The following is a 71,206-nucleotide window of genomic DNA, read 5'->3' on the forward strand; positions in this document are numbered from 1 at the left end:
AGCAGATTTAGATAAGGTTAGAAGAAGAACACTAGAAATAGAGGAGGTACGACACGACGGAGCCAAAATGGAACACAGATAGAAGAGGCAGGACAGCGACTGGGGCGAGTAGCTGACAAACCCCATTTGTAGGGTTTATCTTGTATTGATTTTTGGGGATTTTATCACCTTTCACCCACATTTATTCAATGAAATAGCATGGTTTTGTATATTCTCCTTTAATTGTGCTTAAGAGTGAAAACATACTTTTTAGGTCTTAAAATAGCCAAATGTAATTTACCTTGATTCCATTAGATGCCTTGATATGTTTGTTAAGTGATTTCAGATTTAGGAGGCAAAGATTGGATCAAGGGAATGAAGAAAAAGCATGTAAAGTTGGAGAACTCATGAAGAAATGAAAGAACCGGAAAGCTGTCAAGCCGACCTCTTCGCACTTAATTGACCATAACTTGAGCTACAGAGGTCCAAATGATGCGGTTCCAGTTGGGTTGGAAAGCTAACATCCGGGGCTTCGAAATGATATAAATTTTGCCATATGTTGCTTCGCGTTCAGGGGCGCGCACGCGCACTTTGCGCGCGCGCGCCGATTCTGTCCATGGCCACTTTAATGAAATCGTCCCCAGCGGTTTTAGGAGCCTTGTGGGCCCAATCCAACTCATTTCTGATGCTATTTAAGTCAAGTATTGAAGGGGAATCAAGATACTTTAGATACTTTTGATCATTAGCTTAGTTTTAGGAGTTAGAGTTAGTTTTAGAGAGAGAAGCTCTCACTTCTCTCTAGGATTAGGAATTAGGGTTAGATTAGGATCTCATAATTCTAGGTTTAATTCAAGTCTCCTTCTACTTCTACCTTCAAGTGGTGATTGCTACACTTTGGTTCTTCTTTCTATCCCTATCCTCTTGTTGTAATTTCTCTTATTTTGTTTCTAGGTTTTGTAATTGAGATATTTTTGTTCTTTTGTTTTCCTTTAATAATGCAATTTGAGATAATTCATGTGATTGTGATGTTGTTGATTGTTGTTTTGTTAATTCTTTGCAATTGTTAGTTGTTGATTCCTTTTATTCTTACAAATAAAAATACTTTCTTTCATTACCCTCCAAGTGTTTGATGAAATGCTTGAGAGGATGTTAGAGTAGGATTTTATGCTCTTGGCTTGAGAAGGTAACTTAGGATTTCTTGAGTCACTAGTATCCAATTGATTGCTAGTTGATAGCCATTAACTCTAGCCTTCATTAATCCAATTAGTGGAAAGCTAGGACTTATGGACTAGGATTGATATAACTCACTTGACTTTCCTTTGTTAATTGATTTAAGGATGACTAAGTGGGATTAATCCTTGCAACTACCATACTTGTGGCTAGTGATAATGATGAAGACCCTTGACAACCAAATCTTGCCAAGACCATTTTGTTAATAAAGTTTTCTTACCATTTACTATTCATGTTTCTCCTCTAAAACCCCAAATATAACTCACAACCAATAACAAAACACTTTATTGTAAATCCTAGGGAGAACGACCCGATGTTTAAATACTTCGGTTTATAGATTTTAGGGGTTTGTACTTGTGACAAACAAACTTTTGTATGAGAGGATTATTGTTGGTTTAGAGACTATACTTCGACGAGATTTCATTTGTAAAATTCTAAACCGTCAAAAATCCAATCGTCAGTAGCAAGCAGATATAAGCAGTAACTACTGGTGAGCAGCAAGCAGAGGTGACGGAGACGAGGCTGACGAAGGAGACAAACGATGTTGGCAAATGTAGTAGATCTGACGACGAGATGATGACAGTGCAGTGCCGATGACCTAGTTCTGTAAGACTGAGAAGGTTGAACTCCACCGCCGTTTTGGGGGACAGTGAGTTGAGAGTGTGACAGTGCGTTAGAAATAGGGATTAGGGTTCAAAAAGGTAAGGAAAGGGGGTTAAAATTCAAAAGGTGAGATTTTGGATTGGGGAAGGAGGATTAGGGTTAGGGAGTGGGAGGGAGGGATTAGGGTTGGGGAGGGGAGGGAGGAGAGTGCATTCAAGAAGAAGAAAAGAGGATATGCGTTAGGGAGGGGGAAAGGGGAGGGGAGGGGGAAGGGGGAGTGCATTTGGGGAAGGGGAAGTGTGTTGGAGGGGAAGGATTAGAGTTGGGGAGAGTTTTTGTCATGTCATCAAAACGTGGTGGCCATGTCAGTATTGTACTTATCGGAGATGTACTCCGGCGAACTCGTGGGTACGCTTGTCAAATTTTAAAATTTTTTAAGGATTATTTTATCAATAACAAAAGTCAGGTACTATTTTATTAGCATCAGAATCTTTTGGATACCAATTTGATATTTATCTCTTTAATAAAAATTTTTTTGTGTATATATAAGGGTAGCAGACTAGCAGTGAGTTGAGATAAGCCAAATTTAACTCACAAAAACTAAATTCAATGCATGAATAATTGAGTGTAAGAGTAAAACTCATAAGTTAGTTTAAACAGTATGAACATAATTTATATAAATTATAATTTAAATAAGAAATGAGTAAAGTATTAAATTAGTTTCTTACGTGACGTAGTCTTGTTTTGGTCCTTAAGAATTAAAGTGTTATATTTAAATTCAAAAAAATTTTATTTAGTTTCATTGTAGTTCCACTGTGAGATCAAAGTTAAAAAATTAATAACAAAATGTCGTACAGCACAGCAGTATAAAAATAAAGTCGATAATCTAGAAAACAAGTATAAGTTCCAGAAGTACAAAATCAATTGTAAATGTATTAATACATTTATTTATCATTCTCTTTAGTTTTATAGAAAATATTTCATTTAAATTGTAAAAAGAATGATAAATAAATATGTTGATGCATCTACGGGTGATTTTGTATTTCTGGAGTTTGTACTTATTCTTTAAATTATCCACCCTTATTTTTGGAGTTAATTATTTAATTTTAAACTCACGATAAGACTATATTAAAGTTAAATAATTTTTTTTGGATTCAAATAAAATACTTTAAACCTTAAAGAACAAAATAGGATTATGCCCAAATATAGAAGACTAATTTATTGCTTTGCCCTAACAAAATTTATCAATCTACTCTCCTGTATCATTGACTTCAATTCATACCTTCTATCGTAATTATATATACCATTATATGAGTAAGTATTAATATGTTTATTAATCTAAATTTTTTTTGTTAAATATATAGAATAACAACAAATTTTTAGTTCAAAGTAAAAGATAAAATAATTCTGCTGGACTATTTTTTATTTTATTTTTAATTATGTAAAAATATAAAAAATATTAAAAAATCATCAAAATTTCTTATTTTTTATTATTAATTAGTTAATATTAAAAAATATAAATTAAAATATATTATTAAATTATTAAACTAAAATAATTAAATTAATAACTAAAAAAAATAAAAAAATATTTCTCAAAAAATATTTATAATAAAATTGAGGTAATTATTATAATATTTAAAAGTACTTTTGTAATTTATTAAAAGTATAAAAATTAATTATTATTAAATATTTAAAATTTATTAAAAAAATAAGATAGACGAAAATTAGACACTAAATTATAAAGAGGGAGCTAAAGTTAATAACGGCTTGTAAGTTGTAGCACAAGTGATGCAGCAAGAAGTGCGAGAGGATGGTCCCACGTCCCAGCACCCTCCGAGTCTCAATCACATGGACTTGTGCGGACCGAAATCGAAATCCGAATAAAAAGAATAAAATAAAAGGAAAAAAGAAAAATAACTTTAACCGCTTAAAGAGCTCAACGCCCGCAATCACAGTTCAGTGTTCCTCTCTCTCTTCCATTTCCAGACTTCTCTCCTCGAATATTCGCTCCTTCTTCTTCGTCTTCTTCAATAATACAGCATCTGCTTCTGCTTCTGCTTCTTCATCAAGTAGGAGTAGTAGCAGCGAGAAAAAGAGATGGCGGGGAATGATTGGTTAAACAGTTACCTAGAGGCCATACTGGACGTTGGCCCCGGTCTCGAAGATGCCAAGTCCTCCCTCCTCCTCCGTGAGAGAGGCAGGTTTAGTCCAACTCGCTACTTCGTTGAGGAGGTTATCGGCTTCGACGAGACCGATCTCTACCGCTCCTGGGTTCGGGTATGCTATTCTCTCCTATCATCGATCCATTATTCCATTCCATTCGATTCAATTCATTGTGTTTCTACCTTCGCTTCTAGGCTTCTTCTACCAGGAGCCCTCAGGAGCGCAACACCAGATTGGAGAACATGTGCTGGAGGATTTGGAACCTTGCTCGCCAGAAGAAGCAGGTTCGATTCGCTTCTATTCTATTCTCTTCAATTATACTCAATTCTGTTATTCTCTTTGATTGACTGCTTTGATTCGGTTCAGCTGGAGAGTGAGACTGCGCAGAGAGTCAACAAGCGCCGCCTCGAGCGCGAGAGAGGCCGCAGGGAAGCCACTGCTGATATGTCTGAGGACTTGTCTGAAGGCGAGAAGGGAGATCCGGTCAGCGACATCTCCACTCACGGCGGCGAATCCAACAAGGCTAGGTTGCCTAGGATCAGCTCCGCCGATGCCATGGAGGCCTGGGCCAACTCTCAGAAGGGAAAGAAGCTCTACATTGTACTCATAAGGTAGGCCTCGCTTTTATGCTTTCTTTTTACGAGTTTCTTCTTGAGTTTGTATTGAATAAGATACCTCCGTCAAATCAAATAGCGTGGTGTAACTCATTTGATTCAGAGATTCGGGGTGGATGGATTTAAACGAATAAAGAACTGAAACATTCTATGGTTATCATTTGATTTTAACAACCAGTACAAATGCAATGCAGCATTCACGGGTTGATTCGAGGAGAGAATATGGAGTTGGGACGTGATTCTGATACCGGTGGTCAAGTAATGCTTTTAGAATCTGCTCTGTTTTGATTGCTACTTGTATTGTTCTGCACTCTCTAAATGTTAGTATTTACCCTTTGATGTGCGAAACTTGAATTCTACCTTCTTTGTTTTGGTCTATCTCTGCTGAGCAGGTTAAATATGTCGTGGAACTAGCAAGGGCGTTGGGATCGATGCCAGGAGTTTACCGGGTTGATTTACTGACTAGACAAGTATCTGCACCCGATGTGGATAGCAGTTATGGGGAGCCAACGGAAATGTTGTCACCGAGAAACAACGATGATTTAGAAGATGAGATGGGAGAGAGCAGTGGTTCTTATATCATTCGTATTCCCTTTGGTCCAAGAGATAAATACATTCCAAAAGAAAATCTCTGGCCTTACATTCCGGAATTTGTTGATGGAGCACTTAACCACATTATACAGATGTCCAAATCTCTTGGGGAGCAAATTGGTAGTGGCCATGCTGTCTGGCCGGTTGCTATCCATGGGCATTATGCAGATGCTGGTGACTCTACTGCTCTTCTATCTGGTGCGTTAAATGTTCCAATGCTTTTTACCGGCCACTCGCTCGGTCGAGATAAGTTGGAACAGCTTTTAAAACAAGGCCGACTATCAAGGGATGAAATAAACTCAACTTACAAGATTATGCGTAGGATAGAAGCTGAAGAATTATCCCTTGATTCTTCTGAAATAGTCATAACAAGCACCAGGCAGGAAATAGAAGAGCAATGGCGCTTGTATGATGGTTTTGATCCGGTACTGGAGCGTAAACTACGAGCTAGGATCCGACGTAATGTGAGCTGTTATGGAAGATTCATGCCTCGCATGGCGGTAAGTACTAGATCACAGTTAAACGTTCCAGCAACAACTAGATGAACTTTTTTGTAGTCTAAATCAGGCTGTCTTGATTTTGAGTTATAGATTTCTCGTGGCTAGAGTTATATTTTCAAGTTTATATACCTTTTATGTATATTGTAAATTCATTTTTTACTCTTTTTTTTTAAGTCAAACAAGTAATGTTTCCAAACCCCCGCCCCACTCTCCCCAAAAAAAACATAATGAATTGATGAAAGGAATACATTCTTATACCAGTAGAATTTATAAGTTTTCCAGGAAAAGAATAGCTTTATTAGTTTATTTGGTGTATATGAAGACGACTTTGGACACGCGGAGTATATTACTTTCTTGTGAATGCATTGGGTGAGAAAGACTAGACATAACCTGTAGTTTGCTAGTACTTCTTGATAGCAGTAGGCATCCTGTTCCAATGCATGATTCTTTAAGTATTATTTTGTTGCTAATGCTATATCATGTAAAGTTGAATGTTATAATCTCCTTGCATCTTGCAGATTATTCCACCTGGTATGGAGTTCCATCATATTGCTCCCCAAGATGGTGATTTAGATGGTGAACTAGAAGGGAATTTGGACCATCCTGCTCCCCAAGATCCACCTATTTGGTCTGAGGTTCGAAATATGCTTTCTGCATTTCTTTTAGTGTTTCCTGGTATAATCAGCCATTTCTGTACTTCTGTTTTATAATTTATTAGATGTGACTTGTCTAACCAGTTCTAATTTTTAAAACCAATGTAATTAATAAATGTGTAACATTTTTTATTACCAGATAATGCGTTTCTTTACCAACCCTCGCAAACCAATGATACTTGCCCTGGCTAGACCAGATCCTAAAAAGAACATCACAACTTTGGTGAAAGCATTTGGAGAATGTCGCCCTCTTCGCGAGCTTGCTAATCTTGTATGAAACTCTTGACTATCATTTTGTTCTTTGCTTTTTGACTAAGCTATCTTGTATCGATTGTCTGACCAGTTGTCTACCACTCCTTTGGGATTTTCAGACATTAATTATGGGTAACCGAGAGGGAATTGATGAAATGTCAAGCACAAATGCATCTGTTCTTCTTTCAGTTCTAAAGTTGATTGACAAGTATGATCTATATGGGCAAGTTGCATATCCTAAGCACCACAAACAATATGAAGTTCCTGACATATATCGTCTAGCAGCAAAGACAAAGGTAAATATATCTGGGTCCAGTAAACAATATAACAATTATGTGTGACAAGCTTTAAAGAGGATTAGAAAATTAATATAACAGTCTTGTAATATCTTTTGCATGCTTAAATATATAACTCCCTCCCCTTTTTAGCTTCCCTAGTTTTTAGTGTACTGCACAGTGTCTTATGTGAGTGTATCCACTTGTATATATTTCTGATGATTTGATAGTCTAGTGTGATTATATCCTCTTGTAAATACCTATCGTGAAATAATAGTCTTGCCTGAGTTACACTGGTTTAAATAAAATCTACATGACTTTATTCTCATTCCCTGCAAACTATCTTGTCATTTACATTTCATTCAGATCCAATATTTATGCAGGGTGTTTTCATTAATCCAGCTTTCATCGAGCCATTTGGTCTTACCTTAATTGAGGTGATATTCCGAATCTTAAATAATTTATCTTTGTTTAATTTATTTTCACACATAAAAATCAATTTACATATTTGTTGAGCAGGCAGCTGCTTATGGTTTGCCAATTGTTGCAACTAAAAATGGAGGTCCTGTTGATATTCATCGGGTATGCCCTCTGATTGGTGGTTATGTGTTTTGATTTGAGATGCTTCCCTTGGAAACTTCCATGACTGATTCTTAATGTTATACAGGTACTTGACAATGGTTTGCTTGTAGATCCTCATGATCAGCAGTCTATTGCAGATGCTCTTTTGAAGCTTGTCAGCAACAAGCAACTTTGGGCAAAATGTAGACACAATGGATTGAAGAATATTCATTTATTTTCGTGGCCAGAGCATTGCAAGAACTACTTGTCTAAAATAGCCACTTGCAAACCAAGACATCCACAGTGGCTGCGAAGTGAGGATGGAGGAGAAAGTTCGGAATCCGAGTCACCTGGTGATTCCCTGAGAGATATACAGGATTTATCTCTAAATCTGAAGTTTTCATTGGATGGAGAGAAGAGTGGTGGTAGTGGAAATGATAGTTCTTTAGATCCTGATGGAAATGCTGCTGATAGAAATACAAGGTTGGAGAATGCTGTTTTGTCATGGTCAAAGGGTATATCTAGGGACGTACGCAAGGGTGGGGCTACAGAAAGATCAGATCAAAATACAAATGCTGGTAAATTTCCACCATTGAGGAGAAGGAAGCATCTCTTTGTCATTGCTGTGGATTGTGATAATGCTTCAGATCTTCTTGAAACCACTAAAACAATATTTGAGGCTGCCAAAAAGGAGAAAGCTGAAGGCTCTGTTGGGTTCATACTGTCAACATCCTCAACCATGTCAGAGATACAATCATTTCTGGTATCGGGTGGCTTGAGCCCCAGTGATTTTGATGCTTATATTTGTAACAGTGGCAGTGATCTCTACTATCCATCACTCAATCCTGAGGACCGCCCATTTGTGGGTGACTTGTACTACCACTCTCATATTGAATACCGATGGGGAGGAGAAGGGTTGAGGAAGACTTTAGTGCGTTGGGCAGCTTCAATAATTGAAAAGAAGGGGGAGAATGATGAACAAATTGTTAGTCCATCGGAACAGCTTTCTACTGACTACTGTTATGCTTTCAAAGTGCAAAAGCCAGGGAAGGTAATTGTTTATTCAATTGTTCTGGTTAATGATTTGTATGAAAGGCATCTTGTTCAGTTTTGTCTCTTCTATGTTCACTTTAATTTGAGTATATTGTCTTATCCTATTTTGTTTTTGCAGGCTCCCCCAGTGAAGGAGCTTCGTAAGTTGTTGAGAATCCAAGCCCTCCGTTGTCATCCTATATATTGCCAGAATGGGACAAGACTGAATGTTATACCAGTATTAGCATCTCGTTCCCAAGCCCTTAGGTATTGTTTAATTATCCTTCCAAAGGTTCCATCTCGCCAATAGTTGGTGTTGCTGTATACATTGGTCTTCTCTGCATTTCCTTCTGGCATTCTTGGATGAAATTGTTCAATATCTTTGCAAATATGCCAGGGCGGAAGGATTGTTTGTGCTCATGCATATCTGGGAACTATTTTAAAGTCGTTTCGTATGTTAGTTTTTTTATGACCTGAGTCTTGACAATATCATTTCTTAAAAAAGTTTAATTTGTGACAGCTGATAACTTTATGTGATTCTCCTTTAGATACCTTTATGTTCGATGGGGTTTCGAACTGTCAAAGATGGTGGTATTTGTTGGAGAATGCGGTGACACCGATTACGAAGGACTGGTTGGCGGCGTACACAAAAGTGTAATATTGAAAGGGGTGGGCAGTAGTGCAATGAGTCAAGTCCACAACAATAGAAACTATCCTCTTTCAGATGTCATGCCACTGGACAGCCCCAACATTGTTGAGGCCGCCACCGGAAGTAGCAGCGCTGATATCCAGGCTTTGTTAGAGAAAGCAGGTTATCTCGCAGCATGAATAGTTTCATCTGCGCCTGGTTATGCCTTTCCTGATCCACAATGTTCATAAAGTTTCCTTGATACTCCCTTATATGTAACTACCATACTCATTCTCTTCATCAAACAACAATGCCCCCATGAAGCATATTTCCTCTTGTTCCACTTATGCTGCTTGTTGGTTTTGTACCTACACACCACATCACATCACATTTTTAATAAAGGGTTGTTCGCATTGCAATTTATATGCCTACTTTTATTCAGGCTTTTTGTCGTGTTTACACTATGATTGGAAGCTAACAATTAGTTAATCTCATCACACTTGTTTCCTTTAACATTTTTTCACTGATATATTTGATTTAATGGTTGAGATTTGCTGCTGTAAAAAATAACTGCAAAATCATCGTATTTATTTTCCCGTTTATATTTATCAGTTATAAGCGAAGAACAGGAGAGTGAAAATGAAGAACCGAGGATAGAGAATGATCCAAAACCAAGAGTATACAATGGATAAGGACTTGAGGTTCAGGTGAGCGATGATGATTGTGCTACTTCCAGAGCTTTATAAACCGCAAAGATACCGGATAGTTTGTCGTGGAGCACGGCACTTGCCCTGATGCCAATTTCTTTTTTTTTTTACATTATCCATTTTGTCTTGTTCTTGTATTCTTGGTTTACAAATCCCAACGTAATGAGTGATCCATGACATTTCCTTTGATGTCCTCGGAGGACCAGTAAGATGACTGATGCTGATGCACCATGAAAGGGTCAAAACACGTCCCATAGTACACCGTACAGAGCCTCACCTGTAGGACACCCATGAATCCCCTACATGAATCATGCCATCATGGGCTCAGAATCAGATCATCATCCTCACTTGTGGGGCTGACTTCTATTCCAACTAGCAACTACCAATAAATACAACTGCGGTAAAAATAATTATGCTTAAGGTAAACCGAAAAAAAAATATGCTTAAATAAATTTTCATGGGTCTGATAGTAAATAAATATTTTATATTGTGTTATTTATTTTGTTTTACGTTATGAATGTGAGTCAATTTGAAATTAGTTTCTATTTTATATTTAAATTTAAAAATAATAACAGGCTTATAAGATGGATGTAAAAAATAATTAATTAATTAAAATAAAAAAGAAATTAAATATAATAAATAAAAAATTAAAATTTATTTAAAGAATGCAATTAAGAAGTGTTTAAAGATGACGCGAATTTAAACCGAATGCTTTTGAAAATATTTGGACCTAAACCACTTTTTCTTTTAATCTGTGCAGGTTAAAACCAAAATCAATAATATTTTTATGGATTAAAAAATTGTTTAAGACAAGTAGCTAGTGGTTTTAAGCATATTTAATTTGAGATTTGACTTTTCCAAATGCAGATAATAATAATAATAATAATAATAATAATAATAATAATAATGTGTGATATTTTTATTTTGGGTCTTTAATAATTCAACTGTGTTTAGGGGCTAGGGCTTACTACAAATTTTACTTTTCTGGTCTGTAGTTAACTAGTTATCTATCACATATGTTTTTGGTTTTTTTTTGGCTACGCATTTCAGTCCAGATTAGTATTGTCCATTAGTCAATAGCCCAACAGTTGTCGCACACCAAGAATATAATTACTGGATGACAAAAACCAGTGTATACTTACTACAAAATTTGCCTCTTGGGCCGTGAACAATTACTTTTTTTTTTTAATTTTATCTCTCGTTCACGGTTATATACTTATATTCCATGAATGAAAATAGATTTTGCTTTAAACTATGAGTTGTGCTACATGCGTGTTCATGTCAGCTACTAATTTCAGCCACCGTATTTAAATATGTACATAAATACAAAAATTTAAAAAATTAAAAACAAAGCACACTCTCACTCTTTACACGCGCTAAAACCTACCTACCTTTTTCTCCTTCTTTCACTCTCGCTCTCAGGCGCGATTCTCCTTTCTCATTCTCACTCTCAAGCATGATTGTCCTTCTCTCTCTCTCCGGCGTGGTTACAATTCTCCTTCCTCTCTTTTTCAGGTGCGATGTTCTTTGTCTTTGTCGTTGACTTGCTGCTCCCCGTCGCTGCAAGCCACAGGTTCCGCCTCTTTGGTTCGTCACTTAGTTCAGGATTTTAGTGTTTCTCTATTTTAAATCAGAAAAAACTCAAAAATGCTCAAATAGTACAAACAAAAGGAATAATGTCAAAAGACATTGAAACAATAATTTGAGTTCTAATGATACAAGTGACAAGGATGATAATGATTTTTGTGACAAAAAATCAAACATTGATTTAAAAGTGCATCAGCTACTGATACAAGTCCTTGAGCTGATGTTGTAGCAACTGATTGAAAACTTTTCTTATTGCAAGCAAGCTGATTAATGTGTTTTAACATATTTTACTTTTTTCTCTTTATGTTTTTTTATAATTTGGTTGTTGCATGAGTTTAATTTTTTATTTGGATTCTTGAATTTGATTATGTAATATTCTATTTGGTTCATTGTTTCTGGCTACAATCTATTTGGTAAAATGTCAATGTGTTATGGTTTCAATTTTAAAGTACTTTTTCCTTGATAAATTGTGGAAGCATCATTAACTAAGTTTTATTTTTGGTATTAGATATTTTTTTTTGTCAATAATTGCTTGTTTTTGTGAACCTAAAATCATTTGACAAATTTAAATGTTCAACTATTGCTGCTTGTGTTGAACATCTATATTTAATTTGTGAGTTACTTTTTTTTGGATTTGTCATGTTAAAATTTTTTTCATAATCAGATTTTACTCTATAATTTAGACCGTGTTTAAATATAGTTTAGTTATAACATTGAATTTTAATTTCTATTATTGAGTTTAATTATTACTATGAGTTTGTTTGATTAGAACCGAATTTTATATTATGATTTAAAACGTGTTTGATAATAATCTAAATATGGTATATGAGTCAACGTAATTATGGCAAATGTTTCTTTTACTCTTGTGAGCGAGGTTGAGGCCTCCACTTTGCTCGTCTTCAATTTGTGGTGGGGAGCTAATTAAGGCTTAGAAGGAAAAAAGAAAAAGGATTTTTTTTTCTACCACAGATGACTTCTACAAAGACGTTGACTCAAAGTAGCAACAATAAAAACTTCCAAACATAAATACACATAAGAAGACATCTTATTTAGAGCATTGTATATTATGAAAAGTTCAACATCACACCATTAGAGAGCTTAGGTGTTTATTGGGAGTTTTCATCATTATTTATACTTTATTCTTTTACCATATTCTTTTCTCCTATACCTAGGAAAGAGAATTGTACAAAATTGACTTTGTGTTACACATGTTGCCCTATCTCCAATTATCCTCTGTGTATCCAAGGATTTGTAGAGATTTGTAGGTTTATAGCTACTTTTGTGATGTATTAATCATTTGAATGGTTAGTTTTGTTATGATATTTAATTTTTTTTGTGGCAATTTCAATGTAACAAGATTTTGTACTATAATTTAGAGCATGTTTGATTATAATCTGATTATAGTATTAAATTTTGATTTCGATTATTGAGTTTGATTATTATCATAAGCGTGTTTGATTATAATTAGATTTTGTATTATGATTTACAACGTGTTTGATTATATTCTAATTATAGCATGAGTTTGAACTTTAGTTTGAATGTTAAGTTTGATTATTATCTTGAGCGCGTTTGATTATAACTAAATTTTGTAATATAATTTTAAAGTGTGCTTGATTATATTCTAATTATAGCGTGAGTTTGAACTTTGATTTAGACGACTCTTAAGTTTGGTTATTACTTTAAACACGTTTAGTTATAATCGGATTTTGTAATATAATTAAAAATGTGTTTGATTATAATATAATTAAAGCATGAGTTTGAACTTTGATTTGAATTCTTAAGTTTTATTATAATTGGATTATTGTTAAAATAAATAACGATTAAGACTCAGGACACATTTCCTCTTCAATACAAAAACTAAAAAAAATGTGACACATTTTATGGCTAAGATTAAGGACATATATTCACTCTTTAATGTTCAATGAATATATGTCAATAATCTGTTTATTTCAATAAAAGAGGCTATATATTTAAATAAATCTCCGTTTAGATAGACGAAAATCATAAATCTAATTACATGCATTATATCTGAGTGTTAGATTTTTTTTTTTCTTTATAGTGCTGTGTTTTAATTTAAATTTTTACTTATTTTGTATAATGTGATTTTTGTTGCTATAGACTAATTACCACACAAAATGATTCAATGAATTTGAGAAAGATGCTGAAATTGTGCATGAGCACCGATAATGAAACCTTGCCTAATGCAATTGATGTGTGGAGAGATTTGAGAGAATTTTATTCTCCTGTGATAAGTTCATAATTTCATACATTAAAAAAAAAAATCTACACCTTAAAACTAGAAATACGAACTGTGACGGAATATTTAATCAAGTTTGATGTGCTTTGAATCGAATTGAAAATATTTGATGAGAACAAGCGCGGTTGTGGCAAGAAGAAGATGGAGAAAGAAAAGGTGATGAGGTTCTTTATAGGTTTGGATGAAACGATTCCATATAACAAGATCACAAATAAGTCAACACAGTGAATGGGATGGACTCAGTGTTCTGTTCTGTGTTATTTTGTTTGGCGCGTGAAAAAGATGTTGGACAATTAATCTGTATTATATTTATATACGTATCAAAATATAAAAATACATAGCAGCTGATTTTGTGTTGCAAATAACATTTTTAAAAATATAAACACTTGTGACTAATTTTATAATTTTCATAAAATTTATATCTCATTATCTTAGTTTAGAAGTGATTAATTTCTCATTTTATCAACTTTTTCATTTTAGAATAAAATAAATAAATAAAAATTTCTTTGATTTGTATTTTTATTTTTTTTTAATTTTAGTATTTTATTGTCACGATTTTGAGAATACAAAAATAGAATTATGTATTTATTTTTATCTTCCGTTTCTACATTTTTCTTCGTAAATTCTAAAAATAAAAAAGTAAAACAACAAATCTTAAGATGATAAAATTTTAATTATAATAAATGCTTTAGAACTTACTTTATCTATAAAAATATTTCACTTTTATATTCTAAAAGCAAAACCTAAAAAAAATAACCACCTTATATACACACCAAAAATTAATAATCAAATTAGATATTTATATAAAATATATATTAAAAGATTAAAATACATTAAAAATTAAAATAATATATAAATACAGAATAATACATAATAGTAACTAAAAATTTTTAAACATATCAAAGACAAATAGAAGTTTTTAGGTTAAATTATTTCTGATAGTTTTTATAATTTTATTAAATTTATAATTAAATTTTTGCTGTTTAAAAATTTTTAGTTGGATTTCGCTACCGTTTTAAATTTTATAATTAACTTTTTGCTGTGTAAAAAAATTAAAATTCACATAATATTTTTTATCAAATTAAAAATATCCACACTTAAAGGTCAAATATCTAAATTCAAACATTTTTTCATTTTTAGAATATTTTATTAATTCTAATATTTTTTACACGATAATGACTTAATTATAAAATTTAAAACGGTGTGAAATCTCAATTAACAAATTTTAAACTATAAAGTCTTAACCATAAATTTAATAAAATTATAAAGATTGACAAACTAATTTAATCGTGTATTTACTATTTAGAACAAGGGCAATTTACCCATTTAAATAAAGGGACAACCAATATTACTAGATTACATATTATACAAAATAGATACCGAAATGCATTTTTTCCTAAACTATATAAACCGCGACAGAGGTATCGCGATTTACAATATGAACGTAATCCGCTACAGGAGTGTCACGGATTACGTTGGCTATGAACCATCACATAAACCGCTATAGGGGTGTTGCGGTTTATGTGTGTTTGTGATACGTGCATAAACCGCTACAGGGGTGTAGCGATTTATGCTTTGTAAAGTTTGCCTATAAATACCAAGCAAGATAAGGAGTGTGTTATTTGAAGAGAGTCATTTTCACACTTTCACAAATGGATAGAGAGGAAAGCTTGATGGTTCTAGTCCATTGTTCTGGTAAAATTAAAAAAAGTAACAGGCATGGTGTTAAGTTCACGGATAAAGAACCGCTGAGCATTTTTATCCGTTCAACTGATACTTTGTTGGATCTGAAGAGGAACATATTGCATAAGGCAGGGTTAGTTGGGGCCAAGTCAGTGAAAAAGGTGTTCTACAAGATTTCGATAGCGGTCGTGTCGAGTGGTGTGTAGTATGAAACATTTGTCATAGGGTCAGATGAAAACATGAGGGTGTTGTTTCATTGTCAGCAGAGTTTTTCGGAGGTGAGAATACACGAGTTGTTTGCCAAGTTGGAAGACCGAGTGGACAGTTACGGGGTTTCAGCGCCAAATCCCCAGTCGACGACGGTGGGGGGTGCTTCTACTTTGATGCCCGTCGTTGCACCCAACTGTCTCCTACCTGCAACTCCACCTGTTCTAGCACCGGCAGATAGGTCACCCAGTTTGATTATCGGTCTTCTTGGGAGTGGTGAGCCGGATCACTATGAGGACGCGATGCGGGACTATGATTCGGATGATGAGCCCGATCACATATCAGGGGATAGTGAGGACGAGACTCCAGTGCCCCCACCTACACCTCAGGAGCCATCCAGTTCTGGGTCCCACCAACAACCGCCGCATTTCTCGACGCTCAATCTGGAAGCAGTGAGCCAACAACCAGATGGAGGCAGACGGTTCGGCCACATGACGACGAACATATCCGAATGTGTTAACTCTGTACTAAAGGGGACACGGAATCTTCCGGTAACTGCACTTATGAAATCCACATATGGGAGATTAGCATAGCTTTTTTTCGTCCGAAGGTAGACAGCAGAGGCGCAGTTGGGATCAGGCCAACGGTTTTGCCAGTCCCTGGTCAAGGCGATAGAGCGCAACCTGAAAGATGCGAGGTGCTTCACGGTTACTCTGTTCGACAGATATCAGTCTGAGTATACCGTGGCTAAGACAACTCCTACCGGGAACTTCTCGCTCGGGACGTATCGGGTTTCCCTCAGAGATCGCACTTGTGACTGCGGGTACTTTCAAGCTCTACATTACCCTTGCTGACATGCAATTGCATGCTGTGCTCAGTCCCGGTTAGACTGGGCGACGTACGTCCATGAGGTTTATACCATGAGTAAGGTGTTCAGCGTATACCGGATGGGATTTTTGCTCCCTATTCCAGAGGGTCTCTGTCCACCATACGCCAGTCCTACTATCATCTCTGATCCTAACATGAGACGTGCCAAAGAAGGGCGACCAAGGTCAACAAGAATTCGTAACAGGATGGATGAGGCCGATACTGGTCGGCCGAAGCGATGTGGGCTATGCAGATAGAGAGGACACACTCACAGGACTTGTCCTCAGCGAGGATCCGGCCCCAGTGCCGAGGCATAATTGTCTTTAGGTCGTCAGGACTAAGTTGCATTTTTCTCTCCTTGTTTGTGTTCTTCTTTTGTTTTAGTCGTGTTTACTGTTAAGTGAAGTTGTATTTGTTTATCGATTCTCTATGTACTAATGATTCTCTCTGCGTTCAAATTTTATTGATAATTTTATGAGTACACAGGCTAATTTCAATTAAATCAAATCAGCAACCTATGTTGCGCTATACAGAAGTTAAACTTTTATTCAAAAACTTATTCTCCATAAAAAATGACCTGAGTACACACTAAAGCATAAATCGCTATACTCCTATAGCAGTTTATGCACGTATCACAAACACACATAAACCGCGACACCCTTATAGCGGATTACGTTCATATTGTAAACCGCGATACCCCTGTCGTGGTTTACATAGTTTAGGAAAAAAAAATGCATTTTAGTATCCAATTTGCATAATGTGTAATTTGGTAATATTGGTTGCCTGTTTATTTAAATAGGTAAATTATCCTTAGAACAATTAAATAATATATATAAAATTAATTAAAACGTGAAATGTGACGATGGAATTAATATGTGGAAATAGCTCATACCGAATTGATCAATGAAGAAATTAAAATATCGCTTTCAATTAAACCATGGAGTTTGGGTTATTACTTTACCTTAAATGGACCCATAAAAATGGATGAAGTGACAATAATGAACATGGTGAGTATGGACATATTAGGTGGTTGAGTGTGCAATCGTGAAACTTAAGCACGTTGTAATAAATAGAATAGTATTTTGAAGAGTAACCATGAGCCAACCCACCGCCATGCCTAGTTGTTTTAGTCAATACAAATTACAATTAGTGCACAGGTAGCTGCTCACTGCTCACCATCTCCCAACTAATTTCATTCCCCTACAAAATCGTATCACTATTTTTCATCACCTAATTCAAATTTTAAACCCCTTCTTTCTCATCAACTTACGGAATTATGCGTCATATTTAGGCATGTGCTAGGATCTATGAATGATAGACATTTCGTTGAATTGTGTGTTAAACCCATTTTAAATACGATATTTATCCAGCCATCAACATTCATTCGACACGTTTTTTTATTGTGTTTAATTATATTTTAATAAAAAATAAATTTTTAGATATAATTAAATATTGTCACGTAAAGTCACAAAAAAAAAATATCATCACGTATTAATATATTCAATTTTATTTTTAATATGTATCTTGAAATGAGTTTATAAATAATATATTATTATTTATTAAAATAAAAATAATTTAAATACTTTTAATTATTAAAAAATATATTAAAAATAATTAAAAAATTACTTTATATTTTAATATCAATAAAACATCAAAATATAATTGTAATTTATCTAAAAAGTACTTTATATTTTATATAAATGTCATGTTAGTATTTTATAAGATTTTAAAATTTGTGTATTTATACATCTCGTATCACATCGTATCCCATATCTTATCAGTATCCGTGCATCATAAACTAGGATTACACAAATCTTATATAATTTTATTTCTTTGCATGTATATATTAAAAAGGAATCTTCTTGATTTTTTTTCTTTTAAATAATATTATTAATTAAAGTTTGAGAAAATTCTACTCTTTTTAAAGATGCTAAAATAACACTTTCTTTTTCTCTATTTGTAAAATGTACATCCTCCTCGTTTATAACTTTTAAAAATATCCTTTTTTAATTTATTTTAAATTTTTTGTATTAACTAATGTTAACTTTATTCATTTTTTAAAAAAATATTTTTTTACAAAAATTTTCTTTAACAAAAATTTTAATTTTTTGTCATTAAATTTTGCTTACCAAAATATCCTCTAATAAATTTTTTTATTGATTAAGTTATATTTTTACTAAAATATTTTTTAAAAAAATTAATAATTAAATTATTTTTTCTTAAGATATCCTTCAATAATTTTTTTAATTTTACCAAAATTTTCATTAACAATTATTTTTATATTTTACTATTAGTTTTCTGATATCAATATATATTATTTTAACATTAAATAAAATTTTTTTTACTACTATTAATATGTATAACAATTAATATATATTGATATCGAAAAATAACCTTACCCAAGATTTTTTTATTTAATGTTAAAGTAAAATATATTGATATAAAAAAATTAATAGTAAAATAGAACTATAATTGTTAACGAAAATTTTGGTAAAACCATAATTTAATAATTAAAAAATTATTGAATGGTATCTAAAAAAAATTAATTATTAAATTTTTTTAAAAAAATATTTTGATAAAAATATAATTTAATCAATAAAAAAATAATTTATTAAAAAGTATTTTGGTAAGCAAAATTTAATGACAAAAAAATTAAAATTTTTACTAAAGGATATTTTTATAAAAATAATTTTTTAAAAAAATAGATAAAGTTAACATTAATTAATACAAAAAATTTAAAATAGATTAATTTTTTTAAAAAGTTATAAAAAATATATATATTTTATAAATAAAAAAGAAAATATCATTTTAGTATTTTTCAGCAGTGGAGTGAAATTTTCTCTTAAAATTTTTATAACTAAAAAAGTCATACTTCAATCTTTATGACCTAAAATTTTGTATAGCATAATACAAATACAAAATTATTGCAAACTCAAAAAACAAGCTGAGCGAGACGTGTAAAATATATTACTATTTATTTATGCAGTTTTATTATTTTATTGACTAATTAAATTCATGGCACCCCGATCCTTATTAAAACTTGCATGCATGTGTTTCGATGTTTGTAGAATTGATATGATTCTCCATGAGCAGTACGACTATGGCGTTTGCTTTTCGTTACAATTTTGATACTACTACTAAAATATAGCATAGAATCCGTGTATTGGATGATTTCTTGTTTCGTTAAACGGTACCGTACCAAACAATTCAATATATTGCTCTAACCGTTTTTAAAACACGTTATTGCATACATATGTCTATAATATTATTAATTTTATAACTAGTTTTCACCGTAGATTATATCTTTGACCCTTCTTGGTGATAATATGTAATGACTTGGAGAGTGCTATAAATATATAATTAGTAGCTGGCTAGCAGGTGGTCCACCATGCTTTTTCTTCCTTTACTCCTCTCTTTGAGGAAAGAATATACGGGTTTATTCTTCAATAATTAATAATCGTTTAGGGAAAATTAACCAACAGTGCTAAATTTAATTTGAAAGAAACTAGTAATATTTGGAAGTCAAAATTTAGGATATATATAACTTCAACAAGAAACATTGTTTAACTAGAAAAGAAAAAATGAAAATATATAGATATATATTATAAAGGAGCCACTTAGATAAAGATATTTAAAATATTTTATTTTAAATATATTTTTAAATAATTAAAATTTAATACATATTATTTTTATCAAAACTAAATAAGGTAAATTGATTTGGTAAAAAAATCGATAAATTATACCTTAAACAGTTAAACTGGTCTAAATTAATATTTTTTATAAAAAATAATTACAATATATTTATTATAAACAATAACTAAAATGCTCTTATTATTTTGTATATATATTTTGAGAATTCTAAATTCTAATATTTTTTTCTGTGCTATTATAGACTGGAGCGGAGCTAAATGAAATATTAGAGGGGGGCTAAAAATATTTATACAATAAAATAAAACTAAAATAAAATTTTAAAAGGGACTAAACTAAAATTTACATATAATTTATATGTAAAAAATTAAAATTAGGAGAGTCTGTCCCCCTTTCTTAGTATGTAGCTCCTCCTCTTATTATAGAGTTATAATTTAGAATTTTCATAATTAAAAATTATATATATAAATATATATATATATAATAAAAATATTTTAATTATTTTTTATAATAGAATTATTATAATCATTTTCTATAAAAAGAATATTAATTTTGATTAATTTCAGTGTTTGATTTATCAATTTTTCAATTACATCAATTTATTTAATCTAATTTTAATAAAAATAATATAATTTTTAATCAATTATATATATTAAATTTTAATTAATAAAAAATATTTTAAAAAAAGACATTTTAAATATTTTCATATGAGTATCTCCCATATTATAGATGTAGCCTACACTTGACGAAGAGTTCGGTAGATGCATGTAGATATAACACAAGTGACCTAAGTTTCAAATATTAGATATTTGGACAATTTGAGCACATGGAAACAAATAGAAGGAGGCAAATTAAATTAAAGCTAGCTTAGCTATATATATATAAAGAGTTTAATTTTAATGTAATGGCAGTTGTAATCGTATTTTATTTACGTAATTAATGTAAAAGATAATTATTTTTACGATTAATTGAATGTATGTATAAAATTATTTTATGATATAAAAATTAAAAACGTATATAAATTATTCCAGCTATGATATATATATATATATATATATATATATATATATATATATATATATATATATGAATGAGAATGAATGGAAATAAAAGAGTGCGGGTAATGATTTAAGTTAACAAACCCCACAGAATAGAGGCAAAGGTTCCGGAGAGAGAGTGAGACTGAGACTGGTTTATTTAATGCTGCAGTTGGGTGCAGTTGTGAAGAAGCCAGACCTCCATTACTCCATCGCCAATTAGCCACACACGCATCAACACATTGCAACATTAATATTACTTATTACGATCAGAATTCACAAAGTGGAAAGTGGAACCACAAACACAAGAAAAACGAGAACAACTAACATGAACTATAGTGATGCTGAGATCAGAAAACAAGGCCAGCTAGTGAAGAAGCGGAATCATAATAATAATAAAGGCAAAGATCAAACATTACTGAGTTACTCCAACAAGAAGAAGAAGAAGATGTTGCGTCATGAAAGGAAACGGTACCCTCTCTTGTGTTTCTGGGAGCTTCCAGAGTATATGAAGGATAACGAATACATTCTGCGTTATTACAGAGCCAATTGGCCTCTCAAACAAGCTCTCTTCAGCGTTTTCCGTTGGCATAACGAGACTTTGAATGTTTGGACGTAAGCACAATTCTCTTTCATTTCTTTATTTTTCTTTTACAAATTAAACTCACTCCTCCATTTAATTAGGCATTTGCTTGGGTTTCTTCTCTTTCTGGGATTGACTCTCGCCAATATGATGAAGCCTGGTGTCGTCGATCTCTTAGGCCTATTTTCCAGGTAATTCCTTACAAGATGCTCATCCAAATCTTTTTTTTTTTTTTTTTTTTTTTTGATGAAGTTTGATTGAAAACTTAAAACACTGATTAAGTGTTTACCGTGTCTTAACGTTTTTTTACCTTTTCCGGCACATCCATGTCCATTTTTAAAATTAGTATGTTTTTTATTTCCTTTTGTTACCAAACTTGTTTGTAATCATGTCAAGGAAATAGGGGGGTTTAGCCCTTAGGGGTTAATTTGAATGGAAGTTCTTTCTTATATCTTTGAAGGATGACTTACTTTCTTTCTTAAAATAACGTTATACCACCTTTATATTCAATTCTTAAGGTCTTATCAATTTTGCAACTCGATCCGGGAATTATATCATTAATAATATGGTATGATGTAAGATCCCATTCATCATAAAGACGCTGGAAATTTTGAGTTTCTAAATTCAAGGACCACAACCCGTCCAATTAACACACTTGCCAAATTAAAGTTTATATATGCAACTTGCAGTTGAAGCAATTGAACAGCAAATTGCTTTTGTCCATCTTTCATTACGTGACATAGATTAATGTAATGTAGACCATGATTTTTATATATTAGGTGAACTACCTAGGTATCTATACATATATATAGTAGTTTTTTTTTTATATTAATTTCCAGCTAAATTTCCTTATCATGATATCATCTCTGTAGGTCATTCTCTTCAAGTGCGGAAAAGAATGTTTCCCACAGCTTCAAAGATTTGTTCCTGGTAAGTGACCTTACAATTGTATTTATGATATACGATATTAAGGGAATAGTTCCTAATGTTCGAATTATATATATATATATATATATATATATATATATATATATATATATATTTTTTTTTTTTTTTCAGGGAACAACAACAATACTGTTTGATTTGAAACAGCAAGCACCTATGAAAATGGAGCCAAAGTCCTCAGATTTAGTTATTGCAGCAAGGTGGCCATTCTATGTTTTCTTGTGTGGTTCCATGTTCTGTCTTCTCTCCAGCAGCATATGCCACCTCTTCTCATGCCACTCCCATTCCTTAAACCTGTTCCTTTTGAGAATTGACTATGTTGGCATCACAGTGATGATCATAACCTCATTCTTCCCTCAGATTTACTATGTTTTCCTATGTCAGCCTCACTGGCAACTCCTCTACCTTGCTGGGATCACTGCCATGGGGTTATTCACCATCGCAACGTTGCTTTCGCCAACCCTTTCGACCGGAAAATACCGTGGATTCAGGGCAATGTTGTTCTGCTCCATGGGACTATTTGGAATTGTGCCTGCAATTCATGCTTCAATTGTCAACTGGGGGAATCCTAGGCGCAATGTTACCTTAGCATATGAATGTACCATGGCCTTGTCTTACCTTATAGGGACATTGTTCTATGTGACTCGGGTCCCGGAAAGGTGGAAACCAGGGTGGTTTGACATTGCAGGACACAGCCACCAAATTTTCCATGTTCTGGTGATAGTTGGAGCATTAGCACATTATGCAGCCACCCTTAAGATGCTTGATTGGCGTGACAATTTTGGGTGTGACAATGGCACTGGCATGGCTCAATAATGATACATATTATGTTATATGTGCCATATAAATATAAATATGCAGCATAAAATTGGTTATTATTTTTAAGGTAGTTTCTTGTTTAGCTATGAGAAATGTTGTTAACTTATAGTTGAACAGGTTACTCTGGAGATATAAGGAGCAATGTCTTCAGTTTTCAAGCAACTGTGAGATAATTAGAAGTTGTTCATTGAAACATTAATACTTGTACTCAGTGTCTGTCTCAGTTTGGTGCCATATGTTATTCCATTTTTTATTCAATTTGTTAGTCACTGTATGATTGTATTTGAATGACAGTATACATAGATTGTTCTCTTTTTTTTTTCCTATACATTGTTCAGAATGTTTGTTTTCTGTTTTGCAAATTTTGATACAAGCATAAATACAAGGTGTTCCTTCTAAGCCTGAAATGCAAATTGCTCATTCCACTTTGACTCAAATAAATGTCACTACTCACTACACTCTGTACTACTTATCTAAGATATAAGGGAGCAACAAATACGTAGGATGCCGTAATTTTCATGTTGTCGAAACTATCCTTAAACTTTATGTCCGTTAAAGGAAGGTGTTCTTTTCATATGGCTAAGTTGATCAAACCAAATAGATTAAGTAGTTAATCTCTTTTGTTATATTGATGTTTAATCTAGTTAAAAAAATCAATATATAAATTTAAAGTAGTTTATATTTTTTAGTATCTTAGTTAATATTAATTTGTATCTTTTAATAATTTTTTTAATTAGTAACTTTTGAAGTACATTTTAACTAAATTTATAAAAAAAATTAAATAGTTAAATTTATTATCATGTAAAGGTAAAATTAACTATTGAAATTATTTCTCTTTATAAATTAATAGATTATTATGTAAAAGGTGTTAACTATCAATCATTTAAAGATTTAACAAGAAAAAATACTCTAATTAATACAATTTTAAAATTATATCTAGCTTGTTATACTTAAACAATAAAATAATTTAGTTATATTTCTTTTAAAATATCAATCGGACATACTTTTTTATTAGGATGAATAATAATATTTATTAATAATTCATATATGAACACAATTTTGTACATAATAGGGTATATCTGGTAAAAATTTTAAGTTTTGAACAATGACATTAGATGTATATAATTAGGAAAAGTATAGGTGAACAATGAAAATATTAAACAATGTAAACAATAGATATATCGGATGTTCATTTTACTAGTGTACGAATGGTTATTTTAATATTAAAATTTAGAAGGTTAATTTGGAGGTGTAGTATGTTTTTATTTGATTGGTGGTTGTTCATATTGTTCAATAAAGTCATTGTCCCCCTAGCATTCCCCAATTAATTATAGGCAAACTTAAACTTCCTTACAAAGAAATAACTCAATTTAAACTATTTACAAAATTATACAAAATTTGAAGACATTTTTGTCAGCATCAAAATAATTTAAGTGTATTTTTGATAGTTTACTCTTTAAATTTTGATGAGACTAATAAGAGATAGTCTTTATTAATTGTATTCTTTATATGTAACTATTTAATGATATTTTGCAATAAAAAAGCTTAAAAGAGAATTAAATATACATTTCTTTCTGGTCGATCAATATTTATTTAAATATAAGTCATAGAAAGATTAACTTGTTAAGATAAATAGAACAGAATTGCAAAATCATCAGTAAACAACACATCCAAAACTATACAAAAAAAAAACTATTTGTGACCAATTTATCAATTCGTTATTATAAAACCAAAGAGCTCAACAAGATCTACTTTCTCTTAATTCTCCTATTCAAATTATCACCGTCCAAGGATCTTCTATTTTTCCTTTTAACCATTATTTTTTACCATTGTTAATCCACTATAATTAATTTGCTGCATTCACCAAATGAATCAACATCCTTTTTTTTTTCTTTCTATATTTCACTTTTTTGCAAGTTGCAATCAAAGTGGGTATTATATTGTAAACTTTACAAGTAAACAATATAGGCAAATGCAGCCACAACTCTTTTGGTGCATTATAATCTGCATTTGCTATTTTCATTCAGAACACAACAGTCTTCTTTTCTTCATAAGGTAATACACGAAGCTCACAATATGATCTTATAGCACTGCGAAGGCATTGTTTCTCGAGGTTCTCTGATTTCTGCACAAAGCTTTGCAAGTTATCTCTGTGAGAAACTCTCTCGACCTGTAACCAAACCAAAATTCAAGCATCAAGCTTGACCAAGTACAGATATCTCACATCTTTTCACAATTTCTGCATGCTTAATTTAGCGAATTAGGATAACTATGAATCTAAATCTACACATATTTTTTCGGTTTTCCATTTGCAAACACTCCAACAAACTGTGCACTGAGACATATACGAGAAACATGGATGGTTATAGCTGAAATAAAAGCTTAAGAATTTTAAAGAGAGGAGGCAAAGAGCTAGATAAAGAATTAAACAAATTCTTTCGCATCGGTATCTAATTCTGTTTTGTCAATGGACTGAGAACTTCTCCAATTAATCTTAACATGGCAAATGCAATGGTCCTTATTCAAAACTAGAAAACATCAAACATGACTAAGAACACTTGCAAGAGAACTTGTGGTAAGAAAACAAAAATCTTACAAATATGTTACTTTTTCAACAAATAATATCCAAAATGAACATGATGAAGTATAGGCACAACAAAAAAGGTCTAAAACTAAAGTGGAAAAGATGGACTTGAATGGAACATATATAATGCCAACTGTACATATGTGTGTTCACCCTATTAGACAAGGGTTTCATAATCTGTTGATAATCATAAGGTAGATGCAGAAATTTCTTTTGCCAAGTAAATTGTAAAATAAGAACCATAAACATTAAACAACAGAATTTACAATGTAAAAATTTATGATCATTTATATAATCAATTCAAATCAACATTATCATTCACCTAAAGAAGCAAATAAATGATAAAATAAAATTAAAAGAAGAGCATGAAAAGGCATGCGTTTACCATTTGTTCAATTATAGGTCCTTCGTCAAGTTCTTCTGTCACAAAGTGACTTGTTGCACCTATTAATTTAACCCCTGCTTCAAAGGCCTGCCAAAATAATCTGGCATATTAAATTTGTATGCATACTTAGGAAGCCACCACAAAAATTTACATAACAAACATTTTGAAGTAGAAGTGGCAAATATGTAATCCTGTAACATAGAAATCTAAGAAGATCAACCTGTTTTGATGGATGACCCCCCTTGAATGATGGCAAAAGGCCATGGTGAATGTTAATTACATCATTACCATAGCTCCTTAGGAAGTTTCTGGATAATATCTGTGCAAATAAATCAATGTTATTGAATTCTTGAAGGGAGAAGGAAAACTAAAGTTTCTCTTTACTTTATGCTAAGTTTTGATATTTCAATATTCTCGGATATTAGCACCTAGAATATATATACAATAGATTATAGATAATAAATTCTGTGAGTACCCTATAACTTGAAGAAGCATAGAAGAGCAAGTTCTTCCAAAACCATAAACACATTGTTTTAGGCATTAGAAACATGGTGAGGAAAAAAAGAAAAGAAAAAAGAATTTCAATAAGTTATTACCTGCATATACCTTGCAAGTATTAAAAAATTAGTATTTTGAACCAACTCCAATATCTCCCCTTCTCTTTTATCTTCCTTTGTTGTACTTAAACAATGATAAGGAATGCCATGCCTTTCAAGAAATCGAATCACATGGGTGTTTGAAGCTCTATGATGGTTACTGTTTAACACATCACAACGAATACTTAAAAACTAATAAATAATTAGATGAAGCATAAATCAATTTGGTGATGTCAATGCTAGAATTTCACCTAATTACACAGGTTATATCTACAGGAAGTCGTCCATCTTGCCATCCGTGTAACAAATCAACTAGACAATGATCCTGCAGCAAAAGAAATCAATATTTATGTCTAACAGAATATAAAATCCTTTTCATTTTCTGAAATGCAAGATGACGAGTGAAAAGCCATAGTAGAAATGTATACCTGCTTTGAAGCCAGAACAGCTATCTTATATTTAGGATCCAGAGCCGGCACCCTCACAACTGATCGCATTGCGTTGAATGTTTGTGATAGCTTTAGGAAATCCTCCTCCATTTGCGCCCGTGGCCATTTAGCAGGATCAAAAACAAAATCACTATAATGTTCAACATAAAGTTTATGCAAGGTGAAGTCAGAATAAAAGTACTCCAACAACTCAAAAAAAGAACTTAAAGTCAGCACATTTAAGAGCAAAAAAAAAATGAAGAAGAAAATAATGAGATCCCTATTCACAAGATCTTATTAAACTTAATATTATTCCTTATTTAGCAATCCAACAAATTTCATTAGTAAATCCAAATCTTGAGTACTTCCAAGTTTCAAGACAAGTTTCATATACAATTCAAAGAAGCACTCATGTTAATACTAGTAACCACTAACCAAGAAACAAGATGAATGTGAATGAATGAGACACGACAAGTACCTTCTAGAGTAGAAGACTTGTTTATTTTCAGGTACAAAAACATCGGCAGTCAAGATGTTTCCACCTCTAGATGCAATGCAATCAGAAAGCTTGGCTACAATTCCGACAGCATCCTATTGAAAATGAATGTACAAAAACCCAATTCAAAAGCAGGAGGCACACAAGAACACACCCAAAAACTGAATCATCCCAGGTTCAAAGCCCACCTAAGCAAATCTACTGGAGCATTTCTACAAACGGGTGGTGGGTGTTGTATATGAAATTACAAATGACTTGGTTCCCTGAGCGACTTACAGGACAATAGAAGACGTGGATTCCATGGGCGAGTGGTGTTGGAGGATCCAAGGTTTTGAAGGAGATGTTCCTCTTACTGAATCCAACAACTTGGGGGAACATCGAACACACTCTTCGCACCACGCTCATTCTCTCTGTAGCGTAAGAATCAGTTTGAACCACCAACTAACTTTGATGCTCTCACAGCTCACCCACCACTCGCGCTCCTCATTTTTCGTTCCTGTATTCTCCCCATCTATCTTCCACAATTACTGGTTTAAGTGTCGTATTAGTATACTTAATTTTTGAATTTGGATTCTCTAAAGTTTGAATTTCACCTTAAAGAGTAAAGGGTGATCTCTTACCATTTATTTTATAGGTAGAATCAAGAATAAATATGAGAGAGAAATCATTCAAAGATAAAAAATCACACTTTACTCTCTAAAATACAAATTTAAAATTTAGAAGATCAAAATTCTTAATTTTTTATAGAAAAAGAACTGAACCAACGATCTCTTAAATTAAGAATGAGTATACTTAATTTATTTTAGAACATTTATGTATAGTTTATTTAAAAAAATAATATATATATTTATCAGAAGAGTTAATTTATTTTGTTATATTGATATTTAATTTAGTTAAAAAATTTAATATATAAAATTTAAAGTAATTTATATTCTTTAATATCTTAGTTAATATTAATTTGTAATTTTTTAATATTTTTTCTTCAATTGGTAATTTTTGGAGTATATTTAACTAAATTTATAAAAAAATAAATAGATGAATTTATTATCATGTAAAGGTGAAATTAATTATTGAAAATATTTTTGTTTACAAATTAATAAATTATTATATAAAAGTATTAACTATCAATCATTTAAAGATTTAAAAAGAAAAAGTATTCTAAATAATACAATTTATAATTGTATCTAGCTTGTTATATTTAATTAATAAAATATTTTAGTTTTTTTTTCAAAATATCAATAGAATATTTTTTTTTTGGTAAAATAGAACATATTTTTTTTATTGGGGTGAATAATACTTATTAATAATTCATATCTGAACACAATTTTTGTACATAATAACGATTATATAGGTAAAAATTTTAAGTTTTGAACAATGACATTTAGATGCCAATGATTATAGGCAAATTTAAGCTTCTTCTAAGCTAAAATATTATGTAAACTAAAATATTAGTCCGATCATTTAATTACCAACCAATTAGAGTAAATTTTAGAGATATTAGTTACTTAATTAGAGATAGATGTGAGTATTTTCTGTTGTTAGTTATCATAACAATATATTAGTTTTTTTATAATTATTATCCTATATATAGTGCATATCTCTAATATAAATTTAAATTTCACCATTAGTAAAATTCAATTCTTTTTTCATTTATCTGTTACCATGGATTATAATAGTAAATAAATAGCATAATATTTTTTAAGTTGAAATTAAAATCAACTTACACTAATATTTAAATTTTTGAGAAAAAAAAACACTTTGAAGAGAGCATACAATAATAAAAAAAAAGAAACAGTTTATATGGCAGAACATTTTTTTAAGGCAACACATTATGTGAAAAGGGGCCAAATAAAAAAAATTGAATGAAAAGATTCACAAGCTGATGCATCGTATCGAGCTAGGATATATTGATTCATAAGAAATCTCATAACAATTAACAAATATGAGCAAATCTCATAATAAACTACTCTTAATTCATGAATCAAAGAAAAAGGCACAATCAATAAGTAATTTCTAACAGAAGGAAATACGTAACTCTTCTAATGCAAAGTCAAAAGTTTCAACATTTATCCACATTATTCAAATAAATGTCACTACTTATTTTATCTACCTATACATCAAAATCAGTTATCAAGGCAATTATTAAAAATAAATTAAATTATATACGTATTTATACACAAATAAATAACTGATTTTAGTGGCTTTTAGTGGCTGATTTTGATATACAAATATTATTTTTGATAAATATATATAAGAGGCACATGGAGATGGTGAAGAGGTTGAAGGTGTGGGCTTATTGAAGTGAATTATTCATAGCCTTGATAAGCATGTCCAAGTTCGAGAAAAGTTTCAATAAATAATAGGGTTTTCCTACTTGCTACCTGGCACAATAAGTATGAATTGGTTGGCGTTTCTTAATCGAAGCTTGTCTTTTCCCAAACTTAGTAAATTCTTGTAAGAAATAAATACAAGAGGAGGACAAGTTCACATGACCATATAGCTTTGGTGGCCCATGGCTGATGCCACCCTATTTATTCCTTACTTTGTTTGCTTCTGTTTCTATTGTCACAAACTGATTTATTTCATTAGAAATATGAAAAGTGGAATCACTAGTATAATAAAATGAAAATTAGATCTTTATCTTTCTTGAGATAAGATAAGGTTATATATATTACGGTTTCTTTTGTCTGATGTGATGTTGTAACCAACCAATCAATCACTAATTAATAAACAAAATTAAAGAGGCTAAGGCATGTGATATGAGTGGCAGAGTAAAGGAAAGCAATGAAATTGAAAGGATTGAAATCCCAAATATGTTTGTTGTTGTTGTTGTTGTTAGTGTTACTCCTCAATTTCTCCCTTGTTTTCTTCACTCCCTCAAATGAAGAACAACACCGTATGATTCATAGAATTCACTCAGATTCTCCCTTCCCACCTTCTTCTAGCACCAGAGGCAACCAACATCTAAAAGAAATTCTCTCCACCGCTGCAAATAATGATTCACTAGTTCATACAAGGATCACTAGTTTGGAGAGAATTGAAGGTGGTTTGGCACGGGCACGAGCCTCCATTCTTGAAGCTATTAGGTCCAGCAACCACACAAAACCAAAAGGATCCATTTACTTGAATCCTCGCGCTTTTCACCAGTAAGTTGCATACTATTTTTTATCTGTTTTAAGTAACTTCTCTTTGCATACCCATAAATGGTTAAACAAAAATGTGCACCCACGTGTAAGTTGTATTTTAATATGTATTTGTTTAGATGTCATTATTTTAATAAAAAAAATTTTAATAAAAAATAAAAAAGAAATATCTTTTTTGAAAAGCTGTAATTTACAATTTTTTAAAAGATCTTTTTCTTTAAAAAAAGATTTTCATATAATAAATAAACAAAAAGTATTTTTATATTGTTATACTTAAATATAATTGATAAATAAAAAAATTTTTTTTACATAAAATATCCAAATTTAAAATTATTTTTATTTTTTCATAAGATCTTTTAAAATATAATAACTCGAAAAAAGATCTCATCCAAACAAGCTTTATATTCTATATAAATGTTAGATTTAGTGGTTGATTTTTTGTGTACACAACATAACTAATTGACTAACAACTGTGTTGGTATAATCACATAACTAATGTAATGTAAGAATGGAACAGGAGTCAGAATGAGATGAAGAAGAGGTTCAAAGTGTGGGTGTACAAGGAAGGAGAACAACCATTGGTGCATGATGGACCTGTTAACAACAAATACGCGATTGAGGGACAATTCATTGATGAAATAGAGAACAAGAAGAGCCACTTCATTGCTAACAATCCAGAACATGCCCATGTGTTCTTAATTCCGTTGAGCATATCAAAGGTGATTCGGTATGTTTACAAGCCAAGAAGGTCGAGATATGACTATGACCCTGAGCGCCTACAGCGTCTGATCGAGGATTACATTTCTGTTGTTGCAACCAAGTACCCTTTTTGGAACAGAAGCACAGGTGCTGACCACTTTCTCATTTCATGCCATGATTGGGTGCGTATCTTCTTTTATAGAAAAGACTCGCGCAGTTAATTTGTTTTCATACAGTTTTTAAATGAATTTTTTGTTTTTAATATTGGAGTGGTAGTAGTATTTTTTTAAAATGTGGATTATTAGGTGTTATACTTAAATATGGAATCGTTTAACTAGAAAAACAGAAATTGGACCGTCTGATTTGTATTAAAAATAAATAAAAAATTTGAGGTACAAAAATCAGATCATTCGATTTGTATTAAAAGAATTAAAAAATTTAAGTACAAAAATATGATCTTTTAATTTGTATACTTTCCACTATTTTTACTTTCATAATAAAAAAATTAGCCAATTTAAATATTATCTTTCATATAAACTGTATATGAAATTTTAACTTGTATTCATGGAACAGGGTCCCAGAATTTCGTATGCGAATCCCCAACTCTTCAAGAACTTCATGAGAGTACTATGCAATGCCAACACCTCAGAAGGCTTTCTACCCAACAGAGACGTGTCCATCCCCGAAGTGTACCTGCCAGTTGGAAAGCTAGGCCCACCAAACACGGCCCAACAGCCCGCTAAAAGGACAATACTAGCCTTCTTCGCAGGTGGGGCGCACGGTTTCATTAGAAAAAGGCTGCTCAAGCGTTGGAAGAACAAGGACAAAGAAGTCCAAGTCCATGAGTACCTTGAAAAGGGCCAAGACTACACAAAGTTGATGGGCCTAAGCAAGTTTTGCTTGTGCCCTAGTGGATATGAAGTTGCAAGCCCTAGGGTTGTGGAAGCAATTTATGCAGGGTGTGTTCCAGTTATAATTTGTGATAATTACTCTCTGCCCTTCAGTGATGTCCTTAATTGGAATAAATTCTCCATGCAAATTGAAGTTGGGAGAATACCGGAAATTAAGACTATTTTGCAAAATGTAACACAGGATAAGTATATGGAGTTGTATTTTAGTGTGAGGAGGGTTAGAAAGCATTTTGTGATAAATAGGCCTGCAAGGCCATTTGATTTGATTCATATGATACTTCACTCAATATGGTTAAGAAGGCTAAATTTTCGGCTAGTAACTTCATAATAAGGTGATTTCTACATAGTCTCTTTCTTTCTTTAAAATATATATTTTTTAGGTGTTGTCTTTGAAAAATGAATCAAAATAATAATAATAATTGAATATTTGTGTGCATTGAATATATTAATTTTAAATACTTTTGATATTTAGTAACTGTATATATAAATTTTAAGAGAAAACGTTATACATTTTCGAAGAAAAAAATAATAAAAAATAATTGGTAAGAGATACAGGTGGTAACTGGCTAACTGCCACATGTTTTACTTATTATTTTGAAAATTTATCAAGAAAAATGTTTGGACAAGTAATTTTTAGTATTTTTTTATTATTTAACTAATATAAATAATAAATTATTTTTAATAAATAAATTTTATTAATTTATGTATGTAAATTCTAAATGGAAATTGTATTAATTTATGTATATCAAATTATGGTTAATATAAGTATAAATTATATACTTCTTGTGTATAAAACTTCTGTACATATGGGTATAAATTATTATTGACCAAAATGTTAGACAAAAATGATAATTTTTACAGATATGCTACACATATAAGTCTTTTTGGCTTACAAGTCTTACAAGTTGGGTCAAACCCAACAAAAACTACTCTCACCCAACTCAAGTGTGTTAAACACATGTGTTACTCAACCGTTTCCAAAGCGAGCTACTCACCATTATGAATGACTCTTCTTCTTCTTCCTCGATCAAATCCACAACCGTCGAGATTCAAGGCACATTCGAAAACTCTCAAGAAACTTTCAAACTCCTTGCCAACACTCGACGAAATCAACAAGCAAACATCAAAATCGCTATCAAAAAACACCGAAAAGAAAGAAGAAATATTATTCAAGGTACTGTTTCACTAATCTTCTAGGTTTTTCAGATTTCTCTTTCTATTTTGAAGGCGAAGCATTATATCATCGTATTTCTCTTTTATTAAGTAGATTCATTATATGTTCTTGGTTTAAAGTAGATATTACGCTTCTAGCTAAAATGTTCAAGTCGGTTATACTGTTTTATGTACTTTTAGTGAATGGTTTACGTATTTTTTCATCTGTTTTTGTGCATGTTTGCATGTTTTGAAGTGAGTATGTATACATATAAACTTTGTACTATATTTCAATTGAACTCATATTTGGGTGTATATGGCCGATTTTTTGTGTGTATATCAATCAAATTCGAATGTGACTGGTGCTTCTAGTGACATTTTGAACTTAAATATCATTTTGAACTCATATAATGTCATGTAATCCAAAAAAAAAAAATACAGGTGTCTGTGTCTGGTATATATATCAAGAGTATTCAAGTGTAACTGGTGCTGTTGTACTTGTGCTTGAGCTTGTAGTGTCATTGTATGCATATTTGGTTGACTGGTGCTGTTGTACTTAGGCTTGAGCTGGTATTTGGGTGTATCTGGCAATTATTTGGGTATATATTGCTGGTATTTGCGTGTATGTGACTGATATTTAGGTCTATGTAACTGTTATTTGGCTAGTATTTTATCTATTAACAATATTTTTTATTCCTTACAGTAAAAATGACAAACAAGAGCGAATGTGAAAAAAAAAATACAGTGTAAGCTTATATCTTAGACCAAGTCAAATTTTCCTAGTATAAATATAGCTTATTTAAATTACTCTCATTTTGCTTTATTTACAGCAAACCAAGGATTTAAGATGCTCCACGCGGCTATTGAATGAAAAGTTTGAAAAAATGAGTGAGGTAAAGAAGGCCATCATTCGGGAATTAGGATTTGGTGATCTGATGCACATCCTGCCGATGAATGTGCCACACAAACTGTTGAAGGAGTTGACTAATTCCTTTAATTTGGACAAAAACAAATTGGACACAAAGGCACGGTTCGTTGAAAATTAAACCGAAAAAAAATAGGAGCTGCCCTTGGTCTCAATGCATCAGATAACTGATTACAAAAAATATTTATACTGTATTTTTTGTAATCTATTCTTTGTAATATATTATTCTGATCTCATATAATCAAGAAACAAATTTAAGTGTATATGACTAGTATTTGGGTATATTTCAAGTGATTTGGAGTGTAATTGGTTTTCTTTTTTATAGGAGACCTATTTTTCAAAAAAAGTGACTTTTAAAGACCTTACTGAGGAGAACAAATAAAACTTTAGAAGGTTTCAGGGAAAAACATTAAAGAATCTGACCAATCAGATGATGAATATCGGTGTTGACAACGATCAAGATCGCATAATGTTCAAGAGGATTTTCATCCTCTATATTCAAATTTCATTCTTGTTGCCAACTATCATAAACAAAGTATCTCCTGTCCACATGACTCTAATTTTTCGACTGGACAATATAACAGAGTGCAACTGGGGCAGCCATGTCTTCAATTTCATCATCAAAGGCATAACCAATTACCAATTGAAAAAAAATCGATTGATGGTTGCCTCTATGCCTTGATGATAGTATATTTTCATCTAACAAACACATACACAAGAAAGGAGAAGTAATCCCTAGACTGCCCTGAGTTAGCCATTGGAATAGGGAGCTACTGGTTGTGAGGATCAAAGCAGAAATTGATGGCCATATGGTAACTGAACATAATATTTTCTCTAATTTGGGTGTATTTTATTTATGTAGATGGTGTAAACTAACGTTTCAACTGTTTCAAGGCATCGTCAAGAGGGTGGAAGTGAAAAAGAAATTGAAGAAAATGAAAGAGAAAGAAAAGAAAGAAAAAAAGAAAATGACAAAAGAGAAGAAGGTAAGTTCATCGAAGAGTGATTCATCGGAGAGTAAATTTGCTTTTTCCTCTGAGTCTGACTCTAAACAAGACTCAGAGAAACCAACAAAAATAAGAAAACAACCCACCAGGATAGCTAAAAATTAAGTAATATTTTTGGGTGTATTTTTGTCATTTTTAGAGTATTTTTTGCTAATGATTGTTTGCTCTCCAGAATGGTATCCAAAAAAAAAAAATAGATTGTGGAGGATTCCTCTTCAAAAAGTGAAAGTGAATCCGATGATGAGTAAGATTCTCAAATTGTCATTGCATTGCTTATTTTTCTTTTTATTATCAAAATTTGATGTATTAATAGAGCGTTTCTATTTAATTTCAGAAGCGAAGAATCGTCACCAATAATAAAACAAAAATCAAAGAAAAAAAATTCAAACTCCACCCAAAATTATGCACTGTTTTCGGGAGTATTCTATCATTAGTTTTGTTGTGTTTGTCTAATTCATACTTTTTTATTTTCAGGACGTAATCCAAAAAAAAGAAAGCACATTGTTGAAGATTCGTCTTCTGAACAACAAATTGAATCCTATGATGTGTAAGATACATTGTAAAGCTATCTTGCCCTTTATCTTCAAAATTTTATTTGTTAACATATTCTTTTGTATGTACTGTCAGAACTAATGTAAGAACTGAAGAAATAGAAGAATTCTTCAGAGAATCAAAAAAGAAAAAAAACCAATGAAAAGGCTACACATGGGCATATTGAATTTGGGTGTATATTGCCAATTTTAAGGTATTTTGTTGCTGATAAATGTTTTTGCTTTCCCAGGATGAAGGAAGCTGGGCTCCCATCGACGGAAGCTCACTATGATTCATCTGAAATGTAAGATCCTTTATTTGATAGAATTTCGAGATCCTGATTTAATTAAATAGTATTTTTATTAAATGATGTTTATTCCGTGCTTAGAATGCTGGAGGTAAACTTAGGAAGCAAAAATGATCCTGTGTTTCAAACACCAACGGATCAAAACAGCGTAAACAAACACGCGGATAGCATGTAATTTCTGTTTCTAATGTCATTTGCTTAATTCTTTTGTTACCATATACTTCTAATTCTGTATATATATATATATTTTTTAGAAAAAAAGTCCTTTAAAGTTGTATTCGAGAAAAAAAGGCAGGAAAAAAAAGAAAAATCTGCAACTACGTAAGTTTTCAAAAAACAGAGCATGTGTTTCTTTTCAATGCTTCAGATGTATTTTGACATTATTTTGGTGGATTTCAGGTTGGGTTTGGAAGAAGAATCAGTCAGCGACCAATCAACAAAAGATGATAATTGTTCGGATGGAGACACATTCACAATCTGAACTGCTTGATATGTGAGTTTTACAACTAAATTTTAATATTTTAATCATATATTTTAAGAGAGTTTTTTAACTTTTTATTTTTGTCTTGTTTAGAGTTATGATTCAAGTATGCATGCCTCCGTCGCAGACAACAGCAACAAGCCCTATGCAAATTGAACCATCCCCTCAAAGTCTTCGAGCAAGAACATTAGCAAAGAAACAATTAAGGGACAAGGAATAATATTCGGATGTATTTGATTATTATTTGAGTGTATTTTGCATGTATCTCATCTGAATTAATTTGTAATTTTTTTTTATAATTTAAATCATTTTCTCTAACTTTGCAGCACTCCACAACCCCAGCAACCTGCTGAAATCACACTCACAATGTCAGCAACTCCTTCTAAAATGTAAGTTCTACATAATATAACTCTCTTTCGATATCATTTGTCTATTCTTATTCTTATAGTATCTTATATGTCAACACACAATAACCACCCCCTGAAGCCACTATTGCATTGATGATGATTGCCAACACAGCATCCTATGTACCCAAACAATTTCCGGCGCCATCATTCAGCCTTGGCTTCACTGATTCGAGTCAAGAAAAAACGCTGACTCAGGAGGGGCAACCGGGATCTGAAAAGGGAAAAGTCCTGAGACACCAATACTAATTGAAGAATTAGAGGAGCTGGTGGAGCATATTGCAAATACTAGAGTTGCAACAGCATTGAATTTTGCAAAGGATAAAAGTCCCCCGCTCGAAAAGCAGCCTGCTGACCAATTTTTTAAAAAGTTTGAAACTCCTACAAGGAGGACGGAATTGTCGGCTGGCCTGAAAGAAAAGTGTCGGCTGGCCTGAAAGAAAAGTGATACCTTTGGGCCACACATGTAAAGACCTACGAAGATGGAGGTACTAATGAGTGGGAGCCAATGTGCATCCTCAATGCCTAACAACCAATGTAATTGTCAAAAATCCACTTCGCGTCTCTAAAAGCTAGTATATATATCGAAGTTGAGGTAATATTAGAATAAGATTAATAATTTTGTTATGAGCTGCAATGTTAATTGATGTAATTAACTTGGGTTTTTTATATTTGTAGATTGTCACAGGTATGTGTCTGATTCTAAACAAATAAAATATTAGAAGACTTGAAGAACAAATTTACTATCTCTCCCTACTATTGTGGTAAGGTGTATTGAACTCAATTTTGGGTGTATTTATATAATGTATTGGGTGTAATAACTATTGTTTTCGGTGTTACACAAATGCTGCAAAACATGTGACGCCGGGATGTCGCTTGGGCCACAAATTTTGGCGATGTTAACAACCCACTATGGTGAAAGTATCCAAAAACCCACCTTGGTTGGCTGAGCCAATGATGCACCTCTTACTCTCAAAGAGCCTAGAGGAAAATAAGCACACAGCTTATTTCAATATATAACTCAATCAATTCAACTCTGATGAATAAAAGGGGTACATACGCATATTTATACTAATAGGGGAGGGGGAGCCTTCATGACTCGGGCGATGTGGGACTAACTCATAACATAATATAATAATATATGCTAAACTAGACTACTTTAATTAATATTCCTAATAACCTAATAGATGCTGCATCATTCTCACTGGGTTAGAAAGGGCTCCTGCATCATCCTCCCTGGGTTGAAAAAGGCTGATCTTGTATTGGCGAAAGATTCCATTGGGGAGTGCATTTGAAAGATGTGAAAAGGTATAGCTCAACTTGATTCTTTTGACCATCTACATGTTGTAACGGAGTTAATACGATCTTCTTGCCATCTTTGATAAAGGAGTATGTATTTTTAAAACCATCATGAATAGCTTGACGATCATATTGCCAAGGACGTCCTAACAGTAAATGACACGCGTCCATCAGGATGACGTCACACCATACTGTATCTTTGTATTTGCTTCCCATAGAAAATTGGACACAACATCGTCTTGTTACTTTAACCTCATTCTCCTTTTTTAACCAATACAACTTGTAAGGATGAGGATGTAACTCGGTTGGAAGTTTCAGTTTGTCTACCATATAATTTGAAACAATATTTTCACAACTTCCGCTGTCTATGATGACCTTGCAAACCTTCTCTTCAACAGTGCATCTTGTGTGAAAGATGCTGTGGCGTCACCAACTCTCGTCTTCTATTACCCTTGCAGTATTCAAGTTTCGACAAACTACTAAAGCTTCTCCACAATCAGGTGAAACTTCTTAAATAGCATAGTTAACCTCACCTTCCTCCTCTTGCTCCTGAATTGGTTCTACATTAACCTCTTCCTCGACAAGAGTGATAACCCTTCGGTTTGGACAATCAGCAGCAATATGCCCAAAACCTTGACATTTAAAGTATTTCCTACCTGATGATCCACGCTCCTTGTTGCCCTTAAAAATTCCTGTCTTCACTTCTTGTTGAACATCAAGGATGACTTCTTTGTCCTTCAGCGATTGAGTGTTATTCCTCTGTGTTCTTTGCTTTTCAATTTTTAGTGACAGTCTAATAACATCATTCAAGGTCCAATATGGTTGCAGCTGAATGACATCAGAAATTTCTGTGTTCAACCCTCCAAGATAACGAGCAATTATTTGTTCTTCTGGCTCTTGAATGTCACACTTCATAAGCAACTCTTCGAAGTCCATTGTATATTCTTCTACAGATAATGACTTTTGCCTCAAATTATGAAATTTGATGAAGGTGTCTTGCTTGTAATGTTTAGGACGGAACTTGCGTTTGAGCTCACGACGCATTTTATCCCATGTCTTGATCTTTCTTCTTCCTTCTCTTTCCTGCTGACGCTTGAGATTCTCCCACCAAACTGACGCATGCTTCTTTAACTTGATTGCTACAAGTTTCACGCGCTTGTCGTCTGGAGTGTCTTTTAACTCAAATGCTCTTTCCACTCTGCAAAGCCAATCGATGAAATCATCTGGTTGGAGTCTCCCTTCAAACTCAGGAACATCAATTTTGATTCCTAAGTCTTTAACTTTGTGAGTCATGTTGTGTCGTGCTCTTCGTGTGGACAAGTCTTCAGACGAAGAAGAATAATGAAATGAATTTGCATTATCTTATTCACTAGAAGAGCTGTCATCACTCTGCCTGCCATGATTCTTTTGAGCAGCTTCATGTTTTGCAAGTTACTCTTGCAACTCCTTAACTTAACGGCGTAACTCCTCCATTTTAATCTCTTGATTAGTTCTACGCTTTGGAGCCATCTTTTACTACTATGCAATGAGACTGATGCTTGGATGTTGATGTTGTGATGATGAGGATGCATAGTGATAATAATGATGGAAATGAACGAAGATAATCACGAACAAAAATGGCACCAAAAGAAGAAAAAAAGAACAATACTACCCAAAACTTCGCAACAGATAATCCGTACTGACGACGACTCGTACCAACAGCAAGAGAACCGCACTAAAGACCATAACCACAAACCAAATAAAATTTTCCTGGAGCAAGTCGAAGGCCACGAGGACCGACCTTGCTCTGATACCAAACTGACGCCGGGACGTCACTTGGGCCACCAATCTTGGCGAGGTTAACAACCCCACTATGGTGAAAGTAGCTAAGAACCCACCTTGGTTGGCTAAGCCAAGGATGCACCTTTTATTCTCAAAGATCCTAGAGGAAAATAAGTACACAACTTATTTCAATATATAATTCAATCAATTCAAATCTGATGAATAAAAGGGGTACATACGCATATTTATACTAATAGGGGAGGGGGAGCCTTCATAACTCGGGCGATGTGGAACTAACTCATTATATAATATAATAATATATAATGCTAAACTAGACTACTTTAATTAATATTCCTAATAACCTAATAGATGCTCTTGCATCATTCTCACTAGGTTGGAAAGGGCTCCTGCATCAACATGGCTATTGGGAATAATAACGGCGGCGAGTTCTTACATGCAAAAAATAAAAATCTGTTTGACATTCAAGACTATAAAATGTTTATACCTTTGTTGGACCTGAAAAAATTGGCATCTCATCCATATGTAAGTTTTCGTTTCTAAAACTTCTTATCACAATTCTTTCGTTATGTACCAATTAAGCTAAAACATTGTTCAATGTAGCCATACTTCAGATATTTGCACCTGTTTGCTATGGGAAGCATTGGTGGATAAGGTTGGCTGATATTAGAAAGAAAAAATTTTGTATCATTGACCCGTATCACAAAAAGTGTCCCTCCCCAGACAGATTGAAGCTTAATAAATTTTTTGTAAGTTTATTCTATTGTTTGCATTTTAATATTTGGGTGTAGTTCTATTCAAAATAAGGTGTACTATGGGATACTTTGGGTGTAATCAGGTATTAAATTTAGTCTTTCTTATATTTTGCTTTATTCTTTTATTTTTAGGGGTATGTGATTTTCAGAATGAGGGTATATGTTGGGGCACCTTCACAAAAGACGATCATGAAATTGAATTGCCATACATCAACATTGTAGGCCAAAAACGGAGTATAAATCTTTCTCTCTTAAAATTTTGTATTTTCTCTTGCTGTCCTATTTTAATTTGCTAATTTATTTTTTGTTTTCAGTTATGATTGTGCAATTTATGTAATGAAATTATTTGAAATAATCGAGCCTCAAAACATTAAAAAGGAAAAATATAACTGAAAAACTTGGACATAGTTAATTGCGTTTAAAAGTATATAACTATCTATTACTTTAATAAATTAACAGAGTTCAGTAAAAGAATATTCTTTAAACTGTAGGCGGAGGTGGACCACTTTAGAGTTGAATACGCTTCGTGGATTCTATTTCATGAGATGAATCAAGACAAAGATATAGCCATTAAGGAAAGCGAAGTAATAAGATTGTCCAAGTCATCTGTAGTGTTGTTGAGTCCATATTATCAAATAGATTCAGATGATATTGGCAGTGATTAGTTTGAGTGTTGTGTAGTCTCGGAATAATTTGAACACTTTTTGTAAAGTTTGTGAATATTTAATCAAATATTATTATAATTTTTTTGCATAAATAAACTGTCTGTGTTGTATTCAAAAGTTGTCAATTACAGGTTCAAAAAAATCAAGGAAAACAATATTGAACATACTAATACGCCGAATTACTTTCATAATACACCCAAAAATAACCACAATACACCCAAATTGAGTGCTTACATATTTCCATGGAAAAATCAACCAAGAGTTATAGGAATTTAGAAATTTGAATTGTTAACCTCTGTAAGAATTGAATTATATATGTATTGCAAATTTAAAATAAAAAATATAAACAAGATACTAATTTCCAACACAAACCGCAGCATCTCAAAAATATAAAAAAAGAAAAAATGTCAAAAACAAGAGAATGTAGAAATACACCTAAAAATTCATCGGTACACCCAAATACTGTCACTATACACCCAAAAACTATCACATACTGCTGAATTTCTGAACTGATAATTTATAACATGTTTATATATTAGCTGAAATTTGGTTGCACCACTGATGCGCCATAAAAAATGTTCAACTGGAAAAAATAAACTCACATATTAGCAAAACTATTAAAAAAAGATAAACTCAATTACTTCATGTTTAAAGAACATCACTTTTACCTTGCTTAGAGCTTTCGTTTTCTTTTTCTGTGAGGCATTTGTAATCTGTTTGTCCAACTTTGAACTTAGTCTATTTTTGGGACGTCCTCTTGTTCTCACCTTTGGAGGAATTTGAAGCTGTTAACAGATTTCAAATTAGCATCTTTGTGAAATAACGAACATGTCCCCTTCCTTTCGGTTTTCAGTTCTTGCATGTCAACCACGATGTTATCATAGGCGCGGTACAGAATGGCAGTGAGCTCTTCAGATTCTGATACAAATTCGTATATATTTTGCGAACAAAACACCAATTCGTCAAACCTCTTGCTTCTTGGCTCCAACAATGACTCGTCGTGGCTACTCTAAATGTGTGTTTTTGTCTCCTCTTTACGTTCTTGCTCCATCATTCCAATATGTATCTTGGTGACACTTTGTTTACTCGTTCAAAGCTTAACACGCTTAGGGCGTGATGGCACAATATCCCTCTTGACTCAAATAATAAGCACTGGCATTTCACTTGAGCTACTACCGAGTCGTATGTAACCGCAAACTTGTTGAATGTTGAGTTAGAAACTTGTTCTACAACTTCGTATACCGAATAGCCTAGAGCGGCGTTCGTTGATCTTGTGATGCAATTCACCTAATTCCATATGAATTGTGCTTGGACTTTCCTAAACTTCTGGTGAGTGTACACCTGTTGATACTGAGCTTCTATTGAGGATTTTGTTGCACACGGTATAACGGTGTGAAAATTTATAGCATCCGATTCTCTCTCTCTTTGCTCCCTGCTTCAGAGGCAATTATCGTATTGTTTGAAAAATTGGGTAAGTGAGCTATTCCGCATAATGAAATTGTTAAAAAAGGCATGCATGTTCTCGCTCCTTTGTGTTCTTCTCATCTCGGCCCAGAAGTGGTGATCGAGATAAATTGTAATCCACATATGATGGTCTTTGTAAAGCTATGCAAAAAATACCTAAATCAGAACTATAATACACCCAAAAACATGCAATTTACACCTCTGCTGCAGATTTTAAAAGACATTACTTGAAAGCCACTTGTTGTCCACAAGACCATACTTCATAAAAAATTATTCCAATTCCTATCAAATGATTCTTTGGTATGAGAGTTCTAAACAACATGGCTTATGTCTTGTTCGATTTCTAGGTGTCTCTTGTAGCCGTTTAATTTGCTTGGAATCTTCTTTATGATGTGTCAAATACACCAACGGTGAATTGTTGTGGGCATACAAGCCTTGATAGCCCTTTGTATCGATGCGCATTGATCCGTGAGAATCCCTTTCGAAGCATTTTCTCTCATGCAATGAAGCCAATATTCAAATAAACATTTGAATGATTGAATATCTTCGTTTTTCATCAAAGCGCATCCCAGAAGTATTGACTGACCGTGGTGATTTACCCTGACAAAAGAACCAAAAACCAGATTATACCTGAAACAGATTACGACAAAATAGAATTGAAGTCGTTAATACACCCAAATAATCACTATCTACACCCAAAAAATCCAATATATACCTCTGCTACAGATTATAAAACAACATTAATTCAAATTCGAAATACTCACAGGCAGCCCTGCTCTTTGTGTCCGCCCAAAAAGCAAGCTTAATCGACTGATCGTCCTCGAGTTCTAACTCGAAAAAGAAATTCTGATTCTTCTCTTTCATTCTTAATAAGTATTTTCCGAATTCTTTTGCATCCTCTAGTTCCGAAACATTTCGCACTTCTCTCAGGATGTAATTTCTCACATCTTTTTCGATAAAATTTAACTCGCGGTGACCCCCGGCTGCTGCCGCAAATGATTGGTAAGTTTTGCTTGGTCTGATTTTGGCTTCCTTGTTATTCTCTATTGTATGATGCACAGACATGCTTAGTTCCTTGTCCTGTTTAAGTATCTCTGCTTGATTTTTACAGCAAAGATGTGAATGATACAACACGGCCTTGGAAATGATCCAAATACCGATGTCCTTCAATATGTGTATATAAATTCTTACGGCACAATTTAATCCTATTGAGGGGTTTGTCTTCTCCGTCGAAGATATTTTTGATTTTCATTTCCCCTCTCTGCTACATGTAATCAATTGAATCTTAATTTTGTTTTCCTTCTTATTTATGCTCCGAACTCTTGTAGAAAAACCCGCAGATTTCGAATAATCCTTGTAGAATTTTGCAGCATTTTCAAGGATGTTAAAGTCATCCCAACCTTGAGAACAAACTGCTCATCAACATCACAGAGGAACTGCAGAATACACCCAAAATAGTCCACAATACACCGTATTAAAACAAGCATAAACTATAGAATGCAAATACAACTATAAAACCATCATAAAAAATAACAAAAATCAGATTCATGAATCATCATCAAACAGAAACTAAACCAATTAAACTAAAACAATAAGGCAATTCACCCTTAGTCAAATGAAAAGTCAAGAACCTATCAATATACCCAAACTTTCCTACTTTACACCTAAATAGTTCTCATTTACACCTGAAAGGTTTATATAAAATGCAAAAAATTCATTAGAACTAGTATATTATATTCAATTCAAACAATGAACAGCAAATTTCACAGGCAAGTTTCACAACATTATTCAGCTCCACAATCATAAACTACTAACAAAAATATTAACTGGAATTAAATTACACCTCAGGAACTTCACTAGATTCAAATTCAAAATCTACTTCGCCCTGGTTCAGCTGATAATCTAAAGTTGAATTATCCATTATTTTCAAAACGATTTCAGAGCTTGATTTAAGAAACAATGGAAATTGGAAAAACGAATAAAGAGAACGCAGAGAGAAACACACGTAAACGTCGAAGGAGGACACAGAGAAAACCACACGAAAGAGATCGCAGAGAGAAAGCAAGAAAACGCAGAAGAAATTTGAAAAAGAAAAAGAAATCCTTTCGAAAAAAGAAGTTATATATTCGCGCGTTAATTGAAAAATCTGTTAAGAAGCGTGTGGATCAGACGTGCCAGAAGAGGCGCGTTTCAACTATAAATGAGTATATGGACTTGTAAGACTTGTATAACAAAAACACTTGTACGTGGAGAATAATTCTAATTTTTATTTATCATATAGCATTGCTAATTTATTAATTCCAAATAACAAAATTGGTAAATAATATTGAAAGTGATATTTTCCCCATATTTCAATGATAAACGTCGGCTACAAGATAATGCAAAATGTATATTTTGGAATAAATGACTAAAACAAATATTATTTTGGAATTTTTTCTGTCTTAAAATAGAAAATTTCTCATCTATAAAAGGGGATATTTGATATTTTCATGTTATCAAAAGAATAAAAATTAGGATATGTAATTATTATTCTATCTCAATTATGATTTTTTAGTCACAATAAAAAAATTTATTATGATTTTTTGTCAAAGAGTTTTACGTATTATTGAGAATATTGAAAATAATTTCAATCATTTAGAACATTAATAAATATATAATTTTTTTATAATACTTATGATAATATTTTTAAAAATATATATAGTATTTTTAAAATATAATTTTTTTAGAATATATTTTTTAACCTTTAACTAAACGTCAACCAACTATTGTATATCACATACAAAATGTCAAAATCTATATATTTTGTTTGCAATATACAATAGTTAGTAAATCATAGAATCATTCATACGAATCAATGCAAATAAATAAGGCTCAAAATTATAAAAATATCCTAAATACAATTTAACTACACATCTATTTTATTTATATCTCTATATAAACCAAATTTAACTTAACTCGATTTATATTAAATACATGTAAATATCGAATCAATTATTAATACAATATATATATATATATATATATATATATATATATATATATATATATATGATTCGATTCATTATTAATATAATATTACTACTATATAATGTGTACATACAGTAAATTAAATAAATTGGATTCGATTTACTATTTGTATGAATTATTGATATTTTTATTTTTAAGTTAATTATATATTTATTTTTTATTAATTTTAAAATATAAATATTAATAAAAAATATTCTATATTTATATTTAAATAAAATATTAAAACAAAACAAATGGAAATAAAAATTTATATTTATATTTTAGTTTAAATTTAAAAATTTTATATTTTTTCAAATTTATAAATTTAAAACAAATTAATAAATAATTTTTAAATATTTTTAACTTATTAGTATTTAAAAATTATTATTGGGAGTTTTGATGTCGGAAAAAGTTAATGCAAACTTTTGTTGTATGATCATGTGATATGTTTACTCCAACTTCTATTTGAGTGCTTTAATTTTTTGCGCCGTTAAATTAAAGAATTATTCCACTGATGGAATCAAAATTTCAAAGTAGCTTTCGTATGTTATTTTGGATGGATATATTTTATATTAATTTTGTTAATATAAAAAATTCTGGCAATAATTTTTTATATATTAATAAGTTAAAAATAATTTATAATAAATTTTTAGAAATGATTTATTTTTTGTTTTGATTTTTGAATTTATAAATTTATAAAAATATAAATTTTAGAATTTAAACTAAAAAATAAAATTTAAATTTTTATTATTATTTTTTTATATTTTATTTAAATTTAAATAAGAGATATTTTTTATTAATATTTATATCTTAAAATTAATAAAAAATAAATATATAATTAACTATGTACAAATAGTGAATTAAATCAGATTTATATGTATATATTGCATTAGTAATAAATAGAATAAAATTAATTTAATTTACATGTATTTTGTATAAATCAAGTTAAGTTAATTCGAATTACATAAAAATATAAATAGGATAACTGTGCAATTTGTTGTGATAAGGTTAAATTGAATGTCCATTAATGTGGGTGGTTGATTTTTGTTTTCAATGCTGAATGAAGAATTTTATATGCCTATATATAGAGAAGTAATCGCCTATATATAGAGAAGTAATCCTATGAATGTTATGTACAACAATAATAAAAACTAAAATATTCCATCTCTCTCTTTCTTACTATTAAGCACTTATTTACTTTTCTCTTACTACTACTATTAAGCACTTATTTATTTTTCTCTTACTACTAATATAATATTAATATATTATCTTTATAGTAGTATAATAGTATTGGTAAATACAGATAATAGTATTTTTCTATTTATACTTTATTTTATTACCTCTTCCTTATTTATCTTATTTATTTATTTATTTCACAACACGTTATCAGCACGAAACTCTAACGAAATTTTATGAAGACTTCAGATAACAAATTTTTATTATGTCGAATCTCTTTCATCTTGAATATAATGCTTTTGATATATCTAAAAATAATTATTTATCATGGATACTAGATGTTAAAATCCATCTTGATTTAATGGATCTTGGAGATACCATTAAGGCTAAAAATAATGCATCCCAGAAGGATAAAGCCAAGGCCATGATTTTTTTTCATCGTCATCTTGACACATGATTGAAAAATGAATATCCCACATTAAAAGATTCTGCAGATCTGTGGAATGACCTTGAAGAAAGGTACAATCATCAAAAGACGGTGATACAAGCCCGATATGTTAGAGAAAATTTCTCGACCTTCCATGTCTCGAATGTGCTCCTGCAGCAGCAGTATCGAAAAAAAGAATTTAAAAATATTCTGAGTTAATTTCTTGCTTTCTTGTTGCTGAATGCAACAATGAGTTACTTTTAAGGAATCATGAAGTGCGCCCAGTTGGCGCCGCCCCCATTCCTGAAGTAAATGCAGCAATTAACCTCAAAAGAGCTAAATGGCAAGATTTTTGATAAAAAAAATTATGAAAGGAAAAGAAATTATGTTCACAAGAAAGGATCTCACCAGAAGTGGGATAAAGAAAGAAATATCGGGCAGAATAAATCAACAGAGGATAAGTGTTTCAGTTGTGGTGGAAAGGGTCATTGGTCACGTACCTGTCGTACCGCAAGGCACCTAGTTGATCTTTATCAAGCATCCTTAAAAAGGGATGACAAAGGACAGGAAACAATTTATTTGTTTCAAAAGATAACAATTCCACCACTCATTATTATGTATCTAATTTCTTTAAGAATTTTGAAGGAAATATTGGCTATTTGATCAATGATGGAATAGTTTGATATGTGTATGTGTTTGTTAAGTATTCATATGAATAATTTTACTGTGCATGTACTTCTGCTCATCTTATTATTATTATTATTATTATCATTTGTTTTTGAAGAAAAATGGCAAGGACATATCCTGAAGATATTGCCTTGCGGATAGTGCAAGTTCGCACACTATTCTTAAAAGTGATATATATTTTACTCATCTTGTGCCAAAAGAAGAATATGTTAATTCTATTATTGGCTCGGGCAATGTAATAGAAGGCTCCGAAAGAGCTATAATTTTGTTTCCTGGAGGAACAAAATTCATAATAAATAATGCACTATTATCTACCAAGTCTCTGAGGAACTTGTTGAGTTTCAAATATATTCGCTGAAATGGATATCATATTGAAACAATGAATGAGGGAAATCATGAGTATTTATATATCACAACTCATGATTTAAATAAAAAGGTTATATTAGAAAAGTTACCCTCACTTTCATCTGGATTGTATTATACCAAGATTAGTGCAATTGAATCACATGTCATTGTAAACCAGAAGTTTACTAGCCCAAATGAATTCATAACTTGGCATGATAGATTGGGTCATCTAGGAATAACCATGACGAGGAGAATTATTGAAAACTCTCATAGACATTCACTAAAGAACTAGAAGATTCTTAAAACTAGTGAATTTTATTGTGTTGCATGTTCTCAGGGAAAGTTAATTTTAAGGTCATCACCAGTAAAGGTTGGATTTGAGTCCCCTGAATTCTTAGAAAGGATTCAAGGTGATATATGTGGACCTATTCATCCATCATGTGGATCTTTTATATATTTTATGGTCTTAATAGACGCATCTTCGAGATGGTCACATGTGTGCTTATTATCTTCTCGCAACCTGGCGTTTATGAGATTACTAGCTCAAATTATTCAATTAAAAGCACAATTTTCAGAAAATCCAATCAAAGCAATTCGTCTTGATAATGCTGGTGAATTTACTTCCCAAGCTTTTGATTCTTATAATATGGCTAATGGAATAAGTGTTGAACATCCAGTAGTTTATGTTCACACACAAAATGGGTTAGCAGAATCGCTTATTAAACACCTCCAATTAATTGCTAGACCCTTGCTTATGAGAAGAAATCTCCCAACCTCGGTTTGGGGGCATGCTATTTTACATGCCGCAGCACTTATTCGTTTGAGGCCAACGAGTTACTATCAGTTCTTTCCTAGGCAATTAGCCTTTGGCCAGCAGGCAAATATTTCCCATTTAAGAATATTTGGGTGTGCGATATATGTTCCCATTGCACCACCTAATCGCACTAAAATGGGACACCAAAGAAAATTGGGGATATATGTTGGATATGATTCTCCCTCTATAGTGATGTATCTTGAGATACAAATTGGAGATGTATTTAAAGCCCGGTTTACGGATTGTCATTTTGATGAATCAAAATTTCCAACATTAGGGGAAGAGAATAAGCTTCCTGAAAAGGAACTTAATTGGAATGCATCATCCTTGATGCATTTAGATCCTCGATCAGGGCAATGTGAACTCGAAGTTCAAAAGATTATACATTTGCAAAGAATAGCAAATGAATTGCCTGATGCATTTTTCAATACAAAGAGGATAACCAAATCTTATATACCAGCAGAAAATGCCCCAATACGAATTGATGTCTCAGTTGGACAAATTGCCACCGAAGAAAATACACGCCAGAAGTGTGGCATGCCTGTCAGTTCCAAAGACAAAAATCCTCGAAAGAGAAAAGAGGTAAATATTATTCCTGTTGAAAAAGACATAGTAGAGACACCTGCAGTTGTCTAGAATTCTGATATAGTTTTAACGCCAGAAGACGTTCAGGTACTTGAAAATAGTGAAAATGATGAGATCTCGATAAATTATGTCTTTACAGGAAAGAAATGGGACCAAAATAAGACAATTGTCAATGAAATATTTGCATATAATGTGGCATTGAATATCATGCATGAAAGTAAGGATCTTGAGTCAAGATCAGTCGAAGAATGTCGACAAAGAAATGATTGGTCAAAATAGGAAGCAGCCATGAAGGCTGAATTAGACTCACTTGCAAAACGTGAAGTTTTTGGACCTGTAGTCCGTACACTTGAAGATGTAAAACCTGTTGGATACCGATGGGTATTTGTGAGAAAACGAAATGAGAAAAATGAAGTTGTGCGCTATAAAGCATGACTTGTGGCACAAGGTTTTTCACAAAGGCTCGGTATAGATTATGAAGAAACGTATTCTCCTGTAGTGGATGCGATAACATTGCGTTATTTGGTCAGTTTATCTGCATATCATAAACTGCATATGCATTTAATGGATATGGTAACAGCCTACTTATACGGCTCATTAGATCGGGATATCTATATGAAAGTCCCTGAAGGACTAAAGATATCTAAACCATCCAATGAATATTCGCAAGGGTTATACTTAGTCAAATTGCAAAGATCTTTATATGGTCTGAAGCAATCTGGACGAATGTGGTATAATCGTCTTACTGAGTATCTGGCAAAAAATGGATTCAAGAATGATGATATTTGTCCATGTGTTTTCATAAAGAAAACTACATCTGGATTCATTATTATTGCTGTGTACGTTAATGATTTAAATATCATTGGGACTCCTGAAGAGATTCCAACAATAATAAAAACTCTAAAAGAAGAGTTTGAGATGAAAGATCTTGGAATGACTAAATTTTGTCTCGGCCTGCAGATCGAGCATATAAAAAATGGGATCTTTATTCATCAAACAACATACACAGAAAAGATCTTGAAGATATTTTATATGGATAAGTCACATCCCTTGAGTACCCCAATGATCGTAAAATCTTTGGATGTGAAGAAGGATCAATTCCGTCCTAAAGAAGAAAATGAAGATATCCTTGGTCTTGAAGTACCATATCTTAGTGCCATTGGAGCACTAATGTATCTTGCTAATAATACAAGACCCGATATATCATTTGCTGTGAATTTACTAGCAAGGTATAGTTCCTCTCCAACCAGAAGACATTAGAGTGGAATCAAGCAAATCTTTCGATATCTTCATGGAACGGTTGATATGGGATTATTTTATCCCTATGGATCCAAGTCACAACTAGTTGGCTATGCAGATGTCGGATACTTGTCTGATCCACATAAAGGGAGATTTCAAACAGGATACCTGTTTACATATGGTGGTACAGCTATATCTTGGAGGTCCATGAAACAAACGATTGCTGTAACATCCTCTAATCATGCTGAAATACTGGCGATTCATGAAGCTAGTCGCGAGTGTTTTTGGCTGAGGAGTCTGATTCAATATATTCTGTCATCATGTGGACTGATTGATCATAAGATAGCTCCAACTATCCTGTTTGAAGATAATACAGCATGCATTGCTCAACTTAAGGGTGGATACATCAAAGGTGATATAACAAAGCATATTTCTCTCAAATTCTTCTTCACTCATGATCTTCAAAATCAAGGGACAATCGATGTCCAACAAATCCGCTCAAGTGACAATCTGGCATATTTATTTACAAAGTCACTCCCAAAATCCTCCTTTGAAAGATTGGTACATGAGATTGGGATGCGCCGATTTCGAGACTTTAAATGATGTCGGCAAGAGGGGGAGACTGTACTCTTTTTTCCTTGGTCAAGTTTTTTTTTTTCATTGGGTTTTTCTTGACAAAGTTTTTAATTAGGCAATCCCCATCACAAAGGATATTGTACTCTTTTTCCTTCACTAAGATTTTTTCCACAAAGTTTTCCTTTAGTAAGGTTTTAATGAGGCAATATTCCTAAATGGACATTCAAGGGGGAGTGTTGTGATAAAGTTAAATTGAATGCCTATTAATGTGGGCGGTTGGTCAGCAATAATAAAAACTAAAATATTCCCTCTCTCTCTTTCTTACTATTAAGCACTTATTTACTTTTCTCTTACTACTAATATAATATTAATATATTATCTTTATAATAATATAATAGTATTAGTAAATACAGATAATAATATTTTTTTATTTATACTTTATTTTATTACCTCTTCTTTATTTATCTTATTTATTTATTTATTTCACAACACAATTAATTGTGTTTAGCATATCTTATAATTTTGAGCCTCATTCATTCTATTCCGATAAATTACCCTAAATCATAAATAAAATTCATCAGAATTAAAATGTTGCTACATGCATTATTATTGCTGTAAACACGCGCGTATGGCTGCTTCGTGACTTATAAACCCGATTAATTAGGATTTGCTATTTCCTCCGATCCAACTCTAATAACAATATATTGAAGGTGAGTTTGGTTATGCAAAATTCACAAACATTCATAGCCCTTCAAATAATAAGTTTAGTTTAATCCAAAATAATTAAATCTAAATTCTAAAGTAGTAGTAATAATAATAATAATACTTGTGTTCCCCGGCGTTTCTCCAAATTGGTAAGTTATGAATCCTAATTGTAATTGACAACTGTTGTTACCCCAAAGAATGAAATCACCGACCATTAATATGTTTGCAAAACTGCTATATATGTATATGGAGCGCATTTATACCACCAAAAAACATTATATTCTAAGCTAGCTATTGCAGCAGGTTCATGTCTAAATCATAATTACAGCATTACACCTAACAATAAGTGTGTGTAATTGGCTCCATATATAGTTAGTGCGCTTGCTCTATGGTTCAAGAAAAGTTTCATGAATTCCATGACCAACTATTATGAACCAACCACAACAAATGAATCTATCTTCTCTCTAGTTACCTTACTGTTTGGTCAACTTCTCTATAACATTTTAATTTTTTCCTCCACAATCACCCCTCATGCTATGTCTATGTCCATCTTCTTCCCATCCCTTATAGCCTCTTCCTTTTGTACTAATTAACATAGCTTATAGCTTATAGATATATAGCTACTACTACACATACATACATACATGTATACATACATACATACATGTATACATATATACATACATATTGATTATCACAATTTGTGTGAGAACAATAATAATAGATAGATAGAGAATAGATAGCCATGGCATCATCATCACCATCAACCTTGCTAACAACAAATTCAAGGCTGGTATTCAGTGTAACCATGATGTTCATCATTCTCTTCTTCTTGGCCATATGTGCGTATACGTATAATAGTCGAATTGAATTAGGTCTCCTTTTGCCACTCAAAACTTCTCTTCATTCCAAACATGCTCCTAATAATGTGCTACAACAACAACAACAACATAGTATTCCACCATTGATGCCACCTTCATCCCCTAGTCATGATGTTTCTCATGATTCCGCTAGTGGAATAATAGTACGTGTGTATTTTTTTCTTATCTCCCTTTTCATTTTTTAACAATAATTATTATGTTTGAATATAAAAAATATCATCAGCATAATTTAATTATTTTCTTCATGGTGATTATTGTGGAGAATTTAATTATTTTGACTGAAAATATTAATTGATGGTCGTGTATAATAATATATAGCGGAAGAAAAGGAATAATAATAGTTTTGTGAGAATTGAAAAAGATTTGGCTGAAGCAAGAGGAGCAATTCTGAGAGCGATACGGATGCGGAAGTTCACATCGGAGAAGGAAGAGAATTTTGTCCCCATTGGACCTGTTTACAGAAACCCTTATGCTTTTCATCAGTTAAGTAAACTATATCATTCATCACTATTATACAATTTTAATTTACTATCTCTTTATGGGTAATACTCACATCACACATGTTCATATAAAAATGACATTATAAATTTTTAAATAGTTAATGAAATATATTTGGTTAAATATATAATCTATAATACTATTTTTATACGAAAATATCATTACAAGAATATTTACCTCTCTTTATAATATAATGATATGATATAAATTATCATCGTTGGAACAAATGTAAACTAAAATACTAAAATCATTCGCCAAAATTAATTACCACCATAAAATATACATTTAAATATAAAATATATATTAAAATAATTTAAAGAACATCAATAATATTCACTCGCATTATTCCATTTGCTCCCTTCCTATCCCTTGGAGCTATATATATATATGGGAGTATGATTAGGTCACACGCAGGGACGGATCTATGTGTGGCACTGTGGGGGCAATTGCCCCCATTAAATTTTTGAAAAACTAATAATAATTATATATGTATATAGAGAATTGTCCCATTATAATAATTTATTTTCCCCCACACTTCAAAAAAAAATTATGTATAAGACATTTATATTATATAAATTCAAAACAAATATTAATAATAACTAATAAAAATCTAATTATTTAATTGCCTAAAGTTAAGCTTAATTTTTTAAATATAAATGAGATTATTAGTATTTAATATTTTTTTATAATATATATCATTTATTTATTTTTTTATTTTGTTTAATTTAATTTTGTTTAATTTATACATACACATAATATTGTTTTCGTTAAGAAAACGTTTACTATAATATTATAAAATGTTAACTTTTCAATTAAATATCAAAAAATTATTTAATATTTATTTAATAGAGAAAAATATATTATTTTGTCTATATCTACATATAAAGATAATTGTGATTGTTTGATTTGAATTTTTATTTTTTTCACAAATTTTTTGTCTTTCTCGCATAATTTTAGAAAAAATTCAGACACCAAAATAAAAAATTGTCAAAATTTTAATTTAGTTCATTCGAGTTATATTTTTTATAAATTTTTTAGCTATTGAGTTATAATATAAAAAATAATCAATATAAATGTAATTTGACAGATATTAAATACTTGACTAGACACAAATATTAATAATAAATGTAGCTCATGTAATATTACCGAAATATTGAAATGAAAAAAAAATTAACTAAATTACTATACTTTTAGATGTATTAATTATATTTATTTATTAAAATTTTGATTAGCTAATATATTCTAAAATTTAAATATCTAAACATATTAATATTAATATTTTTTATTATTTTGCTATAATTATTTTGCCCCCACTTCTAAAATTTTCTGGATCCGTCACTGGTCACACGTTTACCTCTGAAGTATGATCATCCAGATCTTGAACCGAAAGGAAATATATAAATATAAATTCATAATAAAAGGTAATCAATCATAAACGTTAATTTTTTTTTTTTAGGCATGTTATGAAATTTAGATTTCACATATACTCTACCAATTATGATTAAGTATACGGAATGCGAGATACGTGTTTCTTTCTTTAAAAAAATAAATGAATAAAATCTAAATTTTAATGATTTAGACATTTTAAAAAATATTGTTATATATTTGGTATTAATTGATATTTTTATTTTGTTTTGAAAATTTGCGTTGATTTTTACCTTCAGGAGTCACATAGAGATGGTGAAGAGATTCAAAGTGTGGACTTACAGAGAAGGAGAGCCACCATTCTTCCATGAATGGCCCATGAAAGACATCTACGGGATTGAGGGACAGTTGATGTCCGAACTAGAAAATGATTCAAGCCCATTCTGGGCCCATAGGCCAGAGGAGGCCCACGCGTTCATGATGCCCATAAGCGTGGCTCAGATCGTACATTACCTTTACCGTCCTCTGGTGAGCTACTCTCGCGGCCCACTGATGAGAGTGGTCATTGATTACACCCAAACCATAGTCCGCAAACACCCTTACTGGAATAGGACCAACGGCGCTGACCATTTCATAGCCTCTTGCCATGACTGGGTACTTATTTTTACTACGAGTTAACTCTCAAAATAATTTCTAAATATGGCATATATTAAATTAGTTTTTAAAATTTTAATTATATTAATTATATTTTTAAAATTGGTAAAAAGGCACGAAATTATTTTATATTTGCACTTGACAAAAAAAATTGATAAATTAATATGAACACTTTTATCAATTTCAAAAATATAATTGATATAATTAAGATTTTAAGAAATATTTTAGTGCACATGACTAATTTCAATAATCACTTGAGGTAGACTCCTTTTTTAACCTCACAAGTAACTAGTAATTAGAAAAAAAATTAAAATATTAAATTATGTGAACAATGAATATATCAAATGTTCAATTCAATAGGTATACAGATAATTATGTTCATTATTTTTAATTGGATGGTTATTTCTTTTGATTCGATTTATTCATGCACATTTAATAATGACTGGATGTTCAATTTACTAGGTGTGCAGATAATTATCCTAGTATTAAGATTTAGAAGGTAATTTAAAAGTGAAGTGTTTTTAACTTTATTGGGTCAATTATAAAGTCTATTATTTACATTAATCATTATTTACCTAGCAAAATCTTTAATAATTTTGATGGCTACTTACATAAAAAATATATTTTCTGATAAAGATGATAGTTAATATATTAAATTAATTAATATTCTTAACTATTTTTCATAAAAATATGTTCATGTGCATTTCATAATTACCTACATCTATGTGTATTTCATAGTCAAATTTAGCAATAAGATATAAATTCCCTATTGATTCATGCATAGTTTCCTACTACATTTCTATTGATTCATTGACATGCGAATCAACTTATTTATTATTATTTATCATTTAACATTTTATAAATTTTACTTAAATAAGATAGATAATTACTCAATAATTAATGTGAGTCTAGAAGTGAGTCAAGCCCATAGGTAAATTAATTTAAGACCAATTGACTATGTTAAAACCTTTATGAATTAAACTTAGAAAAAGTTTAGGATTACCAACTTTTGTGTTTTGTGGCTAATACTTACAACAACAACAATAAAGTCTTGTCCCACTAAGTGGGGTCGGCTACATGAATCAAACGACGCCATTGTGCTCTGTCATGTATCATGTCTACAGAGAGACCGTTTACATGTAGATTTCGTTTGACCACCTCATGGATGGCTTAGGTCTTCCTCTGCCTTTCGCCCTTTGTCTATCTTCCATCTCATCCACCCTCTTGACTGGATGTTCTATCAGTCTTCTTCTCACATGTCCAAACCACCTGAGACGCGATTCAACCATCTTTTCTACAATGGGTGCTACTCCAACTCTCTCCCTTATATATTCATTCCTTATTTTATCCAATCGCGTATGACCACTCATCCATCTCAACATCTTCATCTCTGCCACACTCATCTTATGTTCGTGCTCCCCTTTAGCCGCCCAACACTCCGTACCATACAGCATAGCCGGTCTTATAGCGGTGCGATAGAATTTACCTTTAAGTTTTAAAGGCACTTTTTTGTAGCATATAAAACCAGATGCACTCCGCCATTTTGACCAACCTGCTTGGATCCCATGATTTACATCATGTTCAATCTCTCCATTATCCTGTATGATGCACCCAAGATACTTAAAACTTTTAACTTTTCGTAGGATGTTCTCTCCAATTTTCACCTCTATATTGGAATTTTCCCTTCTCAGACTGAACTTACATTCCATATATTCTGTCTTGCTACGGCTTATGCGCAGACCATACACTTCTAGAGCTTCTCTCCATAACTCCAACTTCTTATTTAGGTCTTCCCTTGACTCTCCCATAAGGACGATATCATCGGCAAAAAGCATGCACCATGGCACAGGCTCTTGGATGTGCTCTGTGAGTACTTCCAAGACTAATGTGAAAAGGTATGGACTTAAGGATGATCCCTGGTGTAATCCTATACCAATAGGGAATTTCTCTGTCACACCACCTTGAGTCTTAACACTAGTTGTGGCCCCATCATACATATCTTTAATTGCCCGAATATATGCGATCCTTACTCTCCTCTTTTCTAAAAAGTGAGTGATTTTCTATCATAAAAAAGTGAGTGATTTTCTATCATTGAATATAATCTCATATCATTAAAAACATTATTGACGGCCAATTAATTATTACAAAACACAAAAATTACTAGTCCCTAGCGCTTCTGTTAAACTTATGTAACATTCTGCATCATTGATACAAAATTCCTTGGTGTGACGAGATGATAGTAGATGTCCACAAGAATTAAGTCCATGATAGCATCTTAACTGATTCAAATGATGCAGGCAACAATTTTATGTTTTCAACATAAAAACTGTACTATGATACAGAAATTGGAATGAATGCATGCATGTGTATTGATTGTTGCAGGCACCAGAAATCTCAAGAAAGAAATTAGGGAAAAAGTTATTCAAGAACATAATAAGAGTTCTATGCAATGCTAACAACTCAGAAGAATTCAATCCCAGCAAAGATGTCTCAATTCCCGAAATCAAAGTGCCTTACCACCTTTCCCAACTGCACCCAATAAACAACCACCACAAAACAATACTCGCTTTCTTCGCCGGAGGGTCTCACGGTAGCATAAGGAAGCGGCTCCTAGATCACTGGAAGGACAAAGACAAAGAGGTCCAAGTCCACGAGTACCTTCCACGTGGCGCTGACTACAACGCTCTCATGGGACAGAGCATGTTCTGTCTCTGTCCGAGTGGCTACGAAGTTGCAAGTCCTAGAATCGTGGAGTCCATTAACGCAGGGTGTGTTCCTGTGATTGTTTCCGATTACTATGAGCTTCCGTTCAGTGATGTTCTTGATTGGAGCAAGTTCTCGCTGCATGTTCCATCGGAGAAGATACCTGAGATCAAGAACATATTGAAAGGTGTGTCGTACAAGAAGTACTCCAAGATGCAAAGGAGGGTGTTACAAGTGCAGACACATTTTCAGTTGAATCGACCGGCTAAGCCGTTTGATGTGTTGCATATGATTCTTCACTCTATATGGCTTAGAAGGCTCAACATCAGGCTATTCAATTGAGATGAACATTGTGTACACTGTATACTTCACCTTAGTAGCACCAATAACATACTTGAGTTTCAAGGTTGAATGTACAACTTTTACATTAGTTAAAATTAATCAAACGCTATAAAATATAGAGATCTGCATGTTTGTATCTTTTTTTTATCCGTTTAAATTTTTTAAAAATATTGCTTTATATAGTAATATCATAATTTCTATGACCAAAAAAAAAAAAAATTCATCATAAAAGAAATAAAAAGAGAAAGAATTCTTATATAAAATTTATGCAAATTCAAAACTAAATTATTTAAGAGAGCATATTAAAGATATAATTATTTATGTATCTTCTCTTATTCAAGAAGTATTTTCATCCCACTATAAATTCATGTTTTAAGATTTTGGATAAAAATATGTCTGGTCTATAATTGCGCACCAATAAAACTCTACATCTAAGTAAAATACTTAATTAAGTCTAACCAAGTTGTTATAACAAAATTTTCAAATCATGCATCTTTTTCTCCTTTTTCTTCTCTTTCTTCTTCTTTTAAATTTGCGCACGTAGATTCTTCTTCTTCTTCCCCCTCCTCCTCTTTCTTCTCCAATATTGCCTCTTCTTTTTCTTTTTCTTTTCGTTATCGTCATCGTTAATAACATCAACATTTTGCAAGCATCTTTATTAGTTTTGATTTTCTCTTATGCTATCATTAAATGATTTCGGTTTATTTCTTAATTTATTTTAGTTCATTTGTGTATTAATTGAGATTCACTTGATACCGCTGATAAGTATTGACCAAATTTTTTATTCCTTAAGTAATTTCAATTCATTTCTTAGTTTAATTGAGATTTATTTGGATCCAGAAATGAATTCGATGTATTTTTGTTAATGATTGAGTCTTTTTGATTATTTATTCAAATTTAAACTAATTTCGGTTTATTTGTATGCTAATTGAGGATCATTTTGATGTTGCTGATAAGTATTGACTAAATTATTTATTCTTTAAGTAATTTCGGTTCATTTTTTAATTTAATTGATATTCATTTGAATCCAGAAATGAATTTGACGTGTTTTAGTTGATTATTGAATTTTTTTGACTGTTTATTTAAATCTGAACTAATTGAATGGAATGGAATTGAATCTAATACATTTGAATAAAATGATAACGAATAATTTCATTCTTTTTTGCAAAAAAAATTTGGTCGGTGAACCTCAATTAAGACAAACACATCGAATTCATTTCTAAATCCAAATAACCTCAAATAAATTAAGAAATGAACTAAAATTACTTCAAGAATAAAAAATTTGGTCAATACTTAATGAACCTCAATTAACACACCAATAAACTGAAATTAGTTCAATTTTGAACAAACAGTAAAAAAGACTCAATCATCAACAAAAACACATACAATTTATTTCTGGATCCAAATGAACCTTAATTAAACTAAAAAATATACCGAAATTACTTAAGAAATAAAAAATTTGGCCAATACTTATCAGCAGATAAACCTCAATTAACACACAAATAGAACCTCAATTAATACACAAATAAACTGAAATTAGTTCAACTTTAAACAAACAGTAAAAAAGACTCAATCATCAACAAAAACACATACAATTTATTTCTGGATTCAAATGAACCTTAATTAAACTAAAAAATAACACATACAATTTATTTCTGGATTCAAATGAACCTTAATTAAACTAAAAAATAAACCGAAATTACTTAAGAAATAAAAAATCTGGTCAATGCTTATCAGCAGTATCAAGTGAGCCTCAATTAATTTACAAATGAACCGAAATTAGTTCAATTTTGAACAAGCAGTAAAAAAAACTCAATCATCAACAAAAACACATCAAATTTATTTTTTTATCCAAATAAACCTCAATTAAAGGGAGGAAAAAGAAAAAACGCAATAACAACAGTAGCAATAAAAGAATGATGATAGTAGAGAGAAAACACGGAAGAAGAAGAAGAAGAAGAAGAAAGAAGAAGAAAGAAGAAGGAGGAGGAAGGCGAAGAAGAAGGAAGAATGCAAAGAAAAAGGAGTGCGAAGACGGAGGAGGAGGAAAGCGAAAAAGAAGAAGGAAGAACGCGAAGACAAAGATGGAGAAGGATATGTTTTGCGCTATTGAAGCGTGTGTGGATATGCTTGTATGATGAGAGTGGTTTTCGTTGAGTTTGGGCAACTTAGTTAGATTTGGTGGCCAAAAACACTTAGATGTATAGCTGAACTGATATCGCACATCAATTTAATTTTCCTAGCGTTTTTTCCCGAGGTTTCTAGAGCATGACAAGGCGTATCTATCGTACAGGAAGGGGTAGAATTAGGGCAGTTACGTGTGTGGTACCAAACAATGGAATGTGAGCAATTCCATTGATTTCAAAGTTTCAGAACAAATAAAATACCATCCACGTTCCACTTTCACAGGGCAATGACCCACTGTGCTAGTCAAAAGTCAAGACTCAAGTCTAGCCATGAATATTTAGTCTTCCCCACTTTTAATTTGGACAAAGATAAGTAACAAGTAACAACTAACAGCACATCCATCAATAGCAACTATATGCAAATTTAAAGTAAGGTTTAAACTTTAAATTAGTAGATTAATTATATCCGAAGCATGGATCTTTGTATAACATTATTGTTGAGGTGGGTTTTGGGACTAGTGGTTTGCATGATGCTTGTTATAGTGAATGATAGGAATATAGGACATGCATGCAGTGAGGGAGAGAGGATTGCACTTTTGAAGTTAAAAGATGCTATCAATGATCCTAATGGAACTGCCTTACCTACATGGGATAGCCACAACAACAATGATTGCTGTGATTGGGAGAGGGTCATATGTGACAACACCACTACAAACCCAAGGCCAGTAGTAACACAACTTGTTCTTGATAAGATAAGAGATTTTGAACTCGCTAATAATGCATATTGGTCCTTAAATGCTTCTTATCTGCTTCCCTTCTCTGAACTTCAAGTGTTAGACTTGTCCTGGAACTATTTGACAGGTATTATTTGTATATACCTATGATATGATTGTATTGAATTTGGTTATGTTCTTATGGCTGGTTTTGTTTCTTCATATTTGTAACTCTCAATAGCTCTGGGGCAGGTGTAAATGGTGTTATCAGATTAAACAACTTGAAAGTTCTTAGTTTAAAGGGGAACCCTTTAACTCAAGTTCCATCATTGGATGAATTGCCAGTGGTTCAGATGTTAGATCTATCTTTCACAGGTCTCACCAATTTTCATTTTCTGCAAGGTAACACTTGGAGCAAGAATGCATTTATTGTGTGATTTGATGATTTCTTGTGAATCTTTTGGATACTCAAAAGTGTTTTTTTTTTTTTTTTTTGGGGCCTGATTAAAGAAATTTCTACTTTAAGCAAGTTGGAGGTCCTGGATCTTGGGAATAATTTACTATCTGGAAGCCTACCAGGATCAATTGGAAACATTACATCTTTGCAAGCTCTCTCTCTTTCTATGAATAATTTAGTTGGCTCTTTACCAACTCAAGGTGAGTTTATTCACATATATAATTTAACTTTTAAGAACTCTTGCTATTAGTCTTAACCATGCACAAAATTACTGCAAGATCACAAATTTCCCTTTATGCAGGAGGCTTATGTAAGCTCAAGAATCTTCAGCACTTGGACCTTAGCCACAACCAGTTTGTAGGACAGATTCCACTGTGTTTTAGCAACCTAACATCTCTCCATGTATTTGATGTTGCACATAATCAGTTTCAAGGAGTTTTCCCTTCTTTGTTCATATCTAGTCTCAAATCACTATCATATGTTTCTCTATCTAATAACTTTTTCCGAGGCTCCTTTAGCTTCAGTTCACTTGTCAATCACTCTAACCTTGAAGTCTTTGATCTGTTTAGCTACAACTCTCAATTGAAGGTTGAAACTGAGAATCCTCCTTTCATACCTTTGTTTCAATTAAAGGTCTTGCGCTTATCGAATTGCACGCTCAATGAACACACCAAGGGCATTCCTAGCTTTCTTTTATACCAAAGTGACTTAAGAGTGATTGATCTTAGCTATAACAGCATCATAGGAAGGTTCCCCCACTGGATACTGATAAATAACTCAAGACTAGAAGTTCTTGATCTTGGTAACAATTTCTTGACTGGACCCCTTGAGCTCAATTGTACTTCAAGATATCAAGATATGAATACTTTGGATATTTCACACAATCCTATCAAAAGCGAAATTCCCAGTTGTGTTGGCACCATCTTTCAGAATTTAAGAGTCTTGAACATGTCCAAATCTGAATTGCATGGTGTCATTCCAGCTTCAGTGGGACATATGACCCTGCTTATGATATTAGATTTGTCATCAAACAGTTTGTCTGGCCTATTGGCGGCTGAGTTTTTGAAAGGTGTGAAGTCATTGGAGTTTCTGAAGTTATCTAAGAATGACCTGTTTGGTCCAATATTGTCTTCTAAAGCCGAGTTAGGCCAATTGCGTGTTTTGCGCCTGGACAATAATCACTTTACCGGAGAGATCTCAGATGTGTTCATGAATAGTTCTCTGCTAAGAGTACTAGACATGAGCTACAATCATCTCAATGGAGAGCTACCAGGTTGGATTGGAAGCTTTCAACAATTGAGTTCTCTACTGTTGTCCCAGAATAATTTGCAGGGTGTCATACCTCAAGAACTTTGCAAACTAAACAGGCTTACATATTTAGACCTGTCTAAGAACAATTTCAATGGAACTTTGCCAAGTTGTTTTGACATGTCAAAGTTGAGGTACTTACATCTGCAGGGAAATCAGTTCTCAGGACCCATTCCCAATGCTTTGGCCAACTCTTCCTTGCTATTGACATTGGACTTGATGAACAACAAATTCTCAGGTGAAATTCCAAGTTGGATTGGCACTTTTTCAAACTTGAGAATTCTCCTTCTAAAGGGTAACAACCTTGAAGGTTCCATTCCCACTGTGATGTGTCAACTAAGGCACATAAGCATATTAGACCTTTCACACAATACATTCTCTGGGGATATACCTTCATGCTTGAATGATGCATCTTCAGGACTCTTGGATCCATTAGACAATATCATATTTGGTGAGTATTTCATAATATTCCCCATCAAATTCACCAAGTACATATCTGAAAATCTTCTTCATGTAGATAATGGCATCGATATCCAAGGTCTCGTCTCGGACGAGGAACAAGAAGTGGAATTCATGTCAAAGAGTAGGTTAGAATCATACAAGGGAAACATATTGTACTATATGTCAGGAATAGACCTCTCTTGTAACATGTTAACAGGTGCAATTCCTCATCAAATTGGAAACCTTAGTAGCATTCATACCTTAAACTTGTCAAATAACCATTTAAGTGGTCCTATCCCAGAAACATTTTCTAACCTCAAGCAAGTAGAAAGCTTGGATCTTTCACATAACAAATTGGTTGGTCACATTCCTTCAAAATTAGTAGAGCTATATAGCTTGTCAATATTCTCTGTGGCTTACAATAATCTGTCTGGAACAACACCGGAGGCCAAATACCAGTTTGCAACTTTTGGAGAGAGTAGTTATGAAGGGAACCCTCTTCTTTGTGGACCTCCATTGCAGCATAGTTGTACTTCAATCTCTGGTGGAGAATCGGTAATGCATTCAGATCTTCATGCAGAGGAAAATGAGTTATGAGTTCAGAGACAGCTTCATGTGGAGTTTTGCAGCAACTTTTGTTGTTTCATTTTTAAGTGTCATAGTCATTGTCTACTTCAACCCTTACTTTGTATCAAGAAATTTTCATGCATGAACTGAACTTAACTGCATGAAGATGCACAATAAACTACAATGAGCTATAGCCTTCTTATCAAATAATAAATTATTTTCATGTTAGACATCGGTTATCGTTTTGCAATCAGTTGCAGGAGTTTATTGGTCTAATTTCTTTAATAGATGAGACCATCATAATATTTGGGGATAATTAGAGAGAGTACTTTCCCAGAAAAAAAAATAATCAAGAGTTTAAAAAGGATATTCACTCTAAACTAACTAACCAAGTGCATGTGAAAATTAGTAAACCATGTTTTATTTTGGACAAAATATCCATTCTCCTTTTATATAGTCAACTATTCAACTTACAATATATAGGTAATTTGCAGTTTGATTTATTAACACTAATTGCTTACTTGACTTTTTCTCTCACCTAAATACTCTCTTTTTTCTATTTTTCTCCTTCCTAAATAATATTACAATACTCAAGTTTGTATTTGTTTCTTGGTCTATCACTCTACACAAGTGTATATTCAATTACAAGGTCATTTTTTATTTATAAAAGAAACTTTAGAACATAGCACATTATTTTCTTATTTTTTGGGTGTATTTTTGTTTCTTATATACTCTTTTGTATATAATTTTATCTATTTTTTAAAAAGAATATTTTGTCAAATATAAAATGTATATATATATGATAGAAACATAATTATTTGGGTCAACAATATCAAACTTTTTATTTTTAATATTGGAGTGGTAACGGTGTTTTTTTAAAATGTAGATTGTTGGGGTGTTATTCTTAAACGTGGAACCGTCAGAGAAGTAAAAATAGGATCGTCCGATTTTTAGAAATATACAAATCGGACCGTCAAATTTGTAAAATGTACACAAATCGAACCGTTAGATTTTTAGAGGTACATAAATCGGACCGTCCGATTTGTGTTAAAAAAATAAAAAAAATTGAAGTACAGTCGGACCCTCTAATTTGTGTACTCTTCACAATTTTAAAAAACACAAAAAATCATAATATTAAGATATATCACTACTTTTGCTTCCATAACAAAAAAAAATAGCCCAACAATAACAACATAAACAAAATTAAATTCTGACCATTTTAATATAACTAATTTTATTTTATGATTTGATAGCAATTACCTTAAAAATAATTGTTAATATCTTTATGTTTATACACTTTGTTCAATTTTTTTTTTTCAAAATTAAGAGTGAGGGAACCCGAGAATTCTAGTTTATATTTGGCATTTTGTTCAATTTTATTAAAAAAGATTTTGAATTTTTAAAAAATGGTGTTAAAATACTATTAGTCAACAAAACCCTTTAATATAATATTGTATTAACAAATTGTGAATGTGAGAGAAATAGTGAGAATCCTGAAAGTAAATAGAGTAGAGTGGCATTGATGGGATTGATGAGATAGCATAGCATGGTAATGGTATGAATGTATGATACCCTAAACCCTTCGTCAAGCGCACGCTTTTTTCGCTTAGCTGCTTTCTAAAATTCCCAACCAATACAGAACCCACACTCTTCTTAAATTCATCTTATGATGAGTGATACCAAGTTTCAAGCTTCGGAAGCTTTTGCTATGGCCTCTAACGATCGCACGGATGGAAACGCCACCGTGCCTCCTCCACGCTCCGCTATTCACTCCGGTGATAACTCTGTTTGGGCTGATGCCTCCCCACTCCTCCATGCCGCATGCCAAGGTACCCTCTTTCTCCTACCTCGATTTTACACACTCAGTTCTCTGCTGAAGGGTTTTGAATTTTGATTACAGTTCCGCAGCTTCATAAATTTACTCTCTTGCTCCTCTAATGCTGCTGCTGCTTACGCTGATCATAGCATAAACTCCCTTCTTTTTATTGTTATTCCAAAGGTTCTATCTAATGAACTAAGCATAGGGGATGTTGATGTACTGATACTTTTCTAGGGGGTAGTCATAAACATTTAGTGATCTGATAGTAGATGATTCTATTCTCTCTCACTTTATAGCAAAACTCTTATAAGAGGAGCATTTTTCGTTCTCTTTAACCAATTTGCCCTGGTGGATACAGATCTTAAAGAGGGAGAGCTCATTCATGGCGATAATTTCAATCTTTATGCTGCCATGTCTGCTTTGGAGGTATTGTTTCGTGTTGCTTATTACCCTTTCGGTGTGGGAGGGAGGGGGGTTTATGTGTCTTTATTTTTATATATCTTAATCTGCATTTGGCATGATTATCCATTTTCTTGTCAATAATTAAGCTTTTGGAAATTTGATAATCAGCTTCGCTTGTTGCGTAAGAAATATCTAGAGATGCATGGAGAGAAGCCATTTTCCAGAGTTAATGTTCTTGAGTATTTTGTGATTGTATTGTATGCCTGACTTGGTTACTTTCTTATTTGCCGTTTCTGTCAGATAATGGATCCAAAGATGGATTCAGGCATTGCTTGTAAATATTACTCTCTTGAGGAGGCCATCGAGGATGGTGCTGCCCCAATTCCTATTAGTGTTGATAAAACTACGGATGTTCGCTGCACAATTGACATCATGGACCATTTACTAGCCTGCGAGGTCTTTTCGATATGTTTCCTTGCTTGTACTTTTCGTATAGTTTACCTTATAATTGTATGGTCTAAGCATGTCTTTGGTTTAGTAGAATGGTCAATTGTCTTCAAGGAGTGAAACATCTCTCTCTAAAACAAGTATGTAGGTGGGCATAATGCATGCACATTCCACGAAAGGCTGACCAATGTACATCTCCCATTACAAGGGCCAATGCTTTTGAGGTTCTGAATGGTTATAGATCTCCTAGTGAGGGTTTTCTCCATTCTCAAAGCTAGGACATTGGCCACTTGGTTAAAGATAATGATATCTATTTTCTCTACTTTATTAGTTTATCAAACTCTGTCTTTGTTCAATAAATGGACTCGCTTTCTTTCCCCTCTAAGGAAATCGTGAAACATTTATCAAATAAATAAGAATTTTTAAAGATATTCAAATAGTAGAATTTTTTAATTCAATATCTTTACTACTGCTAAATTTATCAAAAAATGATATATTTTCCCATCTTTACCTTAGTTATCATTTGACATGCAGGCTACATGGCACAAGGGTCATTCATTGGCACAAACTGTCTATTCTTGCCTCTATCTCCTGCAGACTGAAAGAACATCATCACATGCCCTGTTGCACTCTTACTGTAAAGTCATCCAGGAAACTTGCAAAGAAGTTCTTTCAGTTGTATCGGACGCACGCACACATGAAGTAAAGTATTCCAACAGCTCTATATCTGTCTTTATTATATGTCAACATTTTTTGGGGTTTTGCTGTTTGTCCAAAAAATTTTAGTCTTCCCTGGATTGATCTTATAGTTTTATTGTTTTGGAAGAATGTGATTATTATTGTCTTGCTGTCACTAAATGGAATTGAAAGTTAGGGTTCTTTGTTTTTCTATTATTATGGAATCAGATTCATAGATTTTCCCTTTTTGCTATTTATAATTGGATATTTTTGTGTTAGGAAGAGGATCTTTTTACCATGTCATATGGCCTTCCTCTTGGTGGAAATGGAGATGAGAAGTGTTTATCAATGCTAAATGCTGTTGAAGAAACAGTGTCGCGCCAATTACGTGCTTGTAAAGCCTCATCGTCCAAAAAAAGAGTTTCAGAAGGTAAATTGAAACCTGAACACTAATTTTTATTTCTTAATTAAATTAGGTATTATAACAGTGACATAAGTTCAAATAGTTTTGCAGAAGGGAATGGGAGGGCCTCTAGGTGGTTATGTCTAGCTGAAATTATTAAACTTTGAAGTTATCACCCTTGATGATTGGTGATATTCTTTTGTTTAAAATTGTACTGAATACCTGTTGTGGCAAGCTCAACGCTCTATTATAATAATTTTACATATTTGAAATGTGTACAACTTTGTAGTTAAATGGGTGATCATTAAGTTCTGAGTTCAAACATAGGCAATTCCGCTGTTAATTGTTTTCCATTTGCTGCTCATAACATCTGGTGTTGTGCTACTGTTATGATCTTTGAACCTTTAACCGTCAAACCCAACATGATTGTGTGGTTGCCTAAACTAAATAAAGGGTATGGCTTATCTTTATGCTTATAATTGAATTGCGGGCTATTTGGTTGCAGATATAGAGCCCCTTCAAAATAATCCTGATCTGGAAGAAGGCTACTGCAAAGCATTGTTATGTCGATTACGCTTTCGTAAGGTTTTATCCTATGTTTGTTCTCTTTTAAGTTATGTAAATCATGCAGAATCATATAATCATGCTCAGTTTATGTGTTAAGCATAAGTTGTGTCTATTCATTAATAAACATACCTAAATCAATCTACTCATGTCAACAATAGGATGATAAAAATTGTAAAATTAGCATGTAGCTTTTCCACTTTCCTTGATTAGTATAGTTTTTAAGCTCAAACTAGGAACTTGAGGGTGTCCTATTCCAGAGGCCCATATCCACTGTTTGCCATCTGGTTTTTACACTTGGATACTAGTTACTGGAACCTTCTGTACCCTATATACATTAGTGTCTTTTCCCCTTATTTTTGTTTAGTCATGATGGCAGCATGACTTGGAGGTAAGAAAGAAATCAAAGAATGACCTCATGTAAACTACCCAATCCAAAAAATGATTCACCTAATCCTAGAGATTTCCCTTGCAATAATTTTATTATTGTTTAGTATATTTTGCTTCCATCATGTAATAATTTACCTCTTATTTCAGTTTTGGGTCTCTTTGTTGAGAAATCATGTTTTCTTTGTCTAGAGTCTCACACAGTATGAATTATCTTTCAGCACTTTTACCATCTCTTAATATCTATGAGACGGCCCCAAGGAAGAGGTTTAGAGTTGGGAAGAAAGCACATAGCTTCATGCATTGCAGAGATTGATTCCATTCGGAAATCGTCAGTGTTTCTTAGAGCTAGGGCTCAGGAAATTTCTGGACAAAATAGAAGCAATACAACTGCATCTGGCAATCAGCCAATTGGCTTTGATGCTAGTATAAACTGTAGATTAGCAGCCCCAACACCACCACGGGCAATTGAAATTCTTTCTTGGGAGAAGGTAAGTGTTTACAGAGTTATTTTTTGTTCCAACAAACAAACATACTTCCTACATTATAATATTTCCATTTATCTTTGCCAGGCACTTGACTATTTTGTAAAACTTCTTCAAGATTTAGACCATATATGTTCCTATACGTTGGACCCATCATTGGAGGCTGCTTTGCTCTTTGTAGTTAACTTCCAGAAATCTCAACCTGATTTGGTTTCTAGAGCTCATCTTCAGGTGGATCGTCAAGTGCTTTTAGCTATTTTTAGTGAATATTTTTTGTAAACCAACAATTTAATCGTTTAAATATTTGTCAAATTATCAACTCATACACACAAGAAACCGAAAAAAAAAACTCATACACACAAGGTGGTTGCTATCATTGACGAGGCTTACATCTATGAATAAAGTATTAAAGGTTTATTATGCATAGCTAAGTACCGCCGTACCAGATTTGTTGTGATACTTCACTCTTGAAAACCTGTTATTGGATGCTAGACACATAAGCTAACACATCAAATCTCCACGCTTCTAAGTAGCATGTTGACACATGTCTTCTTGGTTTGTTAATCCACTTGCCAGTAAAGACATGTTCTAAATGCAAATTAATAGAATTTTACTTACCATTATTGTTTTGAACCTTTGCTTCCTAGTTAACCCTTTACAACTTGTTATCAGATTTTGCTCGTCCAAGGAGGGAAACTCTATGGTCGAGAACCTATATTTTCTGTGGTCATTAGAGCCGCTGGATTACCTGAATTCACAAAGAGTCATGTCATTCAGGAAAATGAATTTATGGTGCAACTAGGACAGGTAATGAGTCGTTTGGTATGCTATATGATTGGCAGTCTACGTAACTCCTACTTTTTACTTCCTTTTTTTCTTTAAGAATAATTTAAACCTGTGCAATATTATGCATGCAGTTAGTGATAAATTTGCTCAAAATTCTTTGTACAAATGCTGCATGGCAAAGGCGTAAG

General features: G+C 32.3%; 7 protein-coding genes across 8 annotated transcripts in view; 6 read left to right on the plus strand and 1 right to left on the minus strand.

Moving 5' to 3' along the window:
- The first annotated feature begins 3,581 nt into the window (after nucleotides 1-3,581).
- On the plus strand, nucleotides 3,582-9,500 carry LOC112701590 (probable sucrose-phosphate synthase). Its single transcript, XM_025752334.3, has 13 exons — nucleotides 3,582-4,089; nucleotides 4,170-4,259; nucleotides 4,342-4,586; nucleotides 4,784-4,847; nucleotides 4,982-5,680; nucleotides 6,199-6,315; nucleotides 6,473-6,604; nucleotides 6,705-6,881; nucleotides 7,244-7,297; nucleotides 7,380-7,442; nucleotides 7,528-8,472; nucleotides 8,593-8,720; nucleotides 9,002-9,500. The coding sequence occupies exons 1-13, from the start codon at nucleotides 3,910-3,912 to the stop codon at nucleotides 9,279-9,281; spliced, it is 3,174 nt and encodes a 1,057-aa protein (XP_025608119.1). The 5' UTR covers nucleotides 3,582-3,909; the 3' UTR covers nucleotides 9,282-9,500.
- Nucleotides 9,501-21,139: 11,639 nt separating this feature from the next.
- LOC112701597 (heptahelical transmembrane protein 1) lies at nucleotides 21,140-23,828 on the plus strand. The gene is made up of 4 exons (XM_025752339.3): nucleotides 21,140-21,689; nucleotides 21,759-21,848; nucleotides 22,530-22,587; nucleotides 22,717-23,828. Exons 1-4 carry the CDS (start codon nucleotides 21,403-21,405, stop codon nucleotides 23,416-23,418), a joined length of 1,137 nt encoding a protein of 378 aa, XP_025608124.1. The 5' UTR covers nucleotides 21,140-21,402; the 3' UTR covers nucleotides 23,419-23,828.
- A 1,461-nt stretch (nucleotides 23,829-25,289) lies between these two features.
- LOC112701605 (formyltetrahydrofolate deformylase 1, mitochondrial) lies at nucleotides 25,290-28,435 on the minus strand. Of its 2 annotated transcripts, XM_025752347.3 has the most exons (8): nucleotides 28,187-28,435; nucleotides 27,893-28,005; nucleotides 27,415-27,565; nucleotides 27,238-27,311; nucleotides 26,987-27,146; nucleotides 26,611-26,709; nucleotides 26,391-26,477; nucleotides 25,290-25,591 (listed from the first exon to the last, which is right to left on the minus strand). In XM_025752347.3, the coding sequence occupies exons 1-8, from the start codon at nucleotides 28,313-28,315 to the stop codon at nucleotides 25,445-25,447; spliced, it is 960 nt and encodes a 319-aa protein (XP_025608132.1). In that variant the 5' UTR covers nucleotides 28,316-28,435; the 3' UTR covers nucleotides 25,290-25,444. The 2 variants fall into 2 exon arrangements, with proteins under 2 accessions (XP_025608132.1, XP_025608139.1); XM_025752354.3 differs by lacking the exon at nucleotides 27,893-28,005.
- Nucleotides 28,436-30,191: 1,756 nt separating this feature from the next.
- LOC112701618 (xylogalacturonan beta-1,3-xylosyltransferase) lies at nucleotides 30,192-33,009 on the plus strand. Its single transcript, XM_025752361.3, has 3 exons — nucleotides 30,192-31,056; nucleotides 31,571-31,934; nucleotides 32,326-33,009. The coding sequence occupies exons 1-3, from the start codon at nucleotides 30,695-30,697 to the stop codon at nucleotides 32,989-32,991; spliced, it is 1,392 nt and encodes a 463-aa protein (XP_025608146.1). The 5' UTR covers nucleotides 30,192-30,694; the 3' UTR covers nucleotides 32,992-33,009.
- Nucleotides 33,010-54,197: 21,188 nt separating this feature from the next.
- On the plus strand, nucleotides 54,198-59,512 carry LOC112778080 (probable glycosyltransferase At5g20260). Its single transcript, XM_025822469.3, has 3 exons — nucleotides 54,198-54,355; nucleotides 56,036-56,390; nucleotides 58,773-59,512. The coding sequence occupies exons 1-3, from the start codon at nucleotides 54,276-54,278 to the stop codon at nucleotides 59,433-59,435; spliced, it is 1,098 nt and encodes a 365-aa protein (XP_025678254.2). The 5' UTR covers nucleotides 54,198-54,275; the 3' UTR covers nucleotides 59,436-59,512.
- Nucleotides 59,513-61,765: 2,253 nt separating this feature from the next.
- LOC112754648 (cuscuta receptor 1) lies at nucleotides 61,766-65,275 on the plus strand. Its single transcript, XM_025802385.3, has 4 exons — nucleotides 61,766-62,422; nucleotides 62,527-62,676; nucleotides 62,785-62,931; nucleotides 63,033-65,275. Exons 1-4 carry the CDS (start codon nucleotides 62,035-62,037, stop codon nucleotides 65,075-65,077), a joined length of 2,730 nt encoding a protein of 909 aa, XP_025658170.1. The 5' UTR covers nucleotides 61,766-62,034; the 3' UTR covers nucleotides 65,078-65,275.
- A 1,217-nt stretch (nucleotides 65,276-66,492) lies between these two features.
- LOC112701628 (uncharacterized) overlaps nucleotides 66,493-71,206 on the plus strand; it is a 6,748-nt gene continuing 2,034 nt past the window's right edge. Inside the window, exons 1-10 of the mRNA XM_025752370.3 lie at nucleotides 66,493-66,876; nucleotides 67,225-67,292; nucleotides 67,569-67,724; nucleotides 68,250-68,417; nucleotides 68,673-68,823; nucleotides 69,302-69,381; nucleotides 69,969-70,238; nucleotides 70,320-70,463; nucleotides 70,905-71,039; nucleotides 71,150-71,206. The exon at nucleotides 71,150-71,206 is cut by the window's right edge and continues 42 nt beyond it. Coding sequence (XP_025608155.1) covers nucleotides 66,714-66,876; nucleotides 67,225-67,292; nucleotides 67,569-67,724; nucleotides 68,250-68,417; nucleotides 68,673-68,823; nucleotides 69,302-69,381; nucleotides 69,969-70,238; nucleotides 70,320-70,463; nucleotides 70,905-71,039; nucleotides 71,150-71,206 — 1,392 coding nt within the window. The 5' untranslated portion in view covers nucleotides 66,493-66,713. The remainder of the gene's footprint in view (nucleotides 66,877-67,224; nucleotides 67,293-67,568; nucleotides 67,725-68,249; nucleotides 68,418-68,672; nucleotides 68,824-69,301; nucleotides 69,382-69,968; nucleotides 70,239-70,319; nucleotides 70,464-70,904; nucleotides 71,040-71,149) is intronic.

Source organism: Arachis hypogaea, chromosome 1 (assembly GCF_003086295.3).
Source record: "Arachis hypogaea cultivar Tifrunner chromosome 1, arahy.Tifrunner.gnm2.J5K5, whole genome shotgun sequence".
Lineage (NCBI taxonomy): Eukaryota > Viridiplantae > Streptophyta > Magnoliopsida > Fabales > Fabaceae > Arachis > Arachis hypogaea.

What these genes read in the sequence shown, in the direction of transcription:
- LOC112701605 (XM_025752347.3), bottom strand. Translation starts at nt 28,315, where the DNA reads ATGAGCGTGGTGCGAAGAGTGTGTTCGATGTTCCCCCAAGTTGTTGGA. An exon ending in TCCACGTCTTCTATTGTCCT is followed by an intron (nt 28,006 to 28,186) that starts GTAAGTCGCTCA and finishes CATTTTCAATAG; the next exon opens with GATGCTGTCGGAATTGTAGC. An exon ending in GACCTATAATTGAACAAATG is followed by an intron (nt 25,592 to 26,390) that starts GTAAACGCATGC and finishes GTTTGGTTACAG; the next exon opens with GTCGAGAGAGTTTCTCACAG.
- LOC112778080 (XM_025822469.3), top strand. Translation starts at nt 54,276, where the DNA reads ATGCGGAAGTTCACATCGGAGAAGGAAGAGAATTTTGTCCCCATTGGA. An exon ending in AACCCTTATGCTTTTCATCA is followed by an intron (nt 54,356 to 56,035) that starts GTTAAGTAAACT and finishes TTTTACCTTCAG; the next exon opens with GAGTCACATAGAGATGGTGA. An exon ending in TAGCCTCTTGCCATGACTGG is followed by an intron (nt 56,391 to 58,772) that starts GTACTTATTTTT and finishes TGATTGTTGCAG; the next exon opens with GCACCAGAAATCTCAAGAAA.
- LOC112701597 (XM_025752339.3), top strand. Translation starts at nt 21,403, where the DNA reads ATGAACTATAGTGATGCTGAGATCAGAAAACAAGGCCAGCTAGTGAAG. An exon ending in GAGACTTTGAATGTTTGGAC is followed by an intron (nt 21,690 to 21,758) that starts GTAAGCACAATT and finishes CCATTTAATTAG; the next exon opens with GCATTTGCTTGGGTTTCTTC. An exon ending in CTCTTAGGCCTATTTTCCAG is followed by an intron (nt 21,849 to 22,529) that starts GTAATTCCTTAC and finishes TCATCTCTGTAG; the next exon opens with GTCATTCTCTTCAAGTGCGG.
- LOC112754648 (XM_025802385.3), top strand. Translation starts at nt 62,035, where the DNA reads ATGGATCTTTGTATAACATTATTGTTGAGGTGGGTTTTGGGACTAGTG. An exon ending in GTCCTGGAACTATTTGACAG is followed by an intron (nt 62,423 to 62,526) that starts GTATTATTTGTA and finishes GCTCTGGGGCAG; the next exon opens with GTGTAAATGGTGTTATCAGA. An exon ending in TGGCTCTTTACCAACTCAAG is followed by an intron (nt 62,932 to 63,032) that starts GTGAGTTTATTC and finishes CCCTTTATGCAG; the next exon opens with GAGGCTTATGTAAGCTCAAG.
- LOC112701590 (XM_025752334.3), top strand. Translation starts at nt 3,910, where the DNA reads ATGGCGGGGAATGATTGGTTAAACAGTTACCTAGAGGCCATACTGGAC. An exon ending in ATTCTGATACCGGTGGTCAA is followed by an intron (nt 4,848 to 4,981) that starts GTAATGCTTTTA and finishes TCTGCTGAGCAG; the next exon opens with GTTAAATATGTCGTGGAACT. An exon ending in GATTCATGCCTCGCATGGCG is followed by an intron (nt 5,681 to 6,198) that starts GTAAGTACTAGA and finishes TGCATCTTGCAG; the next exon opens with ATTATTCCACCTGGTATGGA.
- LOC112701618 (XM_025752361.3), top strand. Translation starts at nt 30,695, where the DNA reads ATGAAATTGAAAGGATTGAAATCCCAAATATGTTTGTTGTTGTTGTTG. An exon ending in AATCCTCGCGCTTTTCACCA is followed by an intron (nt 31,057 to 31,570) that starts GTAAGTTGCATA and finishes AGAATGGAACAG; the next exon opens with GAGTCAGAATGAGATGAAGA. An exon ending in TCATTTCATGCCATGATTGG is followed by an intron (nt 31,935 to 32,325) that starts GTGCGTATCTTC and finishes TTCATGGAACAG; the next exon opens with GGTCCCAGAATTTCGTATGC.